Source organism: Coffea arabica, chromosome 10e (assembly GCF_036785885.1).
Source record: "Coffea arabica cultivar ET-39 chromosome 10e, Coffea Arabica ET-39 HiFi, whole genome shotgun sequence".
Taxonomy (NCBI): Eukaryota; Viridiplantae; Streptophyta; class Magnoliopsida; order Gentianales; family Rubiaceae; genus Coffea; species Coffea arabica.
The window spans coordinates 9,790,364-9,846,413 of record NC_092328.1 but is presented as its reverse complement, the minus strand read 5'-3'; the positions used below and the strand labels follow the sequence as shown (position 1 = coordinate 9,846,413).

The 56,050-nt window shown below is 34.9% G+C and overlaps 6 protein-coding genes, 1 long non-coding RNA gene and 1 pseudogene across 12 annotated transcripts; 5 read left to right on the top strand and 3 right to left on the bottom strand.

The window, feature by feature from the left end:
- Positions 1 to 11,321: 11,321 nt before the first annotated feature.
- Positions 11,322 to 13,635, top strand: LOC113711062 (beta-amyrin 6-beta-monooxygenase-like). The gene is made up of 3 exons (XM_027234202.2): positions 11,322 to 12,319; positions 12,610 to 12,797; positions 13,023 to 13,635. The coding sequence occupies exons 1-3, from the start codon at positions 11,374 to 11,376 to the stop codon at positions 13,323 to 13,325; spliced, it is 1,437 nt and encodes a 478-aa protein (XP_027090003.1). The 5' UTR covers positions 11,322 to 11,373; the 3' UTR covers positions 13,326 to 13,635.
- A 5,376-nt stretch (positions 13,636 to 19,011) lies between these two features.
- LOC113710862 (ubiquitin-like protein ATG12) lies at positions 19,012 to 21,934 on the bottom strand. Of its 4 annotated transcripts, none has more exons than XR_011822040.1 (6): positions 21,799 to 21,934; positions 21,630 to 21,688; positions 20,609 to 20,677; positions 19,891 to 20,518; positions 19,409 to 19,624; positions 19,012 to 19,294 (listed from the first exon to the last, which is right to left on the bottom strand). XR_011822040.1 is itself a non-coding variant. In XM_027233914.2 (6 exons), the coding sequence occupies exons 1-5, from the start codon at positions 21,818 to 21,820 to the stop codon at positions 19,936 to 19,938; spliced, it is 273 nt and encodes a 90-aa protein (XP_027089715.1). In that variant the 5' UTR covers positions 21,821 to 21,934; the 3' UTR covers positions 19,266 to 19,624; positions 19,891 to 19,935. The 4 variants fall into 4 exon arrangements, 1 of the variants encoding a protein (XP_027089715.1); XR_011822041.1 differs by having other exon boundaries at positions 19,266 to 19,624; positions 19,891 to 19,995; positions 20,143 to 20,518; XM_027233914.2 differs by having other exon boundaries at positions 19,266 to 19,624; positions 19,891 to 19,995; positions 20,456 to 20,518.
- Positions 21,935 to 23,346: 1,412 nt separating this feature from the next.
- On the top strand, positions 23,347 to 24,205 carry LOC140015518 (uncharacterized). The gene is made up of 2 exons (XR_011822157.1): positions 23,347 to 23,680; positions 23,754 to 24,205. It is a non-coding gene; the product is annotated as an uncharacterized lncRNA (long non-coding RNA).
- Positions 24,206 to 28,837: 4,632 nt separating this feature from the next.
- Positions 28,838 to 36,318, top strand: LOC113710837 (uncharacterized). 2 transcript variants are annotated; one of them, XM_027233885.2, is made up of 8 exons: positions 28,838 to 29,158; positions 29,411 to 29,479; positions 29,900 to 30,007; positions 30,087 to 30,161; positions 30,864 to 30,998; positions 33,608 to 33,749; positions 34,489 to 34,914; positions 35,999 to 36,318. In XM_027233885.2, exons 1-7 carry the CDS (start codon positions 28,952 to 28,954, stop codon positions 34,647 to 34,649), a joined length of 897 nt encoding a protein of 298 aa, XP_027089686.1. In that variant the 5' UTR covers positions 28,838 to 28,951; the 3' UTR covers positions 34,650 to 34,914; positions 35,999 to 36,318. The 2 variants fall into 2 exon arrangements, with proteins under 2 accessions (XP_027089686.1, XP_027089685.1); XM_027233884.2 differs by having other exon boundaries at positions 29,888 to 30,007.
- A 473-nt stretch (positions 36,319 to 36,791) lies between these two features.
- LOC113711246 (sugar transport protein MST8-like) lies at positions 36,792 to 39,850 on the bottom strand (annotated as a pseudogene).
- Positions 39,851 to 42,002: 2,152 nt separating this feature from the next.
- LOC113712644 (large ribosomal subunit protein eL6) lies at positions 42,003 to 44,379 on the top strand. Its single transcript, XM_027236139.2, has 4 exons — positions 42,003 to 42,351; positions 42,453 to 42,559; positions 43,714 to 43,895; positions 44,014 to 44,379. The coding sequence occupies exons 1-4, from the start codon at positions 42,095 to 42,097 to the stop codon at positions 44,167 to 44,169; spliced, it is 702 nt and encodes a 233-aa protein (XP_027091940.1). The 5' UTR covers positions 42,003 to 42,094; the 3' UTR covers positions 44,170 to 44,379.
- A 910-nt stretch (positions 44,380 to 45,289) lies between these two features.
- Positions 45,290 to 49,081, top strand: LOC113712643 (uncharacterized). 2 transcript variants are annotated; one of them, XM_027236138.2, is made up of 3 exons: positions 45,290 to 45,518; positions 46,499 to 46,836; positions 48,341 to 49,081. In XM_027236138.2, exons 1-3 carry the CDS (start codon positions 45,393 to 45,395, stop codon positions 48,864 to 48,866), a joined length of 990 nt encoding a protein of 329 aa, XP_027091939.2. In that variant the 5' UTR covers positions 45,290 to 45,392; the 3' UTR covers positions 48,867 to 49,081. The 2 variants fall into 2 exon arrangements, with proteins under 2 accessions (XP_027091939.2, XP_027091936.2); XM_027236135.2 differs by having other exon boundaries at positions 45,292 to 45,518; positions 46,547 to 46,836.
- A 2,535-nt stretch (positions 49,082 to 51,616) lies between these two features.
- LOC113712791 (uncharacterized) lies at positions 51,617 to 53,492 on the bottom strand. Its single transcript, XM_027236369.2, has 3 exons — positions 53,140 to 53,492; positions 52,866 to 52,990; positions 51,617 to 52,249 (listed from the first exon to the last, which is right to left on the bottom strand). The coding sequence occupies exons 1-3, from the start codon at positions 53,192 to 53,194 to the stop codon at positions 51,950 to 51,952; spliced, it is 480 nt and encodes a 159-aa protein (XP_027092170.2). The 5' UTR covers positions 53,195 to 53,492; the 3' UTR covers positions 51,617 to 51,949.
- Positions 53,493 to 56,050: the final 2,558 nt, after the last annotated feature.

The window sequence follows — 56,050 nt, the reverse complement described above, 5'->3', positions numbered from 1 at the left end:
CTCGAATTGAGTTCGACTTGATAAAACTCTTTGGAACTTGGTTCGCGAACTAATCAAAGTTAAATTTGAATAGCGTTTTATATTCGATAACATTTAAGCATGATGAAAAACACATTCAAACTTGATTTGGCAAATAAACAAGCCAAAATTGAACAAAATTTTAAACTCATTAAAAGAATCAAACAAGTTTGAATACTAGAATGTTTGATTAATTAGGTTCATTTACATCCCTATAGCCTCCAAGACATTTCAATGTAGTCCGCAAGGAATACTAATTTTAGTATCATGTAAATGAGCCCCTTTTGCACTACAAGATCTATATGTGTGTTAGCTTACAATATACATACATGTATATATGTATGTATGTATGTATGTATATTGTGTGTGTGTGTTATTCTTACTTTTTCTTTGAGATGGTACTTTTTGGAAAGGTTTAAAAGTAAAAGTAATAAACTGACATGCTGGGAGCAAAACCTTATCTTAGCTAAACTTAAATTGGTTTAGTCTAATTGTTAAAAGATGATACTCCATTATTGGTGGAAATGGAATTTTTTTTTTTTTTTTTTTGCTTGAGGAAGTGGAAATGGTACTTGATAAAGGGGTTTTAGAGCGTAATGAACCAAAACTCATTGGGTTTAGACTATTTAAAAGATTTTAGCTTTTCTTGGTTAGACCCATAGCGAATATGAGTTAGGTCTAACAAGGATAAGCTTAGAGCAGTAAATTTGGCTAAAACCTGAAAGAAGTTAATGGATAGATAGGCACATTATAGAGCTATTGTCAGGATGAGAATACGTATGTTTGGAACCAATGATTTGGGTGTGTTTGGGTAGGAGATTATTTGTAAAAATTATTTAGCCTAACACTATAGCACTATTTTGTGATGTGGTGTGTGTGAGATAAAAAAGTAATTAAAATTATAAAAAAAAGAGTTAAAATTTGTATTTATGATGCAAGTGAAATAATATTTAAAAAAAAATTCAAATCTTGGTATCATGTTGAAAATTGTGTTTATAATGCAAAAATTGTTTGGATACAATTTTTTTCAAATATTATTTTGCTTCCATTATAAATATATTTTCTAATCATATTTTTATATCTTCAATTACCTTTTTATCTCACATGTATCACATTACAAAAAGTGATATAGTACTAATCTCACATCCATATTTTTTCAACTACATTGATAATCACAAAAGTAAACTCCTAAAAACATATAGTCAACAAAGGTAGCTTCAGACTGTTCAATACCGTTTATCTGAAGAAACATGTTGCCAGAATTCCTTTAATGCCAACCACGAAGTTTGAAAACCTGCAATAATGAGCTACATTAAGAAGTTTAGCCCAGGCACCATAAAACGAAAAAAAAATTTCGTTGCCTAGTTAGAGATCATACTACGTTAAATTCCATATAGAAAATTATATGGCAGTTCATTAAACATTTTTGAGTCAATTTTGACAGCCTCAACTAATGTAATGTCTAGAGATTGCTGCTTTTGATAGACAATGTTCACACTTACTCTGAGGCCAGAAAATGAGTCGATGGTTTGTGTTGATTGATAGAGATGTGAAACAAGGCTTGAAATGATGCTAGTCGTGGAGATAGTTCCTTTGATTTGTGGCCTTCTTTGGATACTGATAGCAAAAATTGAAATGCAGTAATGTGGAGACCTGGTCTCATTTTCTAGTCAAAGTTCATGCTTTATTGCAAAGGATCAAGTTAGTCCAGTACATGGAAATTTGACTAAAGTAAAAACTAGAGGTCCACCATGGATTGTAGATTGGTGTAGAACTTATGGGAATTTTGACCACCTTGGAACGAAGTACCCTCCCTTCTTTAGGGAACTTCCCGTGAAAGATGGGCTACATGATAGTATTCTTGACAATTGATTTCTCAAGAGATCAGTTTGTGAAATTTCATATGGTGCCAAATATCACCATACTTAACCCTGAACTTGCTTAATTCTACATCGCTCTTGGCTTAAGCATCTTTGCCTAGCCCCTATGGTTATTTTACATGGTTTATTGTTTTCCATGAACTACGGCAAATTATGTCTTGAACTCCAGTGCATTTAGTTAGGCAACTGTAATACCACGTGAATTTAGGTAAGAAAAGGTGAAATACGATACTCATTGCTTTTCTTGAGCATCCTCTGGCTGGAGGAGGATGCTTGCCTTTCATGTCAAGAATCAGACAACTATTTTTCAGAAGTGTCATCTGGACATACAAAGCATATTTAGCTCTTGATGTTTCTCAAGTGATCTTTATGGACAAGCAGGGAGACTGCTCATATATTCTTTTTACTTGTCACTGCTTCGTGGTCCCTTGTAGGTTTCTTGCAGTAGATACTTGTAATGTGAACTGTGACGTGCATCAACTTTATCAACGCATGAAACAGGTTAACCTTAATTCGTTAGGCTGAAATTGCCCTTCATTTCAAACAGCCACTGATTTGAAGACTCAATTCAGCGCTCGTTTTTAGGTGTGTCAATTGGTCTTTTTAGCCAAGATTTAGCAAGTCCAAATTCAACTCACAAAATATATCGATTTTTGAGTTTCAGGATTTCGGTTTCGAGCTCATATTAAAAGGCTTAAACTCAGTTCATACCATTATATGAGTTTTGAACTCAAATTGTGTCTGGTCCAAATTCAGAATTAAATATATAATTACATATAATATAATAATACAAATATATATAAATTATTAACGTTTTATGTTGTAATATATATAATTATAAATTATAGATTTTATTATATATTTTTTACATAAATAATCACACTCATATATGGGATAGGCTTTAATCAGGTCTAATATTACTATGGTCCAAGATCAGTTCACAATTAGTTCAGATCTAATATTTAGACCCAATCTTTGTCAGATCTAGAAGTGTAAATGAGTCGAACTTAATCGAATAGTTCGTGAACTTGCTCGATCAAAACTCAAGCTTGAATTCGCATTGATCGAGTTCGAGCTTGAATTCAAGTAACTCAAGTTACTTAACGAATCGAATTTGAGTTTAATATGTGAAGTTCAAAATCTCGTCGAGTTTAATCGAATTTCACACACACACATATTAATTTGTTTATTTATTAGTGTGAAATGTCTATTTTATCCCTTATTTAAAATATAAATTCATATTTCTTAAACTCGATTAAGCTTGATTGGGCTCGATAAGCATGAGATCGAATTCGAGTTCGAGTAATGCAAAATAAAATTGAATTCGAGCTCAAGTTTAACTTTCAAGAGCTCAACGAACTTGAGTTCGAGTTCGAATCCAGTTTTTTTAATTCAAGTCGAGTTTGAATAGTGCACTACTCGATATCGACCCGATTCGATTACACCCTTAACCCGATCCAATTAAACCTTAGGTTGAGTGAAATTTTTTGAGTCAAACGGTCGAGTTTAGGTTAGTTCAACTCGATTGACAGTCCTACTCATTTTAAAAGAATCGAATCCTTAATTTCACATCAATATGTCCATCCAAACTTGTAAGCATTGAATCGTCAAGAGACAGCACATGTTGCGGATTTCGTCTCGTCAAGCATGATGCGCCATTGTGGAAAATCCCGGTCTAGCAAATTTGTCTGCTCTTGCATTTGTCCAAAAGTGACCATAATTTGCACTGATTTTTCCACCCCCGTATTGGTACAAAATTCTAGTTAAGCAAGCTTGTGTTTAAAGACAAAAGACATCTTTATGCAGAATTTTTTTCAATGCTCCAAGAATTACCTCGTGTATCTGCCAAGCGTGTAGCTTGGATATAGTTTCGCAACTAAATATACTGTTTTGCTCGATCACTCGAAACTTAGAAACCATACTTCATGTGAAAGCCATCGTTGGAGTAAGAGTTTACACCATTTTTAACCCGTAAAATATCATCTATCGGAGTCTTTGCACCTCAAATTATTCTTTTTCATAATTTAGACCGCAATGTTTTCTATTGTCCCAAGATAGTCTCATTGCTCAATAATAGTACATTTGCTTTTTAGCTGAATTGAATCATTGATAGAGCATGTCATATTCCCATGTACTCGTGAACTGGCATTTTCTTTCAAACTTTGCATGTGGACGTGGATCTAGGAGCAGTACGTCTATCAAATTAAATCAAAGTGGAAATCAGGTGAATTAGCAAATTTAGGGCACAATATAAATTTCAAGAGTTAAATCGCCTACTTTAGAGTTTAGTGGTATTGTGGGATAGTTTACGAATTAAAAGCAACGTTAACTTTAAATGGTAATCTAGGAATCCAGTGGTATTTGGAATAATTTTGGGTTACATTTTCAATTTGGAACAGTGTAACAAGAATAGTAAATGTGATTGTGTATACTTGAATTGAAAGGATGTGTGTTAACTTGTGCTCTAGTAAATTGAGAGCATTGGTATTATAATTGAAAAAATCTATATTACCGCCTTGCAGGGGCTAGTGAGGAATTTCCGAAACAAGCATATTTGCAATTGTTGAAAAAAAAATGTCAATTTTTTCCGCTATGATAGTCACACCAGTAACAACCATTTATTTGTCTCATCTCCAATTGACTTGACTTCCTCATAGCTTTCTCACCAATTCTGAACTTGACTTAATCAAAGAAGTACATGCACAAGCACAACGTAGTTAACTTTATTGGAAAATTTTTCATTTTTTTATTACTTTGTTTTTTAGTATAAGTGAGAGGTGTTGAGATTCTTTACTTATACTCTCTCTTTTTGTGCCAGCCAACCGATCCCTCTTTTGGAAAAATATTCATTTTAATTCCTTATCTTTGGAGTTTTGACTTTTTTGATTCCTTATGTATTCAATTATGAGATTGATTCCTCATCTTTATCAAAGTCAATGTAGATGTAGGATCTTTAGCAAAAAAAAAAAAAAAAGAAAATCATAAAGAAAACGGTTACACAGAATAAAAATGAAAAAATAAATTGTATTAGTCCCTTGTTTTAGGGTTGTGTCCAATATGGTTAGAAACTAGAGAACCCTAATAGATCTGGTAAAAGAATTACTCGAAGAATATACAAGTCTCTAACTTGCAATTCCGTCTATTTTCCTTTCTGATTTTTCAAGATCCGTAGCCAGATCCCTTAATTCGTAAATTTACCAGCAATTGATAACTTAAGGACTCTAATTAGGATTTGGGTACGTTGGGAGAGGAAATCAACAAAATTTATGTGACTGGTCTTGTGAGTTTTTTTTTTTTCTCTGCCCTTTTTGGTTTTAATGATACGCATGCTGTGTTCAGGATTGGCTCTATAGGGTTATTTAATTTCTCATTAAAAGTCCTACAATGATTTTTTTTTTTTTTATAAAGATGATTTAAATTAATATATGGTAATATATAAGGAATCAAATTAGACAGAACTCTAAAGATAAAGATAAAGGACCAAAAAGATCATTTAATGGTACACATATCGTAACAAATCTTGTTAAGTTTTTCAATTTTCTTTGAAGGTCCTATATTTTGCATATACGAGGGACTAAATTCATAGGTAATGTCACATTAGGGACCTAATGGGCCATGATCTCGAAGACAAGGGATCAAAATGGAAAAACGGAGCCTCATGCAATTCTTATAACTTTTAATCTAAAATCGTCACTTAGTCCAGTCTCTTACAATGATATGCATATGTGTGTACACTATATATATATATATATATATATATATATATAATTTATTTTAAATGTCAACCTCTTATCATGATCGAACCTCCTCAACGATGAAGATCTAGTTTACAAATGTACATATAGCCAGAAGAAAAAGGAGCTAAAAATAGCTCTCTTTCTTCTCTCTTCCTTCTTTTTGGAAAAACTCTCTAACTAAAGTCTGATCTCTCTCCATGGGAGAAACCCTCTCTATAGTTTCTTTTTATTTTGGTGAATAAAATCTCTTCTGAAATTTTTTAGTGAGAGTTTCTTCTCTCCTTAGGTTTGTCTAGTGAGAGTTTTTTCTTATAAATTTTTTAGTGAGAGTTTTATTCTCTTCTAGGGATTCCTCGTAAGAGTTTTTGATAATTTTTTTATTTTTCTTTTATGAGATCTGAGTTTTTTTAAATTTTGATTATCAGATTTGAAATTTCTTGAATTTATTTAGCAGATCTCACCATAATATCGGGACTTGAAATAGTTAATCAGCAAATCCGGCGATTAGAAGCATGCACATATGTCCGTGAAATCACAATTATTTTATCTCATTTTTTAAATTTGAAACTTTGTAATGTAATTTTATTGTTCTTCAGATCTGTAGTATCATTTCTTCAGATCTGTTCTTTGATATCTATGTATGTTTAATAATATAATTTCTACTACTAGTGCAGATTTTAATGAAATTATGATATTTTATAAATAAAAAAAAAGAAAAGGAGGAAAAGCAATTTCTTTCCTATAATTTTGCTTGTCAGTTAGTGCGCCACTCCATAATTATTTTGTTCACTTGAAAGTTACTTCTTAGGGGGTGTTTGTTAAATGGTTTCAACTCCTACTTTGAGTTTTCAATTTAATTATACCTATACATAATATTTGCTTAGGGCCAATGGGAATAAATCAGTGGGAATGATAGGACTTTTCCATGAATTTTCTGATTAACCACTTCTTGTTAGGCAATCATCTTTATCACTCATTTTACTCTCCCTAAAGGTAAAAATACCCATCTTATTCTCCTTAAATATAAAATAAGAAAACAAAATGCCACCATTTGTACTGGTTTCAACGGATGGAAAAAAAGAAAAAAAAAAGAAAATTAATAAATTGTAAAATTCATTCTACGTTAACAAACACATTATTGGTTTTTATTAAAATCCATTATCATTGACCATCCTGTTATACCGATAGTCAAGTGATTGTACAATTTGAACCAAGCAGCTTCTTTTAATCAGAATGAGTAAGATACCCATCGAAAACTTGTAGGTTGCAATCTAGATTGCCGTTCCATTATGTACACCACTTCGCTCGTTATTGATTATGAAGTATTTCTACATGTTTTCATGAACTAATACATACATTACGACTCGTAAGCTTTTATCAAAAAATATTTTAGTACAATGGGAAATAAAAAAAAAATTGGAACTTCGGATAATAGTGACGTTCTGACGAAGACAATATAACTTACAGGCTTATAGCAATTTCAATCAGCCAGTGTGTTTTTTTTTTAAATCTAATTTGTAATCAAAGACTCATTATTTTAGTATTTTTCTCTCTTTATTTAACTAGACTAAACCGACAAGTACATCGTAATTTATAAAGAGTAGACATCCACATTAAGAAAAGAAAAAGGAGTCTTAAGGTTTATGTAAGAGTAAAATATTTTTAGTATATAATGGACGTAAGAATACACCGCCATAAGCGTAGGTCCGCCCTTCCAGGACCATCTTCAATGGAGTCTCTACTCACATCGAGTCCCCCTCCTCGTCCTCCTAGAGTAGGTTATAGGAATTCTACCGTTACGATAAAAAAAATTACAAGGTAGTACTTATATGATTGAATTTGGGGTCGATGGTTTGTGCCGGTTTTATCCAATCCCAGAGGATGTATACTCAATTTTTCTTCAAGTTGTAACTCACTTTGAGCAGAAAGTAAATATAGAACAAATTTTTGTAAATCCCACACATGATGTTAAAAATAATTGGGTGTGTTTGGATAGCCATTTCTTTAAATATTATTTTGCTTGTATCATAAATACATTTTTCAATGAATTTTTTATCTTCCTAATCATTTTTTTTATCTCACATACATTACGTCACAAAAAAAGTGTTACAGTAATTATTTTAAATAATTTTATATCCAAAAACACTCAATGTATATGTAGTGATATGAAGTTTATATATATATATATACATACATACACACGTATACACATATATCTCTATTATAACAAAGCAAGAGCAAGGGTTTAGTTTGGTGTGAACTTTTATTGTCATATTTTGTTTTACCAAATTTTACTCCTTCATGATAAGATCAAACAATTTTGCACAATCACCATTCTCTACTATAATAAAGTAGGATCGAGGGTTTGGTTTGGTGTAAACTTTTGTTGTCATATTTTGTTTTACCAAAATTGCCCCTTCATGATAAGATCAGACAATCTTTCACAATCACCATTAAGATGATAACTACCGCTACATCTTTTGTAAATCCACAATTAATTTGGACGATAACTGCTACCAATTGCTGAAAACCATTTTCTACTCATCATAACACCCATAATAAATTACTTGTCAAAGTCACAATCTAATGAACTCAAAATGATTTCAATAAATATAATAAAAAATTTCACAAATAATTTTCTTATTTACTGCACATACAATAGCATGTGCGTCGCACACTAATTAGTGTGTGCCTTGCACACTAGTATATTTAGAGTTTATCATTGAATACACGCTACATATATAAAGAATGATATTCAAATTTAAATTTAAATTAAGTGACATACATCTAAGGGTGAAAGTATATACACTATCAGTATATACAAAATTAATATATATATATATATATAGGCAATCATGGCCATGAACCATTCAGGGACAGTCATTTCTGATGGCCGTCCATGTCCCATTTTCTATAGGATGGATGAATTAGTAGAATGAAAAAAATACTCGAGACAATTCAGAAGTTTACAATTAATGCAGCTTTCTTTTCTTTATTTTTGTTAAACAGTGGAGGGCTGTCACTTATTCAATAAACAAATAAATAGACAAAGCAGCGATGAATTGCACCATTTGATTTGTAAATCGTTCGAAGACAAAAGTTTCAAGGGCCTTGCGTGAATGATGCTCCCTAGGCTTCAAAATCGTTAAAGGAAGAAAGTGGTGGATGGAAGGAATTCCATTTTGGTAGACGGACCTGAAAGTGGCGGAGGGGCCCCCATGAATCTGGAAGACATTTTCTTTGCGTCCGGTTCAGAGTTTACTTACATTTTCTTATTATGAAAGATAAGATTTTATTTTATGAAATTTATCTTAGTGGGAGAAAATACTCAAACATACTATAGATACAATTAATTTGAAAAAAAATCATTAAATTTAACTAATTTAGAAAATAACAAAGGTTACAAGGTAAAATTCTAACAGATCAGATAAATTAGGAACATCTTGATGAATATTTACCTATATCAATACTATCATATTTATTATCCAACTAGTTCAAATTCAAAGTTGATGTTGAAATCTGATTAAATGATTGAAAAAATGTCAGATCCGATGTCCAGATTTGAAAAAAACTCTTAGATTTAATTTTTTTTTTAAAAAAAAGAAAAACTCGAACCACTTTAAAGTTTAATTACATATTATCCTAACAATATAAGTGTGTGAATGGGTTGGACGAACAGTGATTTTGTTACCTCATTAACACCTTTACTGTGTGGATTCTTTCGTCATTTCCACATATTTTTATGTTCATGGGTTGCCACTAGGGCTGCAAACGAATCGAGCCGCTCGCGAGCGGCTCGAGTCGAGCTCGATATTAATCGAGCTCGAGCTCAAAATATTAAGCTCGTTAGCTCGCGAGCCGGCTCACGAGTTTGGGTATATATATATATTTTTTTTATTTTTTTTTTATTTAATAATAAAATTACGTATATTATATATTTTTTTTTATTTTTTATTTTCATAGTAAAATTACGTATATATCCTTAATATTTTATTATTTATTAAAAAAAATATTATTTTATTTATTTTTTTAAAAATAAAATAATTATTTTTTATTTTTTTTCGAGCTCGAGCTCGGCTCGACTTGATTCGAGTCGAGCTCGAGCTCGAAATTTGCCGGCTCGTCGAGCTCGAGCTCGAGCTCGAGTTTGGTAAAATTTAGTCGAGGCTCGGCTCGATTTGTTCAAAGCTCGACTCGGCTCGGCTCGTTTGCAACCCTAGTTGCCACCGTTGCACACATTTGTGGCTGCAATTTCTTGGTGAATTTTTTATGACTATTGTACCCTTGGATCCCACTTTCACTCTTGATGAAGTAATTAGTCACCAGAAGTAGACTTGGCTTTAGGGTCTTTCGGCTCCATCGAAGTCATTCAGACAACTACTACTGTATTATCACATGGTTCAGGTTCCAACCTACTACTGTAGTTAAACACCTGCGGTGGAGTTTTGTTCTTTCCTTGCTGATTAGATGAGCCCTATAAATATACTACCTTAGGACACCCCTTTTTTGAGGGCAAACGAGCCTTGTAACTTTTGATAGCCTTCCAATACGGCTTAATGAAGGCCACATGTAAATATCCTTCATGAATCAGTTTAAATATATGTAGAGCTGTTAATCGAGCCGAGTCGAGCCGAGTATTTGGTTGCCGAGCTCGACTCGAGTTTAATTCGAGCCGAGCTTGACTCGAGCTCGTTAGGAAAACGAGCTTTAAAATATGTTCGAACTCGGCTCGTTAAATGTACATGTGGCTCGAGCTCGAGCTCGAGCTCGACTCGTTTATCATAAACGAGTCGAGCTTCACGAGCTCGAGCTCGAGCTCGTGCAAATTAACCTTAATAAAAACCTATAATTTTTAATTTTTATAATTTTAATTTCTAAAATGATAAATATGCCCTTCATTAACGAGCTCTAACGAGCTACTCGAGTATCAAACGAGCCGAGCTTACTCGGCTCGTTAACTAAACGAGCATATTTCGAGCTCGAGCTCGACTCGTTAACCAAAATTAACGAGCCGAGCTCGAGCCTTAACGAGCCGAGCTCTAACGAGCTTTCGAGCTACTCGATTGACTTAACAACTCTAAATATATGTAAATATTATCCAAAAACAGACTCAAAAAAGAAATTGAATCCGAGCACCCTCGCGCGTCGCGCGAGACCCAAGCAAACTAGTGTCAATTGAATGTTTTAGTGCAAATGACATAGTGCACTCTGATCTAATTGCCATCAGAAAAAATATTTGCGATAAGAAATTTTAGCTCATTCTTAGTGGTATATGTAATGGAAGAAAAACCCATAATAGTTTCCTTCATATGGAATTCACATGAATATAAAAATCTTTTTTCCTAAATCAGAATTTGTGATAGAGGTTGATCAAATCTAAATGTAAACGTAAGATTCATTCATTGTCTTGATTAGCCTTAAAAGCCCGAAATCCAATGATACCAAAGATTTTTCCCTCTACAAGCAACAAAATCCTTTATTACCGTCCATTCCCCGTTAATTCAATCAAACAGCGTTTAGGGATGACTTCTTCTTCTCTTTCCCTCATTTGACATCTTCTTCATTTGAAAGTCTTACCAAAGAAAAGTTAGACTGAGTCCCCCAAGCAACTCTGCCCTCTATATATAATCTCCTTACCAGCGTTTTAACTCACAAATCATCGAACTTTTGGCTAGTACAGTTCTACTTGCTCTAGTCGTAAACTCCTCCATCTTTCTTAGCAAGTGTTGAGAACAAAAATGGAGGATTTTTTGCTCTATTCCCTTTACACCATTTTAGCCCTGTTGGTTCCTCTTTATCTTTACTTGTTGACAAGAAAACCAAAGTTCAACAAAAGCAAACTGCCTCCAGGGAATATAGGATGGCCAGTTCTTGGGGAAAATGTAGACTTTGCCCGCGGAGGCCCTCGGAAATTTATCGAGGAGAGAATGAGCAAATACTCGTCCCAAGTTTTCAAAACCTCCTTCATGGGGGAGAAAGTTTCCGTATTCTGCGGCCCTGCTGGGAACAAATTCTTGTTCTCCAACGAAGACAAGGCTGTTACTTCATGGTTGCCACGATCAATGAGGAAAGCTTTGCTCTTCCCCTCTTATGTGGACGCACCATTGAAAGAAGTAGGCGCCCTTCAGCACAGCTTTTTGCATGAAATCCTCAAACCTGAAGCTCTAAAGAAGTACATCCCGGTCATGGACGCCATGGCCCGTAAACATCTGGATGCCGAATGGGCTCCTTTCGAAGAAGTCAAGGTTTACCATCTAGCCAAGAAGTACACTTTTGCACTGGCATGCAGATTGTTCTTGAACATTGAAGATCCTGAGCACGTTAAGAGATTGTCTGATCCATTTGCCCGCGTGATGAACGGGTTATTCTCCATCCCACTTGACTTTCCCGGAACAGCTTACAACGGTGCTATTAAAGGAGGGAACAAAGTACGTGAAGAGCTGCTGAAGATCGTTACAAATAGGAAGAAAGAGCTAATGGAAGACGAGTCCTCTGCAGGAAGAGACCTGTTATCTCGCATGATTCTTGTCAAGGATGAAGGTGGCAAGTTAATGAACGAAATGGAGATCTGCAATAACATCGTTGGTCTTTTGGTTGCCAGCTTTGACACAACAAGTTGCGCGGTCACCTTTGTGCTGAAATATCTCTCGGAGCTTCCACACATCTATGAGAAGGTTTACCAAGGTAAATTAATCGTGCAGTACCAAGGTTTTTACGTCTATAGCTAGTTAAGCAGCCCTTGTTTAATGTTTTTCGTTTGACTGTGGTAGTTCGTGACTAATATTCTCTGTTAAGTGATGACTAACATTCTTTGATAGTGACTTCCTCGCGAAAGCTTTCCTTTAAAAACAAGAAAACAAGAAATTTGTCATTTTGCACATTGACGTGGAAATTTCTTCACTCTTGGCTGACAGTATAGACTAAAAAATAGACAACTAATAGGCTCAAACGAAGTGAATTTGTGCTTGTTACAGAAATCATGGAGATTGCAGAGTCCAAAGGTCCAGACGACCTCTTGAGTTGGGAGGATATCCAGAAGATGACCTACTCATGGAATGTAGGGCGTGAATCATTAAGGCTAACTCCGCCAGCTCAAGGATCCTTTAGAGAGGCAAAAACGGATTTTGACTATGCTGGTTTCACCATTCCAAAAGGGTGGAAGGTACGATATGATTACATTGATTGAACCAAAAAAAAAAAAAAAGATTGTTATTTTGGTGTGAAAGAGATTGTGAAACTTAAAACAGAAACGGAGGAGAAGGGAGGACTCGAAAATCAAATTATAGATTTCATTATTGTAATCTTTGAGAGAATTTTGATACATATTTATTTACTTATTAATACTAACTTTACTAATCAATTTTCTTGACCTGAAAATCTTTTGCAGACATTTTGGAGTGTGTATTCGACACATCGAAATCCCAAACACTTTGCAAATCCAGACGTATTTGATCCTTCAAGATTTGAAGGAAGTGGACCAGCACCATTCACTTTCATTCCCTTTGGAGGAGGACCTAAGATGTGTCCTGGAAAAGAATATGCACGGCTGGAGATCCTAGTGTTCATGTATAATGTGGTGACAAGATTCAAGATGGAGAGGCTAATTCCTGATGAGAAGATCATAAACCTGGCATCTCCTACTCCTGTCAATGGTCTCCCTGTTCGACTCCAACGCCGCCGCAATGCCTGAATTTTATGCATTTAAGTAATTGGTATTCTATATTTTCTGATTTTTGGGATGAGAATTTGTTCTAGTTTAGGGTGTTTTTTTTTTTTTGAGACTTACAATAAGAGACTCAATTGCAATATTTTGCGATCTTGTACTATTCTTTACTAGCATTTTCCCCAGAGCAATCAATTGCTATACTGTAGTAACGAAAACTTTTTGTTCCTAGCAAAGTAAGTGGATATTAATATAATTTGGTTGGTCTTGCTGAAGTATAAGACAAATAAGCAAAATACACCAGTTGGGATCTTCTGTGCCACTATTCGGTGCCAAATCCAGTGCCAATCCCACTTATCACGTGATGGTAGAAGAAATTTAAATAAACAGCACATGACAAATTAAATAAACAGGACACTTAGTATAAATATAGAAGTGACACTGAATTGCCACTGAAAAAGTGGCACTGAGGATCCTGTGTGAAAATACACCACTTTAACTGGAGCCATTTGTTGAAAAAAAATGATTAAGGTGTGTGTGGGGTTGATAAAAATTGTTAGAATTTTTCTTTCTTTTTTTTCAAAATAAGAAAAATTCACATTAGTATATATGAAGATAAATAACTAATATGCAAATAAATATTTTAACAAAATATTAAGAAATAAAAACAAAAATAAATTAAAAATTAAAAAATTGGTGTCTACACATTTAATTGCAAATTTGGCTTTTTGTTTTTATATTAATATAATTTCACTGAAGACACAAATTAGCAAGGCTATATATTGTCTTTTCACCTTAGAAATTAGCATAATACTGCATTTGATAGTTTAGGACCAAAGTATTAGTTAATTAAGGATATTAAGTAGAAAATGAAATTAACTCATCTAAATAAAAAGTGTTTCTTTGGGGACATACGCTAAAATTTTTTTAAAAAAAATCATGTGATCTGAAACACAAATTATCTCCTGTACTTACATATATCCTTGAACACTAAATCTTTTTTTTTTTTTTTTGAAGAAATATTAGTTGCAGTTTCCTTTTTATTAATCATATTTTTACAGTCATTTTTATCCTATGATTTTGATTTATTAGACTATATAGTAAATAAATGGTGAGTGTGTGCGATTAATAAAAGTGAAGTGTGATTAACATTTTCATTTTTCTTAATGCAAGTCAATATGATTGACGCAGACCCAAAAGATGACAAAAACAGCAGCCAGTCAATGCTACGAAGCCTAGTGTTTCAAGGTTCTTCCTTCAACGGAACAACCAGGATATCATTTTATCAAAATAAAATTAGAAAAACAAAATGCCCTTTTTCTACGCTAACAACTATATGTATTCAAGCTGAAGACTGCAATCATTAGAAATATGGGTAAAGTAAGTATTAAATTCTCCTAGAGTAACAGTAATGTAAAAATACTTTTATGTAAGCGGGTCTTAATGAAAAATATATATATACCGAATGAAAAGTTTAAAATTTAAAAGATGTTATATATATATATATATGATTAATCTTTTATATACTGTTAATATATAAACTTTTATCATTGAATACATGATACATAAATTCGAATTTGAATTTAAAATTCAAATTTTACATATATATTGTATATCTAATTGTGATCATATATACACTGTTAATATATATATAAGATTTACTCATATATATGTATCTTTATACATTGGCTCGTATGGAAAAATCTTCACTGTGGTAGACTAGTTGCATTTTTCACGCACTAGGCGGGAGATTGTGCAGGTTTGGAGCGTACGATTAACGGGGACATGGTAGATATATTTCGCCATTACCTTGTTGTAGATTGGAAATTGGTTAATTAAACTAAATCACCACCTAATAATTAGTGGATGGTCTCACTTCGGCCCAAAATATATATATATATATATATATATATATATATATATATATATATATTTGTCTCATTTTGTCCTCTCCTAGTATTGATCACATGTAGGGACAAGTGATAAATTCTCCATCCAAATTAGGACAAAGTGGATTGAAGGTCATGACTACATTTTCCAAATTTTTTTACTAAATCATTTATTAAACTATTTTTCATGTTAAATAATAGTCCATTAAACTCCAAAAAGTGCTTCACTTAGACTATTCTGTTAAATCTGTAGAATGAGTCCCTGAGATGAACACCTATTTTTTTTTTTCTGAAACGATAGGAATATATTGATCAAAACATAAGTATATACTTGTAGAGCAACGGCTCCAAGAAACTTTACAAAGGTGTTAGACACCTTGAGGATTGTTCCATTCCTCATCAACACAAATGCCTACAGCATAAGTACTCACAGATTTACTTATATTGTCATTTGCTATATCTAAACAAAATGAGCATTTTTGAAACAAAGAGCCTAAGTTGGCGATGTCATCTATCATAGTTGCCAGTCTAATGTCTTTAGTTTTCCTTGACATCAACGATGACAGAAGCTGCTCGTGGGGGATATGAACCTTCAGTTCTGGCCAATTCTTTCCTCTAGCCAATTCTCAGAACCTTCAGTTCTGAGATGAACACCTATCCTGAAGAAAAATTTTGAACATTTTGCGCAGAACTCCTCAGCCCTGAATTGATTACTTAGCCCATTTGTTAATAATAAAAAAAAAACCCCCAATCCATATATTCACCCAATTGTCACATAAATCCACAGAAATCCCTAATCGATTCACAGCTAAAGATCTTCAAAATGAAACAAACAAAGAACTTGGATAGAATTTCTCAACAGGATTGCTAAAGAATTCAACAATTGTAGATGAATACTTAATTCTCCAACCATGTAAATTGACTTTATCTATCCTCTAACCTCATCAAAGCCAAAAATAGCATACCTTCTCCTGAGACTCCAAGGTGTCTCGAAAGTTTTCAGTGTGCAAGTCAATCCACTTCGACAATTCAAACATCTACTAGCAGTCTTCTTGGCATCTTTCAATCTTCTAACTTTTTTTGTGGGAGCAAAAACTTGCTTCTAATCTTTGTTGGTGGGAGATGAGCTCTTGATTGATTTGGGGTTGATGGTTTTGTGCGAAATGCCAAAAATAATACCTTCTAAAATGGGCATGCCTTTCATGTGGCATGACTCCATATATCTAACAAATGGTTTGGACGAAACACTTTTAGAAGTTCAATAGACTGTTTGGTATGAAAAATAATTTAAGGGGAGGAATAAAAATTTCGAAAAGCTTTAGTTACTTCAGGTGCACTTTACCCTAAAATTTAACATGTGACAGTTTTTAGAATAAATTTTATATACACTGTCAGTTTATACACTATTACAGGGTCCGCTTGGATTAGCTGTTTTTGGGGTTGTTTTTCAAAAACAGTACTGTAGCATTTCGTTTTTCAAATACAAGTCCGTTTGGATTAGTTATTTTTGGGGTTGTTTTTCAAAAACTATATGAAAAACTTTTACTGTAGATGTTTTAACAGTTGGATGGATAACACATGAGCAAATTTTGAATTTTAAATTTCAATTTTGCACATGTGTCATATATCTAATGATGATTGTGTATACACTGATAGTATATATACGATTAATCCTAAAATTTAACATGTGACGGTTTTTGGGATGATTCAGCTATATTTGTATTTGTAATAATGAGTAATAAACTTTTGTGCTTGTATTTGTAATGATTCAGCTGTAAAAGTCCTCATTTTCTCAAGACAATAGTCCCTGCCCAATTCCTTTGAGGCTTCATAATTCATTCCCGCTGAGTGATACTTTGAATCATTCAACAAGCTAATCATCAAATCACTTGCAGCCTTGGACTAGTTCTAAGTTTTATTTGTGACCTAATCTGCTTTTGGTCTAATTCTTAAAACAGATTATTATTTTTTGGAAGTGGTACTTTTATAAAGAGAGTTTAGAGCATAATCAATTAAAATGCCACATAATGGTTACACTGAAATAGGATTAGACTAATTGTCAATTATGGGGTCCGGTCTTAGAAGAATCCTTGTTTTGGATTAAGGTTTTCGTCTAAAAATTTTGAGGATTTTTTCTAGAATACTCCCTTAATAGAATTTTCAACCACCATTTTATTTCACATACATTATATTTCAAAAACGTGTCATAGTATGATTTTTTTAAAAAAAAATTCCCAAAAAAGTGTAATCCAAACGACTTTCACTTTTGGTAGTAAAGTATGGTTAAAACCAGGACAAAGTTAGTGTGACACATAGACACAATAACAATATATGGAACTTTCAAGCTATTCTCATTGAAGTTCGAATCGATATATTATTCAACTACAGTGATAATCTCAAATGTACACTCCTAAGAATAGTCAACAAAAGTAGGTTCATTACTATTTCAACATGTTACCAGCTTTCCTTTTTAACTTTCTTCATGAATTGTTAAGACATGCAATAATGTGATATCCACATCAGGAATTTTAGCCTAGCCTCAAAAGAAAAAATCCCTTTTTTTCCCAAGATAGAGATAATTTATTACGTTAATTTCTACGCCGAAAAAAATTAAAATAAAAAGAAAAAACCGAAATGAGGGATCATTAAGCACTTCGTGAGTCAATTTTGACGATCTTAACCAATGTCTAGATATCGCTATTTTTGAACAATATGCATATTTATTCTGACCCAGGAAACAAGTTGATCTTTTATGTTGATTGATAGAGATGTGAGAGGCTGATAAGTGATACTAGTCGCGGACAAACTTCCTTTAATTTGCTGTCTTCTTTGATTACTGATCAAACGTTCATACACTGAAACGTGGAAATGTAGAATGTGGAAATCTGGTGTCATTTTCTAGCCAAAGTTAGTGTATCATCTAGCAAAGGGTCAAGTTAGTCCGGTATATGGAAATTTGACCGCAGTGAATCTTAATAGGCAGGGAACAGGGCAGGTACGTTTCCTTTACTAGCATACCGAGGGATGGCATGGTCCTGGAAAGCCAGAGTCTTCCTGGCACTGGTAGAATCATCGTTAGCTTAAATGCTCGCCTTCTATTTGTGGGGTGCATCATGCATGCCAAAGAGAGGAGAAAGGGCTCCAAGACCAAGCACTCATGACTCCAGGAGGCATTCGCGTTTGGCATATAAGATCTTTGGGTCGTCAAAGAATAGGGCCGTGGGAGCCCCTGTTAGGAAAAAGAGCCTTCGGCAGAGTTCTTTCCCTTCTCTTCCTTCCCTTCCCCTCGTCAACGTCAACGTCAAGGACCGCAAACGAGATGACGAGATGAATCGAGTCGAAGTTTTACCTAATCCAGTTAAATCTCAACTAAATTTTATCAAACTCGTACTCAACGAACTCTCAGTGTAAAGTTCAAATTCGAAATCGACTTCAAATTCGAGCCGAATTGAGCTCGAGTTCGAGATTAAAAATATAAAAATTAATTTATTATTTTAAAAAAAATGAATAAAATAGGAATTTTTCTTAGCAAATAATATATTATGAATATATATATGTAATTTCACTATTAAAAATAATATCTTTAGGCTCGAGTTCGAATTCGAGCTCGACTTGATCAACTCGATTTCGGTGTTAACTAAACTTGAGTCAAATTTTTACTCAAACTGCTGCTGGTGATTGGCTAGACTCGTATGCAACTCTACCCTTGCCGCTTCTTTAATTCCGCTTTGCTAGGAAAATTTGGGAAAAAAAAAATGATTTATGGCAAATTTTGTTTTGAATTCCAGTGCATTCCATGACGTAAATCTAGTACCAAGTGAATGTAGTAGCAAGGAAAAGGTAAAGGATAATATTAATGGCTTTTGTTGAGGCATGCTCTGTTCGGAGGATTTTTGCCATCCATGTCTAGAATCAGACTACAGTTCAGAAGAGCCATCTGGAGATGCAAAACCATATTTGGCTCTTGAAGTTTGTGAGTGTTCTTTAATGGTCATGCAGGACGGTTCATACATTCTTTTGTATACAGTTGTACCTGTCATTCCTTCATGGTCCCTTGTGGATTTCTTGCAGCAGATACTTGCGATATGAAGCGGATCAACTTATCAACTAATGGTACAGGTCAACATTGGTGCATTAGACATTGGACAGAATTTCCAAAACATAAAGATCAGGTCATATAGCATAATTTACTCCAAAGAATAAGCAATCAGCTGATCTAACCAATCACATCAATAAGAAGCTGCCTTGATCAGAGAAAAATCAGGTTGAAGCATGAAGATGTATTCTGCTTGCTGTTGACATGACATAACATGCTAAGGATCAATTAGTAGCCGAAATTGTTTCACTCTTGTGAGTACCAGTTCAAACAACTCCACAACTGACAACAGTGTCCAAAATTACTCCCGCTTCAAGTCGGAGAATCACAGGTATACAACTCTGCAAAATACAACCCAAAACTTTTGGTGAATCTCATTTTGCATTCCTTTCAAATCTTCTGAAAATATTAGTAAACTAACAAGCTAAGATAATCATTTAAGGAGACTTCAACAATATGAACATCTTGTCTGCTTTAAAAATTGTTAAAGCAAAAGCGTCTATGCATCATATGCACTTAATGAGCTAATCCACCAAGGGTACTATGGAAAATAGAGGTAGGGCACTAAGTATAAGAAATCTAACTCATAAAATTCAGAATCACATACCTTTCAATTGGGTATAGCTGTACAATGTCAATTAATAGATGATGGTTAACCCCATGCCATAGAGCAAGCATAATTCACCACCAGTTTACCATCAATACCGAAATTCTGCAAAATCACAATTCAAGCAACAAACTTAACATTAAAACAACAGCATATGTACATTCAAACAGAAGAAGAGGTTATTGAGCCCGTGTCTTCAGTTTGATAAAATGACCGCAAAATTGGTTTGAACACCACTGCACTCATAAACACCTTAGTCAACAATATCGTCGAGAAGAAGATTCTTGTGTTTTCATATGGCATCTCCTTGATATCCTCAAATGCTCATCCAAAACCCACATAAAGAACTTGCAGAAGCCTAAAACTAAAAGAGCCCAGAAAACACATATTTGGGGCACAAAATATTGATGGAAATGAATACAACTCACTCCAACAGGGTATGACTGATAGAAATTACCTCAACTCATAGAAGGTTTTTCCTTGCAAGCATTTCGGTTAAAATAAAACAGAGATAAATAGTTCCAAAGGGATCATATAACATTACAACAGAGTTGAAGCAACTTACGTTATACAGGTCAGTTATCAACTCCTCTGGATTAGGTGAAAAGGCACTGTTGACATATACAAACTAGGGAAACAAAACATGATAGTCACTCAACCTGACCCTGTCTTACCAAACGCACATGTCTAAAAACGGCTCAAAGAAAGAACCAATTACCAACGTGTCTCTGTGAAGCTGGCGGCGCAAAAAATCAATTACTTTGACAAATTTGTCTGACCCATCAATCTGCATATGAAAAGAACTACTTTAGGTTTTAGAAACAAAATATTCACTAAATGCAATTCCAATATACACCATTGAAGCCATATGGCAATGCTCATGAGTATTTCAAACTCCAAAAGTACCACAATAGCATAAGCAAATAGATATTTATTACATAACAGACACCCTTTTTTCTATATTGATCCTATGGAAACTACAAGAGAATGAAACAACCAAAATTCTACAACTTTGTCTTCCATAACCTTAGACTTAACAATCTGCCATAATCTAAACTTATAGACTTTCGCCACCATAAAGGCAAAAAATATTATTTTCCAAGGCATAAACTAAAATTATACAAATTCTACACAGTATGCCTTCATCAATCACCAACTTCACGGAAAAATTTACAGCAGCAATAATCAAAAGAAAACAGAGCAAACAAAGATTGGATAAAATTAAGATAGAGAGATCTTCGAATTTTTTTTTTTTTTAAAAGGGAGGCAAGAGGAGAGAAAACACTGCAAATTTCGTGAATAATATCTCAGCCAAAGATCTTGTACGCTGTTTAACAAACGGCACCGCTTTTAGCCCCAGAAAAATATCCAGTTTCGTCAACTACACTGAATTATCCAGATTGATCACCATTAAATAAATCTTACTCAAGAATTTAGCCTTCAAGTCAAAACACCATATAAAGTAGAATCAAAAGTATAAAATTTCAACGCCATAAACTGATCTGAAACTACGGTATAATTATAAGCCAAATCCGCAGTCCCTCCCAACAAAACAGAGATCAAGAAACAACGATTTTTTCAAAAATTCCAACTTTGACTAAATAATCTTCCCCGACGTAAGAAGCAATGAGTAAAGTACGCAATAACCATGAAATAAATACATGAAAGATCCAAAAAGGGTTTTCAAAACCCCAATTTAAATTAGATTTAAATACTAACACAGTTAAGTATGAGAAAACCTTGAATTTCGCCTGTTTGAGAATTGGGGCGTCCCCAGTAGCTCGAAGATGAACCACAACTGTATCATAATCATCAAAATTTTAACAACACTTGATCTATGTATTATTGTTTAGCAGAAATTAAGAACTTTAGAAAATTAAAATAATCGAAAGCATCTATACCACTGACCTTTACGAGGTTCGGAAGCCATGATGGATTTCTTTTCTCTAACTCGTACGTGAAAGAAAGAGAGAAATAAAGACCAGGGGTAATTTCAGAAACTTCCCCTCAGGTTTCTGACTGTTTCATTTCTCTGCCCTGAGGTTCTAAAAGTATCACTAACTGCCCCTTAAACCAATTTTCTTATAACAATTTAGTCCAATTCAAAACAAGCAACAATAAAAAAATAATTTAAGATGTGAAAAGATTTATATATGCCAAAAGTGCCCTTCAACTATTATATTATTAGATTAAATATTTGATCTAACTTGTTAATTTACTTACGAGGCCATTACTATACATGGTTACTAAAAAATGTCCATTATCCATAACAAAAAAATTAACAACGTCCAAAATTTAACAAAACATTTTTTTCATACCTTAAGATTCTTAGTATCACCACAATTATAAGAAAAATTAACTCAACTGAAATCTCTTTATTTCTTTATTCCTTTTATTTATCAAGTGCATAAATTGGAAAAAGGATACCTAGTATTGGATCCCTTTTTAGATGCCAAATTAGATTTTTTTTTTTTAAATTTCAAATTATGGTTAATTTAGTTTGTAAACTATTTAATGGTTTCTCATGTCTAAATCCTTTAATTTATCAATTGCATTACGTCTGATTTCTTTTATGTATCAAGTATATGTAAAAATTAAAAAAGATGCACCTGATATTGACTCTATGTTTAGATGGCAAATTAATTAACTTTTTACAATCCAAATTATGGTTAATGTAGTTAGCAAGATTTTAACTTTTTTTCTTCACATATATGTGTAATTATTCTAAATGATAAGGGTAATAAAGTTATTTAGCCATTAGCGATATAAGCATTGTGTCCTAAATTACTGACAAGGGAGGTAAGTAAAATTTTTAAATCTCTGGAAAAGTAGTGAAATTGTTAGAAACCTCAAGGGACGTTTCTAAACTTATCCCCAAAGACTATTGCAAGTACTAAAAGAGTATAGGAGAAATGACCGATTTCGATCCCTTACTTTTCACACATCTTTTTGTCCTTGACTTTTAAAATGAAACAAATTCGTCATTAATATTTAAAAACTGAAGCTATTATATCCTTGAAGTCAACTTTCAATCTAAATCCAATCACCCAATAACTCAATTACAAATTTCAGGAGTATAATTAGTAAATCACTCGGTTAACTCAACTTGATATTCACATAAAATTTAATCAACCCAAAAAGGAAAAATAAAAAATTATAACATAAAAAAAGGATTAATTTTTTCCACATTGTTATTGTATACACTAACGGATCTAGATACCTTCACATCATTTCAATTTAAATTTAAAGGAAAAATCCATTTTTCATCCTCAAACTTTGTGACAAAGACACATTTGGTCCCCAAATATTTCGTCAGAACACATTAAGTACATGAATTAACGATTTTTTGCCACATTTAGTCAAAAAACGGGAATTTACTCAATTTGGACGGTGAAGACCACGTGGCCATTAACAAATGTCCAAATATCGGGAAAACCAACACAAGTCCACACTTGACTCTCTCTCTAACCCACTGCTTTTCTTCTCCAAGTTTCCCCCTTTCCCACCAAGTTAATGAAGTGAAAAGCTGTTTGAGATTAGCAAAGTTAATGGAGTGATTCAACAAAGCTTTTCCAATCCAATAGACTTAATGGAGTGATCCACCATATCAAGCAACAAAACTCCATCTTCAATTCGTACTTGTCAACAAAATGAAGTCACGAATCTCAGAATCGTCGATTTTGTCAAATAGCAGTACTCGTGTGTGGGGTGTGGATTAAGACCCAAATTGGCAACTTCTTAGCGGGATAATAATCCTAGAAGGAGATTCTATGGATGTCCAAGATGGCCGGTAAGCGTAGTGTAATTTTTTGTAAGTAAAGTGTAGAAATGCCCTTACTGTAATAATATGGTTGTATTTGCAGAGGCCAATATAGATGCAAATATTTTGAATGGCTTGATGAACCAATCTGTGCAAGAGGAAGGAGCATAATACCATATTTACTGAGAAGGATAAACAGGATGGAGGAAACAATTGAAAAAGGCCGAAGAAGGGAAAAAATTATGATTTATATTATCTTGATATTGGCTATGCTACTTATGATATATGTTGCTGGGAAAAATAGGGGACATGCAAGAGAAGGAAAATTGGTACTAAGCTTGGAATGAATTACCGAAGAGGGGGCTGATGACTGTGGTTCGTTCCCTTCATGGGGCAGAATTTTGACTGAATTTGTAAACGTAGAAATAGCATGCTTTTGGATCTTGTAAATGATGGTAATGCTATTTACAGTTGTAGTCTGATTTAGAATGTTTATATGTACTACTGCCTCTCCTTTTGGTTTTGAATGGCTGTTGTATTGTGTATTGTACAAAATTTAGTAATGAAATTGCTTTGTTTTAGCAAAAAGATAGTAAGACAATTTGGACGAAATAAGAATAACACATCAAAAAGATGACTAGCACTATGTGAAGTAAAATGTTTGTATGTAACAATGACAAGCTAATCTGAAATTTATGTGACCTATTAACAAGCCAATATACACAAATTGGCATCATTTCCATTAAGTAAGAATTCAAAATAATACCAAAATGGACAACTTGTTCAAGGAATATAAACTTTCTAAAAAAGGTGATCAGTATCATAATGAAAGCATCTTGTTCAAAAAGACAAGTCTTGTTCAAAAGCATCAGCAAAAGACTAAGACTAAGACTAAGACTATTACATAAAAAATATCAGCAAAAGCAAAAGACTGCCATCAAGTTTTTGGTTTATGGCAATTTCTTTTTTCCTTTCAGCCTAGACGAAGCAACAACACTTTGTTTGGTAGCAGCCATGTCCATATGTCCAGTCCTAATCCTGAGAGGCACCTTATTCTTGTCATTTCTTGGGTGTAATGGTTGGCTATACTTCACTTGAGACTTTTTTTAACCAAAAATTTCATATAAATTAGGTGAAGATGGGACAGGCTCTTTGACACCAACATCAACAACTATTTCTGTTGGTCTAGCTGCATCCCCTTTTTTCTGCTTTTTTCCTTTCCGCAAAAGCAACAACATAAACGTACAATAAGTTAAAGAAAATTTGAAATTAAGAAAAAGTGAGACCATACAATACTTACAGGCATTGGAGCTGCCTTATCAACTGAATTCTTATCAAAAATTTGAGGAGTACATGTAACTAGCTCTTCAGCTTCAACTTCAGCTTCAGCTTCAGTATCATTGCAGTTTACAGAGGTGTCTTCAACATTTGCAATGGTATTCTGAGGAACTTGGGAGGCTGCATGGACAGCTTCAGTTACATGCTGTTCATCCTTTCTAAGTTTGCAAGATCTCACATTGTGACCTCTTTACAGACAATATTTGCATCTTATCACCACACCAACTCTGCTCATTTTCTTTTTCTGTTTTTTCTTTGCTTGTTCTATCTCATCCGTACTCCGCCTCCTTTGTTTCTTTGGTCTTCCAGCTGGTTTACTGTACAGAGGTGGTTTTGGACCTTTGAGATCAATGTTCTCCCAATTTCTTTCCCCACTCATTAGACATACACAGCCTTCATAGCATTTCAAGTATTTCTCCATTGTATACCAACTGGATACATACAACATTGGATCTTTTTTTGCTATCCATAGTGCAGAAATAGCATGGGGACAAGGAATTCCTATCAGCTTCCATCTCTTACATGAACATGTATGATCTTTGATGTTTACTGCATAATGATCACCATATGGACAGGAAACCTCATACAAGTCATCATCGGATTTGAAAGGAAAACACTGAGTGGCCTTTTCCATCATTTTTTCTATTCTCTCAACAATCCTAAGACAGTACATGCAATCTTTCCACCTCTATTGAGCTAAGTCCCTATTTTGCTGCATTCTTTGCATCATATACAATCTTAGCAATTCCAACATTTCAATGATTGGTTTCTCCCTTGCATCTAATATTTTGTTATTGAAATACTCACACATATTATTCAACAAGATATCACACTTTGGATAAATACTAAAGTAGGCTCTGCTCCATTGAGATGGAGGTTTATCATCAAACCACTTGGTTGCATGTATGTCAATTGCTGCCATTTCTTCCATTTTGCTGGCAAATTTTGTTGAAGTAGTTGCCTTTGCAGCAGCCCATAAGGCTTTTCTCAGAGTTTCTTCTTTGAATCCAGCAGATGAAAAGTTGCCATGCATGTGTTTCACACAAAACCTATGAACTGGATTTGAAAAAACATTGTCACACGCCTGAATCAGCCCCTTTTGCTTATCACTCATGATAGTCCACTTATAATCCCTTTTAATTTTCAAGTCTTCTTTGAGTAATTTGAAGAACCATGCCCAAGATTCCTTATTATCTCCCTCTGTTACAGCATATGCAATTGGATAAATGCTATTATTAGCATCTAATCCAACAGCTATCAACAGAACTCCCCCAACTGACCTTTTCAAGAATGAACCATCTATTCCAATCAAAGGCCTACATCCAACTAAGAAACCTTACTTCACTCCATTAAAACACATATACAACCTTTGGAACCTTTGTTATTGTGTTGCTGTACTTGCAGATTCATCCACAGTTTTCAATATAATGGAGTTTCCAGGGTTGGATTTCTGAATTTCATGCATGTATGCTCCTAGCTTACTATATTTGTCAATTTCACTCCCAAGAATAATCTTCATAGCCTTTCTCCTGGCCCTGTATGTTTATTTTTTGGAGAAAGAGCACTTATTATCCTTCTTTACAGTCTTTCTAAAGTGTTTCATATCTACCTTAGGATTAGTCCTAAACTCCTCAGTATACTTTTTGCCAACCCATCCAGAATTTACAAGGGGATTGTCATAGGTGAAACCACATTTGTGAGTGTTCTCAAATGTCTTGATTTGCACACTACCTTCCCCACTCAATTTTGCAGCATAAATAAGCCAGTCATACCCTTCACTTCTACACTTAGCCCTCAATCTTATTTTGTCCTGCTTCACAAATTTACATGTTCTGCCCTGTCTTACACTATAATTTGTGATAGCCAACTTGCACTCCTTTATACTACTGAACAGCATTTTTAACTCTAATTTTGGATTGTCAATATTTTTAGGGTTGAAGACTCTACATTCACTGCTGGTTTTTTCATCATCATGTTCATTCACAGTTTCAAAATCAGATTCAGAAGATGGGGCAACATCATTGTCCTCTGGCATCACCAAATTGTCATCCCTTTCAATTTCAGTTGGCTAATTTTTTTGAAAATTCTTATGGTGCTCTACACCTAACCATTCAGCATTTTTGTGTACATTGTCATGCAACTCATTATCATCACTATCAGTCATATTATAATCAGAGTCCACTGTTGAGAAGAATGATTCACTCCCTGAATCAGAATCATTATTATTGTTCCTATTAGCCTCATTGTCATTCCCTTCCCCTATACGGTTAGCATTAGGTGTATTCAAATTGTCATTACCATCAGCCCCTTCATTCTCACCAATCTGATACGGATCATAGCCTAACTGTTGAATAAAGATTTCATGGAATGAGACCTCAACATACAAAATAATTTTCCTATTTAAACCACCATTCCTCTTAATATATCCATGCAATTGTCTACTTGTTTCTACCCTTATAAAATTGCTAATTCCCAATCATAATACACTTTGTGTCCATACAAACCAGCACTTTCAGTCAATCTGTCTACTTCAAAGACACTTAAACCTATGCTTTCAACATAGTCAATGACACATGCATCTCCATCCTCATAATGTGGATGAGGAGTGTAGGATATTAACCCTCCATGGTGACACCTTAGAGTTATAAGTGTGCTGCCTTGCTCTGATAAAAAAAAAAAATGCACATATCAATAATTCAATCATTAACAGGGTATACATTAACATTAACAACAATGCACTCAATAATGCATAAATGCCATAATCACATATAAAGACCACATCTTATGGGCCCATCTTAATATCATAATCACAAATAAGGACCACATGCATTTGTCAGCTCCGACAATCAGATTAAAAATAATTAATCTTTTCAACCCAATATAACTCAAAGTAACCATAATATACCCACAATGCAAACCTCAGGGACCACATCTAAATATTATAAACACAAAAGTTAAAATTTTTTACATTTAACTCTTTATCTAAATACCCTAGAAATTTTACCGTAATTTGGGAATGCACGATCGTTGAGCTCTTTCTTCCGAACAGACATTTTCTCCACGTTTGGTGGTCTTCAATCACCGAACTGAAAAGCTCCACTCTGAGGTTGGGAAAGCTCCACTCTAAGGATGGAAATATTTCAACCAGTGGGAAAGTGGGAAAGGGGGAAACTTGGAGAAGAAAAGCAGCGGGATAGAGACAGATAGTGGACTTTAGTCAACATTTTGTGTCTGACTTGTGTTGGTTTTCCCGATATTTGGACATTTGTTAACGGCCATGTGGTTTTCACCGTCCAAAATGAGTAAATTCCTGTTTTTTGATTAAATATGGCAAAAAATCGTTAATTCATATATTCAATGTGTTCTGACGAAAAGTTTGGGGACCAAATGTGTCTTTGTCACAAAGTTTGAGGATGAAAAGTGAATTTTTCCCTAAATTTAAACACCAAACTTTGTATGTATATTATACATCTAAACTTGCAAGTGTATATACTAATAATGTATGAAAAGATTTACCCTAAAAAAGCCCTATCATTCCAAGACAAAGAACGCCCTTTAATGTTAGAATTTTTTAATATTTTTTTCTTTTTTAGTTCAATATGTTATGTGAATGTGATGGAGTTGACCGAGTGATCTCTCAATTTTATCCCTAAATTTATTATTAGATTATTTGATGGTTTGATTTAGATTGAAAATTGGGTGCATGGATATAATAGTTTCGATTTTTAAATATAAAAAATGAATTTGCTTCATTTTAAAGTTAAGCAATGAAAATAATATTTTTACAAAATATAAGCGATAAAACAAGTCATTTTTTTCCAAATGTATATATACACTGCGAATGTGTCTGCCTAAGAATCACCCAAACAAAAAAAAAAAAAGAAGGAAACGGATAACGGTTCTGGGAAATGAAAACTCAAAATCAAAACATCAAATAGCAGAAGTACAGTTAGAAGCAAAGCTATGAATCTTAGCACCACCGCCCCTACCTTTTTACGGCAACCTCACATAATCCGCCATCGCTACTCTTCTTCTTCTTCTTCTTACTTCGGCTTCAGTAAAAAGGAGAACTACAAACGGTGTCGCTTCATAGCCCTTGCTTCTTTTTCCTCTTCTTCATACTCGTTGCCGGAGCTGGAACTCCCGCTTCTTCCCTTTCCCAAGGACCAAGTAATTTACCTATCCATTTATTTTGCCTTTTTTTTTTCAAGTACTAATGCTGCTTCTTTTTCCTCAAATTACAGAGTGTTTTATGAGTTTCAATTTCTTTTTTGCTTGATTTAATTTTTCTGTGAAATTTTGGTTTTACTTGAGTGATTTTAATTTGCTACATGAGATTAGAAGGAAAGATCGAGCTGTCTTGATTTTTTTTTATTGAAGTAAGAGCTTTTAATAGGTTTGTTTTGGGTAATTATTGTACAGGTACTTGTTCCATCTGAGGCTAAGAAGCTTCATTTGCATGAAGCTAGATATCTAGCTCTACTGGAGGAGGTAATCACATTTCATCTCTCTAGTTTTTTTTCTTTTTTCTTTTCTTTTCTGGATTAAGGCTATGCCATCAGTGGTGTGTTGGATAAGGATTTTGTGAGGATTTATTTTCTACTTGCATCATGAGAAAGTCATGGAGCTTCTGTTTTTTTGCTTGCAGCGTTGATAATTGTAACTTTTAGAAATAGTTTTGGTTTGATAAATTGGGAAGTTTCAGTTTTGAGAGTATTGATGTCATCAGTAATTGAGGCTGCTTTCTTGCTCCCCTTTATGCGTTGAATCGTGCAATCTTCTTTCCAATATCTTCTGTCCTGCTCAATCGACCCGAGTTTTCATGGTCACTAAGGTTGCTGATGTAAGCAACATAATACCAGAATTTTGTTGACCAAATTCTTGCTAACTTGTATGCAGTCCTTGTTTCAGAACAAAAGCTTGTTTGTGCATTTTGTGTTGGATCCCATTGCTGTTAATGAGACACTGAGAGAAGCATCATTTGCAGCTCGGTATGGTTGCTTGGTCTCCATTGAGAAAGTAAGCCTCCATCTCTATTTGACATAGAAAAGTAAGTTCATTAATGTGCATTCTAACAAATTTTTTCCATTCCGTGCAGGTTGAGCAGCTGGATGTTGGTGCTTTAGTGTTCATAAGGGGCATAGGTCGTGTCAAGATTGTAAAATTTGCACAGGTAGTGATGATATGTGGAGCTTTTTACTGTTGATTGTGAGCTTGTATAGTTTCACTAGTTACTGATCCTTGTAATTTGTTTCATGTTTTAGTTGTCTGGTTGTCATATACTGAGTAAATCATTTCACCTTGCTTTGGTTTGTAAAACCTACAAGTCTAGCTTCATTTTGTCTCATATAAAACGGATTCAATTATGGCTTCTGGCTTTACAGAGCTCTATTGCATCCTTTGTTGCCCCTAAGTTTTAAGAATGGCTTTAAATTGAGTATATAAGAGAATGACATACTTTTCTTTTTCTGTTTTGTCCAACTTATTGTACCTTAGGACCCTGATTTAGAGCCCTCGTACTGGTTTCATCATCTTATTATTTGTCTAGAGCCTTGATCCATTTTTGCATGGCTGGCAGCACCAATACAATCTTATTTATCTAAATTGTCATAGCATATCAGAGTAAGATGCTTGATTTTTTTTTTCTTTTGCACTATTACTTTTTCTTCAATTAAAATGTTGGTCTTCCTGCATCCTGTCTTTTCCTGCCTTATTTCATGGTAACTGTGTTATTTTCTTCTTTCTCATTTTTGAGTTTCATGCTGTCTATATATACCTCTTTTTGGCTGGATTATCAAACTATTGTGAAACCATTGACAAGTAGATATTTGTTGTCATTGATATCCAGGCACATCTTACTTGAAATAAATTGCAGGAAGAACCTTTTTTGCACGGTGCTGTCGTACCAGTAAAGGATCGCATACTCCATGAAGCCACAGAGTTAAATCCAAAAGTACTTCAACTGAAAGAAGCTATTCAAAATTTGAATAGCTTGGAGATAAAATTGAAGGTGCTTTGATTCTGCTATCTATTTATTTGATTGTTTAATATGTAGTTGGCTTTTCCTTTGGATAGATGGTGCATATGGTCCTGCTGCATGGTCGTTTACTGCATTGACTTAAAAGTGAAAACAAGAAATGATAGAACTGAAAGTAAGTTCTCTGGATTGATATGCTTGGATTCATCTAAAATTCTATTTGTTCTGGTTTTGCTGATGCTTAGGAAAGATACAAGGGATAATATCAGAAACCTCCCTTGAGGTTTCTCTTAATATCACTTGGCACCCCTGAGGTTTTAGAAATATCACTTACCTCCCCTAGTAATTGTAAAACGACTATATTGACCCTCACTTGACACATAATTCACAACATATCAAATAAATGAAGTTCAAAAATTAAAAAAAAGAAAAGAAATGGAAGTCACATTCTTTTTTTTCCCTTTTCTCCATCATTCTCTCTTACTCATAGTTTTTGGATGACTATGCAATATTTTATTGTAAATTATAATAAATTAAATTTTGTTTATCTTTTACTTTTTGTGATTGTGATAAAGTGGGGTATGATTTATTTGCTCATTTTGGGTTGATTTTTATAATGATTGGTATAGTTTAATGGTTTGAGTAAAGGGTTGAGAAGATGTTGTCAAAAAATGTAAATTTATAGGAAATCGGTTTTGAGGATATAGAATTAATGCAAGTGTATTTCTTTTCAAATATCATTTTTATTTTTCAAATTTGTATTTTTATGGGGTATAGAATTGTGATGTAGTGGTACTACAAGAGATTGCTTTTGAGGTGATGGTTTTCTTGAAGTGAACAAAGTGGTTTAGGAACATTTTTATTTAGCAAGTGAAAGGGCAGTTTAGGGTTTTTAAAAATTTTGTTACACAAATAACAAAAGTAAGGGAGGTAAGTGATATTTTTAAAACTTTAGGGGTGCCAGGTGATATTAAGAGAAACCTCAGGGAGGTTTCTGATATTATCCCAAGATATAAATAACCTTTGGCTTGCGTACATCTTTGTCAAGGCAAGATGTAAATAATTTTCATGTGCTTTTATTTTTATCTACAAGGTTTCCTAGTTGTTTTTTAATATTTTTATTTTCTATTAACTTTGATTCATTACTAAGCAATAAATTATCTCCTACAAAGTCAGATATCTGTTATGCAGTTCAATTACTGGTATTGCAATGTTTAATGATATCGTACTGTTAATCTTTCATAAATTCACAGCCGGTCATGGATAAACACTAATTGACTACATATGGAAAGGAAGCTTTGGTTGCTTAAGCTCAGCTGATTCCAGCCCTTTTAACTCTAAAAGCTTTTTAGGGGCGTTTTCATTTGCTTGTGATGTGACTACTGCTTTGAGTGTTTGGAGATGAAAAAGCTGATTCTAGGAATCAGCCCTCAAAACGCATTGCAAAGCAACAGTTTCCAAATTTTTTAGCACAAAATTGTGCTTCCACTTCTTCAACAGGTTCTTAAAGAATCATGGTCATCTCAAGCAGATATGGAAAGGATGAAGCACAAGAATAGGTCATATGATGAATAGAAATATATATTGTACTTTGCTAAGCTGTACAATTCATACATGGCATGAAAGATCAATTAGATTGGCCGCATGAAGCTTATTTCATGTGATTTTAGCTTTATCCTCTTGTTGATTTGTTTTTGCACTACATTGCACATCTTGGCAGGTGGTTTACTTAACATAACGACTAGATATATTTGTTTTACTTAATTGACAGGTCCTGTGACTACAGCTTGTTTAGTTGAATATTTTCTCACAAAAATTAGTCCAAAAACTGATGCATATGTCCCCAAATATGAATCAAGAATTTGATAGGCAATTTCAAGTTTTATATTCAGTTGGAATTGGCTCCATAGCTCGTATGATGCCAAATATTTACAGTGCTGGCTTTTAAATAATTTTTGGGTCAAATGCAATTTACCATACTTTAAAAGAGGTTTACAAGGATGAGTTGTGAATTCTTCCACTAAGGCAGGCAAGGGCTTCATGGCGTGTGGAAAACATATGAACCCAGCCACAATTTCTGAACCATGAAGAACCTCTCTAAAGGTCTTCTAGGCCCCAGTCTTAACTTTTTCAGATCAAACAGAGAGCCTAGTCAATAATCAACTGCTGCTGTCTTTTATCCTTTTTGACTAATATAAAACCAGTTTTGAGGTTTACGGTATAGTCCCATGATAGATGCCTGGAACCATAGAGGTCCGCTTAACACGTGCTCACAGCGAGAGGGGATCAATTATAGAAAGAGAATCCACTTACTATTTTGTGTGGGGATTTAAAATGAAAACTGTTGTGTGCTTTTTACTGCAGAACAAAAATTTTCCTGATATAAAATTTACTCTTGGTTTCACATTCCTGAGTCTCAAGCATAGCTTTGAACAGCTAGGAGTTTGAAGATTGTTTTACTGTGCATGATAAATGATGTATTCTTTTTCCTCACGATTATTACTTTTAACATTTTGAGGCCTAATTAAGAAGGTAGAAGGTACATCCATCCAGACGAAATTGCTAATGTGGGATATATAGTTATATTAGGAATCTCAAGCCATGACGTGAATCCCTCATTCTGTTGAGCTTCTGCATCGTAGGCTCCTGAGGAGGCCTTGTTGCAGACTCAGACAGCAAACTCTTTAAACTGGGCTGAAAAGGCACCAGGGTTAGATTGTGATGAAAGTTTTGTTCCCTCCCTCGCTGAGCGCATTTCTTTTGCTGCTTATCAACCTGTTTCAGGTATAATGCCACTTATTCATGCTTTTCGATATGGTAATTTTAAGCGTTGCATTTTAAATAATGACATGTTTGAACTCACAAGTTAAGTTGATGCCCATGGGCACTAGTTAAAAGCTGCTGGGACCTTTCAATTGATACTTTTTGCTTGTGTAAATAAATCTGCCCGGTTTCTGATAACTTTGTCTAGATTACTTTAATCTTAATAAATTGAGTTAGCACTGTGTATCATTGGTTGTGACTTGAGGTCTTGTTTTTTAGCAACATTTTGATCATGTGTCCGCTAGCATGATAAAAAGAACTGCTTTATATCCAATTTGTTGCGAATAAGAAATACAAAAGGTGCACAAGTGACTTTTCACTTCAGATAAATATCTTGCTTCAGATTCTCTGCCAGATTTCAAACTCATCAACATAATGTTAGTAACTCATCAAAGTGCAGAGAAGAAGTTACCTTTACTGTAGAACTGACTGTAGGATTGTCATCAGATTGTTCACATTGCTACTGTTCTCTGCTAGAAAGGTTTTAAGTTTTCTCCGTAGTGGAGATTTTACTTAGAAATTCTTTTTCTGTTCATGTGGAGTAACTCAAGATAATACATATTGCAAAATGCTAATCTATTTGTATAACAATGCCATCAAAACTTACTGAAGGTGCATTATTTGTTTGTTATGTGTGGATACGGCTAATGAAGTGAAAAGATTTGCAGCTCAATGTTGTAAATTTTGTTTATAATTGTAGGATCAATGCAGTCAGAATTGACAAAATTGCAGGAAGAGAAGTTAAAAGCTATGGACGGCAAAGATACCCTGGAAAGATTAAGGAACTCTCTGGAATTTGTTAATAACAATATTTCTGTGGTCGCTGCCAAACTCGCTCTTCAATCCTTAAAGGGGCAGTGAGCAGGAAGTGACTAAATTCTCACTTTATGGATTGTTTGAGAAAAACAATCAAGATTCTTAGATATTGTGTAAATTGGTTTGGCACGTGAAATGACATGGTTTCAAGTCATTCTAGTGGGTACTGAAACCTAGTCGCTAAAGGCAGTTCCTGGGATATTGTACAAAAGCAGGAAATGGACCGTGTCATCCTGTAGCTGCCACAGAAGTGGGATAACAATATGCAGCGACTTCAACTGCAGATCCAAGATCTTGAGCTTTTGACATGGTAAGTCTGGACACTCATTAGCTCTGACTTAATGGAATAGTTAATCAATCATGTGTTGCAAGAATCATTAAAAGTAATTAACATCAAAATCATTTTTGTTACATAACGATTGCATTGGTTGGTTAATTTGTTATTTTGATTGTTTGTTGCATCAGTCAATCCTTTTGTGAACAATTCTTGTCAAGTGTTTTTGGCTTTTCTGCTTTAGTTTAAGCTCCTTAGAGAATGAGCTATACATTTTGCTGCCATCTGAGTTTAGCAAATAAGAAGTATTTGTAGATGATTTATTTGCCATTCTTTTGTGAACAACTCTTGTCAAGTGTTTTTGGCTTTTTCGCTTTAGACATGTTTAAACTCCTTAGAAAATGAGCTACACAATTTGCTGCCATCTGAGCATAGCAAATGAGAAGTATTTGTTGATGATTTATTTGCCACTGTGATTTGTTAGGCAAAAATCTATACCATGGTGAGATAAAGACCCCACAGTTGTACTTTGTGCAAATTTGCCTACACTCACCTTATAGTATTCTGCATACTTTAATATAGTATATCGAGAATTTGATTATCACATCTGAGCTGAAAAACTTTTCTTTCTTAGATTGCTTGTAACTAAGAATTCATGGAATAAGACTTGGAAAAAACCTGGTTTCATACCAAAAGGCCTAAAAATTTGTAGGAAAGGGTAAACCTTGGTGTTTCAACTAATTAAATACTATGAAGTCGAGTCGTATCTGTATGCTTTCACAGTAGCATGATCTTTCCCATTTGAATTTACAAGCATGAAAATATGCTGCTTGGTCATTACACATTGCTGAGAAAGTAAACGTTCATGTTCAAACTAGTAAAAGTAATGGAGTCATGTTTTCAGCAATCTCGTGTTTCTTTTGCTAGCATTCAGGTTTGGCTACTCTGTTTCGTATATGAGAAGCATTTTTTGGTTGTGATACGCTATCCCTAACCTAGGAGCTAGGGGTACTTTGTATTCCACTATTGTTTCTTCTAAAACTGGAATAATTCCATGGTGATAGCAATCATTTTGACAGAAATTGGATACTTTCCTTTCTTCTTCTTTCTTTCTTTTCAGGTCGTGGTACATAACTTCTACAGAAGCAATTAATAAACCTCAATGAACTTCGTACAAGGATGCTAAAATGTTAAATTTGTTGGATTACCTTGCTCTTTTCGTTTATCAGAACTTTGCTTGAAGTGTTCTCCATGCTCGGCTAGAGGTTATTGGAGAATCCTGCATTCAAGTTGCTCCTTTTGTACTTCATCAGCAATGTTGTTGTTTGGATATAATTGCCAGATGTTTAGTCTTTGATTCTTGGAATCCTCGTTTCTATCATGGACTAACAGAAAACTGAAGCAAAATTTGTAGTAAATTTACCATTTGAGCTTTGGATATTGGAGTTTATTGCCTTCAATCAGTCTTAAGGATTTGCCTCTTTTGACTTCAGAGATGCGGTGCTGCATTCAGTCCTGGAAGGAATTCAAGTCATTCCTTCGCTAGGATTCTCGAGAGAATTGCAATTATAGTAAATGACAAGCCAATACTTTTCTAATGTTTTTTTTTTTTTTTAATGTAAGTAGGAGGGCTCGAATCCAGACTTCTAACTTCCTCCCCAGAACCATCCAATCCATCCCCGCTCAATACTTTTCTAATATTGATCCTTCACGTGAAATCAATCACAACCTTGTTTTTTAGCTTGGAACCCAAAAAAAAAAAAAAAAATTAAAAGGTTACATTAATTACTAGTCAATTGTTCTTGAGGATGTAGATTTTTTTTTTCTTTTTTTGTTCGTAAGATATAAATCGTTTATTGATCCCGTTCTCATGTCAAAATAGTCACAATTTTTGAAAAAAAAATTTATGTATGTAATATAAACACAAGAAATGAGTAACATTTAAAGAATCCCAGACTTTTAGTGTTACCAAAGACAATAAACTAAGACTGGTGCCTCTTAAAAAAAAAAGGAGTGGAAACAAATTCCTTGATCGAACTAAGCATAAAAAAGAAACAATGGTATGAACTGGTCGACCCCTAAAAAGCACCCTACGGCGGCAAGGGGCCAGCAAACCTTCCCCAGAACCAGTGCTTTTTCCAGACTTTGGGACATTTCTTCAATTGGTGTCTCCTTGGTTTCAGGCAAGAAAAAGTAGACAAATACAGTCATTACTATCTCCTAAGCTCCAAAGAAGATGAACAAATAATACTTCATGGTACATAGCATCTTGAGAAAGACCTGTGCCACCAAAAATGTGAAGAGCATGTTTACTGCGACGGTGATACTCTGTGCTGCAGGCCTGATCTCGAGTGAAAAATCTCACTTGGAACCAGCCATCCTAGAGGACCCCAAGAACATGCAAAAGCAGAGACGAAACAACATATGCAAGCTACAATAGCTATGGCAAAACCGTTTGGCAATTGATCCACTTGTCCTGACCACCCAAATTCAATTCCAATTAAAAGTAAATTTTGTATATATAAACAGTATATATGCTATTACGGTTGGATATACGACACATAATAAATAACATTTCCAGTGAATTCCTAAAAAACACACCAATCCATTCATTACTGTCTATCACCTCTAGGGCAAACTGACCTAAACCAACCATATGCAACTGCATTTGCTTCTCTCTCCTAACCTAAAGTTTGCACCCTTGAATTTGTTTAAGAAGAATTGTATATACTAGTGCTTAAATGCTTTATTTTTTTTTGTTGCTTTTTTTTTGGGGGGGGGGGGGGGGGGGGAGGGAGCTATAGCAAGAATATCAACTTGTAATTTAGAAACATGCAAGGAGGGTACATATATGGATGGTTACCTGAAATGCAATCATGACAAGACCTCCCCAAAGAAATAGAGGCCTTCGACCCCATTTATCTGTGCCATAGACAGAGATGAAGGTGGCCAAGACATTAACCCCACCAGTAATGAGGGCTGACATTAGAGAGGCAGTGCCCCCAAATCCAAGAGTTTTGAAAAGCACAGGAGCATAGAACAGCACGACATTGATGCCTGTGAATTGTTGAAAGAGTGGAATCAAGACAGACACGCAAAGCTGAGGCCGATAGTGCTTTTTCCTAAGGTCTCTCCATGGGTGCTTCACCTTTTTTGATGCCGCACAAGCCTCCAATATATCTTTGTATTCAAGATCAACGTTCTCTACTCCACGGATTTTCTTGAGCAATAATTTGGCATCACCTAACTTGCCCCTGTCTACTTGGGAGCTGGGAGTATCAGGGAGAAAAATGGCTACAGCGCCCACCACAATTGCAGGAACTGCAGCTCCCCCTAGGCTGTACCTCCATCCATTATGGGGCAAATATTTGCCAGTGAAATAGTTGACAATGTTGGCAGCAAATATTCCGATTGTGATGAACAACTGGAAACAAGCATTAAATCTTCCACGATATTTGTATGGTGTTATCTCTGATAAATAAATTGGCACTGACTGCAAGTGACAAATATCATATATATTAGCGTGAAGAAAAAAATTACTCCTATACTCATGCTGGTGTGTTTGGTTCTTGAAAAAAAAAAACATATCTTTTTTTTGACATGTTGGACCATATTGAGAATTATTAATATACAAAAACTTGATATCCCCAAGGAACATAAGAGTTCATAAACATTTTTTAATACATTACTGTGTAAAAAAGTTAGAAACTTTTCAGCAGATCACTTAGGGAACAAGTTTCAATAGTTTTCAGTTAGAGAATTAGGCAGTCATAAAAGAATATTTCAAAGATTAAAAAGGTGTAAAAGCTCCACAAAATATGTGTATATAATTCTACTTCATTAAAAAAGAAAAAAGAAAAAACCTCAAATATTTTAACAGAAAATTAAACAAACACATCATGATATAACTAGAACATTATATTGATTTTTTTTTTAGGAGAAGGGTGGGATTTAAAATACGTGAAAGGAGAAAAGGGATTTGACCTAAGATCTTTAATTTCGGGAGCCTTAACGGCAGCACAAAAGGAAGGAAGGTGATCTTTTTGGTATTGGTAACAACTATACTAAATAGGGATCAAGTTATTCAACATAGTATAGTATGAGTTCCTAAAAATTAAAATACGTCACGTTGCTAATTTACGTGATTGGCAAAACCAACGCCAATGCCCAAAAGAATGCGACCCAAAATCAGCATAATAACGCGGACAGCAAAAGCATTCAAGAATGCACCAGCCAAGAAAACAATAGCACCAGCCAAGATGGTTGGTTTCCTCCCAAACTTCTTGCTCAACCATGAAGCAAAGAAGGATGATACCAAAGCAGCCAAGTATAGGGAAGATGTGAAGAGGGTCAAAAGCTCACTGTCAAATTTGCAATACTGATTTGTCGAATGATGATCAAGCGCCTCCTTTCTATAAACTGATGGGAAAATTTTTTCCTAGAATGGACCCATTGAAGTCACCCCACCTGCCTTTTTTTATCATATAAACTAATTTCACTTCCAAAAAAAAAAAAGTAGTAATACATATTGTTCACAATCAAAAACGAAAAAACAAGTTGTGGTTACAAACCGGGTATCAGAATATATTCAAAAAGTAGAGATATTTTGTAACTTCTGATTTTAACTTCTTTTGACTTGTGAAAAATCTAAGAGTTGAAAGAATTGTTCTTGACGATATCACATAACAGATTTTCTCAAAAGCTTAAGATAGATTTAAAAAATCAGTGGAGACAGGCCTAGGGTAAAGAAAGCAAGAAACTTACCAGAGATTCCAATATCATAGCCAAAGATCAAACCGCCCATGACGGCGGCAATAGCAGTGAAGATCACATAATTGGGTTACTTTTCCGGGATATTCACTTTCACCACCACCTTTGTTAACACCGGTAAAGCCCCCGGCCATTGTTGCTATAGCATGTGATGTGGACTGCCAAGAAAGTATGACAGATGAGAAAGAGGTGACGAACACGCAAAAATAATACTAATAAAGAACGTATGGATAGATTATGTGAACCAAAGGCCAATTTATAGAGGTTGTTTATTGGGTGCGTTCTGGATAGAATTTTACTTTCAAACTTTATCCTTAACGAAAAATGAAATCCTTTAGTTACTTAATTCGAATACAATTCAAGTTTTGGTTCCTCTTGATTGACGTCTACGTACCATGGTTGTTTCTGTTTCGCATGCATGCATGCAGAGACAGCTCTCAATTGAGGACTGGGAAAATATTATCCGTTAGGAAATTCGCTTAATTTTGTTTTTCATTTGGGTAGGTTCCTAAGTTCTTTTATTTTATGTGAAAATAACTAGTTGGTTCTTTTATTTTATGTGAAAATAACTAGTTTCCTTATTTATTTAGTTACTTATACTAGCCCGTGAATTTCCTAATTTCTTATTATATGAGTTTAGGAATTAGAAGTATTTCCTATTTTACACAAGTTTAGAGATTAGTAGTTATCTCCAGTTATTACTCATGGTGGTGTGAGCGCTTCAAATCCTCTATCTCAAAATTACCTGCCGTCCTATCTGTCCCGTATTTATACAGCTGTTACGTGTATTGATGCATTGAGAACTCAAAATTTTCTCAAAGAAAGTAAGGACAAACAGCCCTAAAACAATAGGGAACCAAGATGTAGTCTTGTCCAAACAAACAACAAATAGGAACTGATCAATTGACCATGTACACTACTCAATGTTGCATGGCATGAAGAGGGATGAATGTTGACATATCGTCTCTCAACATATGGTACGGGAACAAAACAGATGGTGCATAACAGTTTTTTGGGAGTTATCTTTTTAGTAGCTTAAGCAAAAGAAAATTTCTACATGCTATCGCTGTTCTTTTCAAGGGTAAATTCACTCCTTATGTCACACACTCGCACTTTTCTTCTTTGAGTTTTTAAAAAGTTACTTGCACAGTTACACTAAAAGAAATCCTACATACTATTGCTGTTCTTTTTTATTATTATTATTTTTTAATAATCATCCCTTCCATTGCACCTTACACACACACACACACTACAAATCAACATAGATCGTTGGACAATAGAAGGTTTTTTTTTCCCTTCTTCTTTTAACAAGAGAGGAGTTAGAAGGGGAAAGGAGATTAAAACCCAAGATTTTTAAGTGTTCTAAACAGAACAATTATATTAATATAACATTTTTTTAATCAAATGATAGCATCTAAACCACTCTTATTCCGATAATATAACATTTTTTAGTCAAATGAACTATCTTTAAGACCATAAAATGCACTATTATACTCCAGGATATGAACAACATATAAAGTTAGAATATAGGCAGTTGCTATAAACAATTGTTGTCTTTTTTTGAACTTTCAATCATATCCTTCTAAAAAAATTTTTTTTATCCTACCCACCTAATCATATTTTACCAACATAACTGCTCATAAGTACCTGAATTTCGTAATAACTATCTATAACCACTTTAAATATTATAACTACTAAATTATTATAACCTTATAAACCAAAGTTCTTTCGAAAATTAATATAAATATTATTTACATAGAAAACCAAACTTATACAAAATTAATTCATTTTAAGGTTTTCCAAATTGCACACACATTGAGTGTGATCTTAACACTAATTCTGATAAAGAACTACAAAACTACATATAATTAGTGACATGTTTTTGTGTTTACCACAAAAACACCCTCAATCTAAGAGTTCCTACACCTTCATAACCACCCGAGTTGCTACTAAAAACTAATTTCCATAAACTGCCCCTGTTTTCCTTTAATTTCTTGTAATCTACAATTTCATTCATTCCCCCTAAAACAACCTTTACTTCCAAAAAGTGAAAGTCCAAATTTCATTTATGGATAAAGCAGTGATATTCACATTGTGGTCTCGCAAGTTGATTTTTTATTCATGTGTCTATTTATTTCTGTTAATGTATTTTTTCCATATCATTATTATTATTTATTTTGTAGCAAATGGAGCAATGGTGGAATACGGAACGAGTTGGGCTCTTGTAACATTTTTCTCATAGGCCGAAGGAAGCCCAGGTTTGTCTCAGGTATTTTTGGGCTTCATCTGGCCCATCTCATAGCACTTCCACTAGGGTTTTACACATCACCAAATCTCTGATATAAATCCATTTCTTAGCAATTAGGGTTAAGTCTTCTTCGTCTCCGTGCCTGCGTCTCACTTCTCACACACAAACACGCGGAAACACACAGTCACCTAATCGCCAATGGCGGCAAAGCAGAAGAAGGTGAGCCGAAACCCTGATCTGATCAGGGGTGTCGGAAAATATTCCCGTTCCAAAATGTACCACAAGCGGGGTTTATGGGCTATTAAGGCCAAGCACGGCGGCGCTTTCCCCACCCACCCCAAAAAGGCCCCGGAAGAGGTGAAGCCCGCCGTCGAGAAGCCGGCAAAGTTCTATCCAGCTGATGACGTGAAGAAGCCACTGGCCAACAAGCGCAAGCCAAAACCCACCAAGCTCAGGTTTAAAAACAACCTTGAATTTCCAGCTGCTTCCTTTTAATTATTTTGTTTTAGATTTATTTGGATTTTTGGGCATTAATGTTTCATTTTTGGATGTCTAGGGCAAGTATTACCCCTGGTACAGTGTTGATAATATTGGCTGGAAGGTTTAAGGGCAAGAGAGTGGTTTTCTTGAAGCAACTTACCTCTGGATTGCTGCTTGTCACTGGTAAGTTTAGAAATTTTGCATTTCTTTAGGTGATTTTGTTTTTGGTTTTTAGTCTTAATTTAAAAAAAATAATTGTGGGGTTCTAAGTCCTTGGTGGTGTTTAATGAATTGCAGTAAAAAGGATTTGAAAGTAATTTTAATTTCCTTTGTGTTAACATTTCAAGTTTCTTGCTGATGATATAAAGCAGCGATTGAGTTGTAAACTTGTGGGATTCTGTGGAAATAATTGCATCTCTAATTTGATGCCTTTTCTAAGGTCAAATGGTTTATGATAAGCAATTTGATGGGTGTCTGATGAGTATTAGGTTACATTCTATGGAATTCGTATGGTTAAATTTGGGCAGTTGTAGCATTTCTTCTTAGGTCCAACAGCTACTGATTGGCTTAGAAATGGAGGTGCTACTAATGAAATGTCGGAAGGATGAAGATAAAACAATGGTTTTTAACTTAATTAATGTAGATGATGTTTTACTTAACTTAATGTAGATGAGTCTGTTTTGTCTACTGTTGTACGTGAGTTGAGGTAGATTTTTGTGATAACATGATTGTAAATGATGCATGTTGGAAAGTAGTGGTACTGAACTCTTAAATACATGTTAATAACAAATCGTACTAGTACTCTGAGGGAAATTTTGGATGTTTAAGCTACATTTTTGTTCAAATTCTGGTTGGAATTTTCTCTAGGTGTTCGCTGATTGAATGTGAATGCTAAGTGTTACTTTTTACTACTGCATGCTTGATTTTTCTCATGGACCTAACCTAGGCAAGTATGGAAGAGAATCAAATGGGTACAGATGGATTTTTCCCTACCTGCAAACTAAAGCAATAAGATTAGGTCCTGAAAAAGTGCTCCTTTTGTCTTTTCCCACTCAACTGATGGTTTATGTTATTGTAGATACTAGTGTGTGGTTCCTTGTATCTGTGTGGGTGTAGGATACAGTTTTGTTTTTGCGTTGTCTGGTCTTTCAAAAAACGTCTCAATAACTCTGTGGAACTCTCTTTTATGCTCTGTTTTTTCTGTCCTTTTCCACCTTTCTGTCACTTTTTCTTTCCTTTATTCAGCTTGGAATGACTATCTGGGCTGGCTATTTGAGTTGCCTTCTTTTCCCCCCTAGAATATAGTAATTTAGTCAGTTGCTGCTTTGTTATTACAGGACCATTTAAGATTAATGGTGTTCCTTTGAGGAGGGTCAATCAGTCTTATGTTATTGCAACTTCAACAAAGGTTGACATCTCCGGGGTTAGCTTGGACAAGTTTGACGATAAGTACTTTGCAAAGCAAGTGGAGAAGAAGAAGAAGAAAGGGGAGGGCGAGTTCTTTGAGGCAGAGAAAGAGGTTTGCTTGTACCATTATGCTTATATAATGATCTATTTGACTTTGCTCTTTTGCAACAGTTTTCCCAACTTCTCAGTTCTTTATTTTTTTTTTAAACTAACCTGTCTTTCAACTCTAGGTGAAGAATGTGCTCCCACAGGATAAGAAAGACGACCAGAAAGCTCTTGATGCACAATTGATCAAAGCTATTGAGGGAGTTCCAGATTTGAAGTCTTATTTGGGTGCAAGGTTTTCACTCAAGTCAGGAGACAAACCCCATGAGCTTGTTTTTTAGAGAACGCATTTCCAAAATTAGAGCGAGTTTATTATTTTTCTCTACTTCCGATTTTGTTTCTGTATGGGCTAGACTTTTTGGTGGATGTACCCTTATGTTGGCTGCAGGCAAATTTTGTCTTATCTGATATTGAACAGCACAGATTTATAGTGGGTTATGTGGTCTTACCATTTGATACTTCTTCATATGAAATCCTTTGTGTTTATCTTAGCGTTGAGAAAATGGTTGGATGGAATTGTTGAGGTGTAAGCCTGTCCAACATCTTTGTTGTAAGCTTAATCTGTCCATGTTTTCCCAGGTAAAAGAGTCTAACCAACAAACCATTCTCCATTGTTTATAGTCTCTTCGTATGGAGACTCGAAACCTTGAATGAAGCATGATTGTTGCTTGCTATAATTATCTTAATACTCTAGATGTATGGTACAGCTGTGGAATATATCAGTATTACTTTGAGGTTAAAGCTGAGTTTCGAGGCATGAATGACTTTGCCACGAAGTTTGTAATGTTTGCATCTGCAGGTTGTGCTTATAATGATAATATGCTTCTCCTAGCCTTATAGGCCTCCTGAACCATCAAAACAGCCAGCAGCAGGAAGAAGAGCAAGTGTTTTCGGTTGGATTGAGATTGAGAAAAAGAGCAGAGTATTCAGATGTATTTATTACCTCAATCAGAAACCAAAAATTAGTTTTAGATTAACTGAAGTAGTTTTCTGTCAATTTCTCTTCAACAGTAATTTTTCAAGAATTCCAAGTTAGGAACTTGAACTCTTTTCTTCCAAAATACATTTAAAGTTCGTATAATTTTATGCTCTTGAAATCTTAAATTCTTTGTTTCCATTTCCCGGTTATGAAACCTGGAACTTCAAGCAGAGAGGACAAGATTGGAATTCATTGTTTCCATTTCCCGGTCACGAGACCTGGCACCAAAAAGTGACAATATTGAGATATCTAGCTCTAACGTTTGCGGAAAAAAAACAAAAAAAGAGATATCTAGCTATTTTCCGGGAAACCACAAAAAAAAAACAAAGAAGATAATCTGTGGGTTAACAACCTCAAGCCCGGCTGCTGACTGGGGCCAACACTCGATTATTTAGCACCATAGGAGTCCGCGACCATATCTTCCAAAACGAGATATTTTCATGCACTCACAGCACAGATTAGGATACTTGGTTTGCCAGTTTTTTGTTGTCAGGGCCAGCAGTGGACTACAAAGTGAGAAAGATAATGGGGTGGTCGGGTTCAATCCCCTTGTCATGGGCTCTTCCAACAACTCTTTGCAGCAGCAACTTCTTGTTCAAACAGTCATGCCTGCCTGTTCCAGCATTTGCATCACATGAGCTCCACTTTCCTGTACGTTTTTGTTTCTTTGAGTTTAATGGCCTTGATTTTGCAAATACCAGTTTATAACTGCTTTGGGTCACTGTTTTTAACTTCTAAGGAGAAGTTACTGATCTAAGAGCTTGATAGTACTTAATTTAAGAGAATTTCCCAGCTAAACGACTAAGATCACTACAAGGCAATCCCTCATGTGTTAGCTAACTAAATCTGATCTTCTTTCAGTTTTTTAAAGTCAGTTTCTGTTTATTAGAGTTTGGAGCACTGTAATATCCAACGTCGAGCAGCCATGTCTTTAGTATTCTTAGAACTATCAAGTTAAGGGTGGCCTACATTTATGGTTTAGCTGCGAATGATCAAGCTATAAGCAAACTTAGAAGTATAAATATAACAGGTGAACCAGAATTATGAACCCCAATTAGCGAGAAGCCGGAAGAATGAGCTGGAATTGGATCAGATGTCTGTGTAATGTTAATAAGGTTAGATCGAAGCATTTCAGTTTTGGTCCAACACGTTGTCCTGTTCTGGTTCCTTATCCGGGATACTGATGGTGCTTTAGATACACATAATGTTGCCAGAGACTAACGACAAAGTTGGTCTATCATAGGATAGATTGAGCCAGTTGGCTACTAAATTGATGAGAAAAATAAGTAAAATTGATTTTGGGTCCCCATAAAATAAGAACGGTTATATGGAATAACAAGCTGATTCTCATTTGCTTAATTACCCACAATTTAACTAGAGCCTAGAAACTGTCAATAGTTTTATATCAAATTCTCTCCAGATGCAGTGAACTTTCATATGCTTTTACACTTTGTTTGGTAAACTACCTATGCATATCTCTAGTTTTGCTTTTCCCTCTCGAACTCTTAGTCATGCCAGGTGTCACAAGAGTACTAGTAAACATCATTTTGCTGTATCAATTGACAAAAGCATTTTTGTTTGCAATTGTAATTGGCATCTGTCTCTGTGATTATGCTGGACCTTTGCATAAGATCAATGAAGAGGCAAATTCTGACTATGAAGTTTCAGTTGTCGTCCAGAGGAGCAGTATAAATTGTTCGAGGTCCTTCTGGCTTTCTAGAACGAACAAGAACAGTAGAATATGTGCCAGTCAAGTCAAAGTGGAAGATACCACAGAAGATGAGACATGTGAACTTGTGAATGGGGTGGAGCTCTCGATTGGAGAGGGAGATGATGCGATTAATGCTTATCTGTGCACGGCAGTGAAGAATAATAATGGAACTGGCATTTTGCTCTTGTCTGACGTATTTGGTTTTGAAGATTCAGCCACTAGAGATTTTGCGTACCTTGTTGCTTGCAATGGTTACAAGTAAGTTGTATGAACTTTTGGTAATTTTCACTCCTCTCACAAATAATAAGCTTATGTGAAGTTGAGGACAAGACTGTATTACTATACTTCCTCTCTCTGAACAAGAGCAAATTTCTGTGGATTCTGCAAGAACATTTGACAATAGGCACTTCTTATACAGCTACCCCCGCTTGTTTTTTTCGCATCAGGGTTAAGACAGCTATAATTATCTGAGGAACTGAAGCTTCTTCAGTTTCTCTAGAATTTCAAGTTTTTAACGTTAAATAAAATAAGCTCAAGGCTATACTTTTCCACTCTTGAATATTGGTAATTACTATAAACAATCTGAGCTGAATATAAACAGACTATTTTAGCTGCAAAATGTATACCTATACTAACAGTTGTAGCATATAATCTGGCCATTCAGTTAAAATATCCATATAAAGGTATGTTGTTCTCTTACTTTAGTGATGTATAATAAGTTTAAATGACAATGGTTTATTGGTTGTGCTTCGAATTGGATTATTGGTTTACTTGATGCGTGAACTTGGAAGTATTCATGGACGGCTCCAGATCCTTTACATCTATAGGCCAATTGTACCAGTTGATTATGGTACCCGTTGCATACGTTGAAATATTATATTGTGCTTTTCTGAGTTATTTACCCCTTCGAGCTTATGCATTGCTGCTAATTAGTGACTTGACTGAAACTAGATTTTGTCATGGAGTAGTAGTTGACATGGTACTCCCTTCTGTAAGTTGCAGTAACACTACTTCAATTTAACTTCACCCAAAACAAGATCTCACTTGTAAGCATTTCCTCAGTCTAACTCAATGAGTGACAGACCTTCAATACGTGTATGACAGTTTCATACGCCATACGCAAACTTCCCAAGGACACAAGTCATACTGAGTAAGACCCCTTAATCTAGTGTTCGGGTGGCCATGCCAGTTTCCACTCTCTGTAATATACTCCTCTCTAGTGAACCTCAACATATAAAGATGCAAGAGCTGACAGGTTGCTCAAAAAAAATGTTTTGGAAAAGAATAATTGTATCAAACAGTTGATATAGGTAGATGATTCACACTTCAGAAAGTCTGGTAATCATGAAATCATGAACACCTGAAAGCAAGACATGGAATTCTCTGCAGTATTAGTCACATACTGGTTGTTTATATGTATACTCTGTTATAGGTTATTGGTGGAATTAGGCTAATGTGTTCCTTTGTGTTTTTCTTTGAGTTATTAACTTGGAACCTGCCTTATATGTTGCTACCTCCAGGGCTATTAACGATTTTTTACTTACCCGAAAAAAGAAAAAGAAAATCAAAATAAGAAAAAACAAATACACAAGTAATCAACAATACTACTTGGTAATCATGCCTTCTTGCTTTTTATTGCCAAAAATGTACTTGTACACATCTCTGTAGAAATGTTTGCTTGACATGGTGAGTTCTGTTCTGAGTGCATTTAGATTCCTTTGCTGATAAGATTTTTTGCTGCTGCTTTGTGAACATTTGGCAGTGTTCTGGTACCAGACCTTTTTCGCGGGGATCCATGGACCAAAGAGAGGCCTAAAGCTCTCTTTGAAGAATGGCGTGCTAGACAAAATCCGGAACATATTGCAAAAGACATTTTTATCTCAGCAGATTGGATGGTCAATGAATTTGTTGCTGCAGGAATCACAAAGAAACTGGGCATCATTGGATTCTGTTTTGGAGGTGGCCAAGTGATAGATATTCTTGCACATGACCAGGGTGGCTGCTTTGGCGTTGGGGTCTCATTCTATGGAACAGGAATTAGTACCTCAGCTGCAGCTAATATAAGGGTACCAGTGCTGTTTATTGCAGGTGACAATGACCCACTATGTCCAGTGAACAATTTAAAAGATATTGGGAAAGAAATCGAGCACCAAAAAATAGTAGTCTTTCAGGGAAGAGGCCATGGTTTTGTCCACAGGCCTGAGTCTCCTGAAGAAGATGAAGATGCAGAGAAGGCATTTGTCATTATGAGAAATTGGGTGCATGATGGTTTGGCCATAGAAACATAATAAGAGAATGTTTAATTTGTTTATGCTTTTACAATTGTCATATAGTGCTTTTAAATAGAATCCATAGTTTGTGCTTACAAGTGTTTGACTAGAATACATCCTCTCTATAGGTGTAGCTAGGTGAAGCTACACCTCACTGGTGAGGTCTAGCCTTGTAAATATGACTATGCTTTTGAGTTATGTTGGAAGGTGTTGAAGTATGAATCAGTTGCGCATATCAGTGCTAAAGAAATATCAACCATCTGCTTTCATGCATGTAGCAACTGCAGATTCTGCTTGTCCAGTTACTGTGTCAGGGGCTACATAGTGATTTTGGTGTGGCTGGTGGATCAAAAATGATTGGAGCATACTTGCACAGCTGCAATGTCACCGTTAGCTGAATAGCTAATTTGAGCTCCAATATCTGGTAAGTAGCTCATCAGTTAAGGTAAATATTCGAGGGGGATTTGGTCTAATGACTAAAGTTGAGATTCTAAGAATTAACGTCTCTGGGTTTAAATCTCCCTTCCCTCATCTCCCCATCCCGCTTCTTAATTCTCGTTCCTCCCCTTCTTTAACCCCAAAAGAAAAACTAAAATGCTGCTTGGTTAAGCAGGAACAAATACAGGTACTTAATGTAGGAGGCAATGCGGAAATGGTATTATAGGGTCATGAAATTCTAAACAATCGAGAAAGTCGAAATGACAGAAGTTTCTTACGAGTAAGTTTCAATTACTGTGGGTTAGTCCTGTCTAAGATGAATGAAAGCAAATCGAAATAATGCTAATAGGATAAATGAAGGTTTGGACGATATTGTGAAAGTAAATTAAAACAATAATGTTAATTAAGATAAGCGCAGGCTTAGTTTACTATTTCAGTGGCAATGAAAGTTCCACATGTGCCTTTTGGTAATCAATTGCCAAATTCTACGAAACCCGACTTAATATGCCTCTACCTGCGATTTTATATCTATAAAATAAAAGTGATTAAAAAAACATTTACGCCAAAATTCATGATTCCCACTTGATATACAGTATAGATAATTCATATGTAGTCATGTATAATTCACTAAAACACACTATAGAATGTCAACTTGTAGAGTCTTTACTATTGAAAAGTAATCAAATGGTCGTGTGTTCAAATCCCGCTAGTCCATTGCATAAAAGTTAGCTCAATTGGTAAGAACGGGCCACATCCTCATAAAAGGTCGTGTGTTCTTCGAATCATGCTATTGATGTGAGGGTTATGTTAGTGATCTAAGAACCTTTGTAAGCGATTTATGATCACGCGGATATACCCTAACTTATAATGGTGATTAGAGTCAAATTCACGCAAACTTTTTATTATCAAAAAAAATAAGAGAAGAAAAGTGACCTAATCATCGAAAGAAGTATAGGGTCGTTAACGTTAGAAGCTTTTCCCTATTTAACATAATTGTGGAGATCCAGTCCACAATTGAACATAACAATTAACATCCGTTGGCGTCTTCCTCGAAACCTCAACGGCCATTGCATATTCTAAATAGATTTCGACAACTTTGAAAACAAATTTAATTGCTCCCACTTCAGTTTGTATTAGTGTTTGTGCACTGGAGTTACTGTGAAAAAATAGCAAACTACTAATAAGCTTTCTTCATTTTAAGTTGCTTTTCTTATCGATCAACAAAGGAAAATTTCAAGTTTAAGCCTCCAATGTTATGTCTCCGCAAATTTGCCTTTTCCGATAAGCAATCAACAAGAAATAAACTTCATATGAAGTCTAGATACAAGCTTATTAAAATGAATTCATTGGGATGGAATTATAGCAGTGGCAGAGTTAGGACCCTGGGTTGGAGTGGCAAAATTTGTGTACTAAAATATTTCTACACATGTTGTTAATTAAACTAAATAAAATAATAATAAGTAGTACAATTTAGATGAAATGCAAATGTTTTGAACCAAAGAAAAATGTATACAAATGTAAGGAAGGCTAATAATTATTAGTACATGCATATATATGATAATGAATATTAGTTGTGTTAACGAGTGTCAATGAACACTCGTAAGAAAAACCCGTACTTAAATTTCAAGAGTTTTTAATCACTATTCACGGTTAGAAAACCGAATGGTGAATGAGTTCAACATATATTTTCCATTAGTATTGACCACAAGATTTTGTTTTTCTTCTTGATTGCTTGAACGATTTGTGTATTGTATTTAATCTCATGATAATCAAACAAAACATATGGTAGGAGATAAGTTTTACCATGATCCAATGGTACATAAATGTAGGACTGCCAATAGGATTGCAGTAGCTCAAATATGGCCTGCTTGACCCAAAAAAAAAGCCCGTTTGCCCTTAGTTGAACTTGGATCTGAAGCCACACCACCTGGGCTTTGTTTTGTTCAGACGTGATTAAGGTCCACCCTGTGTGTAGTATGATGCAATCTATTATAACATAAAATATTAATAATTTAAATATAAATGTATGATAATTTAGCATTGTTAAGCATATATCATAATTAAATATGTATTTACTTAGAAGCTTGGACTAAGTCCAATTTGAGCTGAAAACTAGCGTAAAAATGTAAGTTGAGTTTCCCACTTTGACCCAAATTCAAAAGCTCAAAAGTTCAAAAATTTTATTTATCTTGTGAATCGAGTTTAAACTCGTTAAAGTTCAACTTATTAAGCTCAATTGACAGCACTGCTACGAAGATCTATCAATTCCTTTTGTTACAGTTTAAATATAACGGACCATCATTGCTTGCATGTCAGAAGTGCATCCATCGTTTAAAACATCCATGCGTGCATATAATCAAAGCACAGCATAGACACCACATAATTAAAAGTACTTAATAGAGTACATTAGTCATCCTCAATTGATCAGGGTAGTAATGCTTTTTTTTTTTTTTGTCGCAATGATAGAATTTCTATAACCCAATCTAATCTAATATAGGGGGAAGGGGAGGAGGACTCGATGTAAGTAAAGATTCCATCGAAAATGACAAATTAAGGTCGTCACATATTGTGACAATTTTTTGGTAGAAGATAAGAGTCGAACCCTTGACCTCCCACACACCACCGGACCAAAGGCCCAGTGGCAATACTCCAGTAATGCTTGATTAATGCTTATACCAGAAGAGGTACTTCTGACCCAAAAAGGTCTCAAGAAACACTGCATAATCGGTATATGTGCCCTTAGAATCCTGAGTTGTAAGGACAAGGGTATAGAGAGTGCCAATAACAATTTTCCACTGCAGGCCTACATTCACTTGGATGAAAACCAGGCTTGTCCCGGCATTCTCGTTTTGCTTTTCCACTGCAAATTTTGCGCTCGTGATCACGTGAGGGTCAGCTGGGTTCACTGGCTCTGGAACAGGAATGCCGAGTTGAGCTAGACCACCACTGGCCATCATGTTGTTCTGTAAAGTGTAAACCCCAAACATTTCTTATTTAGTTAAAAAAGAAAAAACACAAAAAAGAGTTTTTGAGATTACAAAGTTAATTGGATTTCTTTTCAAACAAACAGCCAGAAAACTAAATTCAACCAATTAATATGAAACTACATTACAATTTAAGAAAATAATAGTAATAAATTGCATAAGCAATTTAAGAATGTACAAACTAAACTACTTTCAATTGCAACTCCTTGTACTTTTTCAAAAGTTTCCATACAAGCTTTTTGTAAGGTCCTATTATGGCCTCAAAATTCAATCATTTTTGTATTCAAATAAAGAATTCCACACTATAGCTACTGTGTATGAATTTTTTTTTTTTAAAAAAAATTGTTAAAACCAGTCAATGCAGAATGCAAAGTTTATATGGCACTTTTTCGGTACTCAAATGTATGAAAATTAAGAACTTGCAGAATCAGCATTGGAAAACAAATTGCCTGCTGCTAACGAATCAATTAAAAACTGATATGCATGTGCGAATTTAATTGTAAGCATTCCAAAAAAAAAAAAAAAATACTAATAGAGGCATATCAATTATTTGGTGTAGTTTAGTAAAAAAAAAAATAGGTCTAGCTAGTCATACAATCATTTTCTCCTGAGTGCTCATGTCCTTGCCCTTGAATCCCTCGATTGTTTTCCATATCGTGTCGTCTGAAAGTGCCTTCACCATAGCTTCCATCTCAGGGGACTGGACTCCCTCCGCTTTCACTAATTTCCATCAAGGAAACAAAGCCCGTTTTAATCCAAACAGCATGAAAATTAAACCACTCTTTTATTTAAAAGGAATATAAACATGCAATGCAAGCGAACTATAAATCTAATGCGTGAATTTGTAAAGAATATGTATAGAATATTACTGTTGGCTGTGATTTCAGAAATGTTGATGTTGTAGTTGGCTCCGACGGCGGCCATTTTTTCCTTAGCACGCGAGCAAGACTGGCAATAGATTTTTGTAATTGGTTGCGACTGTCTGAGTTTAGCACATGAAATAACAAAACAGACTCCTTGTATTTATAGGCACTTAAATGCCCTTTGTGGGAATCTAATGATTAATATGTATTTGATTGAAAAGTCATTGTGCATCAGGAAAGGCATCACGCATCAGGATATGGCCATTCTACCGGTTAATTTTCGTTTCCAACAAAAAATTAACGTAAAGTAATGAACTATTGGCCCTAAAAACAAAATTTAGTTTGATAGAACCTTATCTAGAATTCTAGATGGTACATAAGTTCCGTAACATATAGAGCCCGCAAACGCAATTGCTGGTGGAGAAATAGATTTTGGGGTGCAAGGGATTATCTCTCATGGGGATCTGTGTCCGTTGGATTGATTGATGAATCCATCTGAGGGTTGTCAAGCTCTGTGCCTTATCGATTTCTTATCCGGTCGCGGCCATCGATTGCTTTAACTGGTCTTATTGTAGGCCACGTAGGATTATGGCGGACAAACAACTGGGGATTGGGAAAATATCTCTCCCCCCTTTCTTTCTTACTCGTATCAGGGACCTTGCTGCTATGGGCAAAGAGGATAGCGCGTGTATTTTTATTATGGCCCATGTTAGGCACGAAAGTAAAATCTTCTGCTTAGTTTTATACGTTAAACATGTGTATTTGCTCTAGCACTTGTGTGAAAAGCAGAAAAAGAGAAACCCCACCTTTTCTTGTTTTGCCTATGCAGAACATATTCCGAGTTCCAAAAGCAAATACCTAATCAAAACAATCCCATTCTATTTGCGAATAGGTAACTCACAGCTTTATGTGTTACAATCCACACTTTGTCCGTTTAGTGGTGAAAATTCACAAGTGCGTATAAATTTGATGGGCTCTTATATTCATGACAAGTAAATGTACATTTAGTTGAAAAGCAACGAAATTGTTGGGAGGGTAACTGAGCATCAAGCAACTGGAATGGCATCTGAGTTCCTTTTATAAGGTACCTTGCATTTGACTTCAAAGAAAATATGGATCAAGCTGTTATCGATCATTTCTAAACGTCTGTATCAAGCTGGAACGATGCCTTTTGTAGTAAAGAACTCTTCCATCTCCTGTTTCTGTCAAGTCTCATGCTATGCATGATTACTCGTATGTTCGTGTCAGCCACTTAAGCCTCCAAAGCACACGATTTCACATGAAGTTTTTCAATCAATGATAGTTTTGAAATGCATTATTTTCAAATGGATGTGTTCAACACCTTTAGTCAGCGATCCAAGTTGCTTTATTTTTTTAAATTACATTTTTTATTTTGAGAGCGAGAGTTGTCGGAAATAAGAAATGGGGAAGGGGATGGGGTACTTGGTTGCTAAATTAATCGGATTCATGAAGATATAGTTTCTCGAAGATGTATACTAAACAAGGTAGGAATAGGTTTTATTGGAGTTGAAAAATTATGTTTTCGCACATTTTTTTGACAATGTCCAACCCAATGACCAGCCTAATACCCGACACCGGTCGTTGGGCCAAGTTCAAAATACAAATGAATCCAAAGAAATCCGACGTGAAGTCCAAATTTATGATCGGTGCTCATCATGGATCTGCTCGCAGATCTCCAAGGAAATGCGTATAGATCATATTTGAAGCCCAAAACATCCATCAATAAGGACGAATCAGTTCTTGTATAAAACATGAAAGTTGTAATCCTTTAAATTAACTTTCCAATGCCCAAGAATCAAGTCATTTGGAGGCTTGGACATTAAGATACACCTAAAATATTGAGAACTGGTTGGAAGAACATTGCAGCACAAATATACTTTAGTAATTTGAATTTTTTACTATGAAAACATGAGAAGTAGACTCTAATATCTCATAAGAATTGTAGATAATTCTCTTAATTTTAAAATAAATCAAGAATCATCTCAATCCAATTTTGATAACTCAACTTATCACCAAAATACTAAAACATGTAGTGTCGGCCCAATGTCCTAACAATGTCCGGCGCCGGCCATTGAGCCAAACTCAAAATACAAAAGAACTGAAGAAGTCCGACATGAAATCCAAAATTGATGATCGGCGCCGGTCATGGATCCACTTGTGGATCTTCAAGCATCCACATTTGGATCATATTTGAAGCCCAAAAACTCCATCAATAAGATCGAATCAACTTTTGCACAAAACATGAAAGTGAACTCTTTGAATTAACTTTCCAATGCCACAAGAATCAAGTCATTTAGAGGTCTAGACGCCGAGATACACCTAAAATACTGAGAACTGGTTGGAAGAACATCGCAGCATAAATATACTTTAGTAATTTGGATTTTTTACTATGAAAACATGAGAAATTGGCTCTAATGTCCCATAAGAATTGTAGATTATTATCTTAACTTCAAAATAAATTAATAATCATCTCAATTCGATTGTGGGAACTCAACTTATCACCAAAATACTGAAATATGTAGTGTCGTCCCAATGTCTAGTACCAGTCATTGGGCCAAGATCAAAATATAAAAGAATCTGAAGAAGTCCGACGTGAAGTCCAAATTGATGGTTGGTGCCGGTCATGGATCCGCATGTGGATCATATTTGAAGCCCAAAATCTCCATCAATAAGGACAAATCAGCTCTTGTACAAAACATGAAAGTTAAAATCCTTTGAATTAATTTTTCAATGCCATAAAAATCACGTCATTTGGAGTCGGGACACTGAGATATACCTAAAATACTAGAACTGGTCAAAGGTACATTGCACTGCAAATATGCTTCAATTATTTGGATTTTTTACTATGAAAACATGAGAAGTGGATTCTAATGTCTCATAAGAATTGTAGATAATT

Coding starts and splice junctions, on each gene's coding strand:
- LOC113710862 (XM_027233914.2), bottom strand. CDS start 21,820: ATGGCTTCCGAACCTCGTAAAG. Junction 21,689..21,798: donor GGCTTCCGAACCTCGTAAAG/GTCAGTGGTATA, acceptor ATTATGATACAG/TTGTGGTTCATCTTCGAGCT. Junction 20,678..21,629: donor TCAAACAGGCGAAATTCAAG/GTTTTCTCATAC, acceptor TTTCATATGCAG/ATTGATGGGTCAGACAAATT.
- LOC113712791 (XM_027236369.2), bottom strand. CDS start 53,194: ATGGCCGCCGTCGGAGCCAACTACAACATCAACATTTCTGAAATCACA. Junction 52,991..53,139: donor TTCTGAAATCACAGCCAACA/GTAATATTCTAT, acceptor GATGGAAATTAG/TGAAAGCGGAGGGAGTCCAG. Junction 52,250..52,865: donor GCACTCAGGAGAAAATGATT/GTATGACTAGCT, acceptor TACACTTTACAG/AACAACATGATGGCCAGTGG.
- LOC113712644 (XM_027236139.2), top strand. CDS start 42,095: ATGGCGGCAAAGCAGAAGAAGGTGAGCCGAAACCCTGATCTGATCAGG. Junction 42,352..42,452: donor CCAAAACCCACCAAGCTCAG/GTTTAAAAACAA, acceptor TTGGATGTCTAG/GGCAAGTATTACCCCTGGTA. Junction 43,896..44,013: donor TCTTTGAGGCAGAGAAAGAG/GTTTGCTTGTAC, acceptor TTTCAACTCTAG/GTGAAGAATGTGCTCCCACA.
- LOC113711062 (XM_027234202.2), top strand. CDS start 11,374: ATGGAGGATTTTTTGCTCTATTCCCTTTACACCATTTTAGCCCTGTTG. Junction 12,320..12,609: donor CTATGAGAAGGTTTACCAAG/GTAAATTAATCG, acceptor TGCTTGTTACAG/AAATCATGGAGATTGCAGAG. Junction 12,798..13,022: donor CCATTCCAAAAGGGTGGAAG/GTACGATATGAT, acceptor AATCTTTTGCAG/ACATTTTGGAGTGTGTATTC.
- LOC113712643 (XM_027236138.2), top strand. CDS start 45,393: ATGGGGTGGTCGGGTTCAATCCCCTTGTCATGGGCTCTTCCAACAACT. Junction 45,519..46,498: donor CACATGAGCTCCACTTTCCT/GTACGTTTTTGT, acceptor CCTTTGCATAAG/ATCAATGAAGAGGCAAATTC. Junction 46,837..48,340: donor GTTGCTTGCAATGGTTACAA/GTAAGTTGTATG, acceptor AACATTTGGCAG/TGTTCTGGTACCAGACCTTT.
- LOC113710837 (XM_027233884.2), top strand. CDS start 28,952: ATGAATCTTAGCACCACCGCCCCTACCTTTTTACGGCAACCTCACATA. Junction 29,159..29,410: donor TTCCCTTTCCCAAGGACCAA/GTAATTTACCTA, acceptor ATTATTGTACAG/GTACTTGTTCCATCTGAGGC. Junction 30,999..33,607: donor GCTTGGAGATAAAATTGAAG/GTGCTTTGATTC, acceptor TCTGCATCGTAG/GCTCCTGAGGAGGCCTTGTT.